General features: G+C 36.4%; 2 protein-coding genes across 3 annotated transcripts; one reads left to right on the top strand and one right to left on the bottom strand.

The window, feature by feature from the left end:
* Positions 1-1,984: 1,984 nt before the first annotated feature.
* Positions 1,985-5,675, bottom strand: LOC131162743 (serine/arginine-rich splicing factor SR45a). 2 transcript variants are annotated; one of them, XM_058119352.1, is made up of 8 exons: positions 5,545-5,675; positions 5,401-5,420; positions 4,138-4,266; positions 3,967-3,984; positions 3,723-3,825; positions 3,161-3,310; positions 2,531-2,600; positions 1,985-2,415 (listed from the first exon to the last, which is right to left on the bottom strand). In XM_058119352.1, the coding sequence occupies exons 1-8, from the start codon at positions 5,545-5,547 to the stop codon at positions 2,201-2,203; spliced, it is 708 nt and encodes a 235-aa protein (XP_057975335.1). In that variant the 5' UTR covers positions 5,548-5,675; the 3' UTR covers positions 1,985-2,200. The 2 variants fall into 2 exon arrangements, with proteins under 2 accessions (XP_057975335.1, XP_057975339.1); XM_058119356.1 differs by having other exon boundaries at positions 3,723-3,822.
* A 44,777-nt stretch (positions 5,676-50,452) lies between these two features.
* Positions 50,453-52,302, top strand: LOC131158728 (pentatricopeptide repeat-containing protein At3g12770-like). Its single transcript, XM_058113589.1, has one exon. It carries the CDS (start codon positions 50,605-50,607, stop codon positions 52,198-52,200), a length of 1,596 nt encoding a protein of 531 aa, XP_057969572.1. The 5' UTR covers positions 50,453-50,604; the 3' UTR covers positions 52,201-52,302.
* The last annotated feature ends 8,646 nt before the right edge of the window (positions 52,303-60,948 follow it).

The raw sequence follows: 60,948 nt of genomic DNA, 5'->3' as shown, positions 1-60,948 counted from the left end.
ATATAGTTATTTTAAATATATTTTAAATATAAATATTAATATTTTTTAATTAAATTTTAAATATTGCATTAACTTTCTAACTAAAATTTAAATATTCTCTGTACACTAAAATAATATTATTATTATTTATTTATTAACAATAATCTTGTTATTAATGTTTATTTATAATGATTATCAACATTAATTAATGTTAAAATAGTATTAATAACTAAATTAATTTTTTTAGTTTATTTAATGTTAATGTAAAAATTTATAAATGACTTTTTATTTATTCCAAAATTTAATTATATTTTATTGATAGTTAATAGGTTATAATGCACAATAAAATATGTTTAATTTATAATTAACAATTTAGTTAATAATTATATTAAAAATTATTTTTTTATATTGGAATATTTTTATTAAGTAAATATTATTTTTTTATTAGTAATAATCTTGTTCTTAATTTATATTTAAAACATATGATTATCATCTTAATTTATATTAAAATAGTATTATTAATTAAATCTCATACATAACCTTCTTCTTAATTTCAAAATTAAATGAATATCTTCTAATATATTTTTTAAATAATATAATAATCACTAAATTTTCATATATTTACAAAATTAACCCCTACCTACCAATAGTCTCACTTATAAGTGGCCAAAAAACTATCTCTCAACGCTTCTAGATAGTCTAGAGAAATACTTTTTTGCAATAAGTATTTATTATAGTACAAATTAAATATTATTATTATTATTATTATAAGAGTATTTATCCTAAGTTATAAGAGATATAAGCACTTTTTTTAAGTGCTCTCAAATGTTCTTGCACAAAGCCAAGGAAGTATTATTAACTTGCCTCTTTTTCTTCAGCTTTTTTTTTTTAATTCCATTATCAAAAATTTCAGTCTCTCCAAGGAGATGTTAGAGAATTGTTTAAAATTCTAATCAAGGTGGTGTAAAATTAGCATCAACTTCAAACGCCCCAAGCTAGCCCACATCCTTTTCAGACTTCGAACCTTACACCCCTCGGGAACATCTCAGAGCGAAATACCATAGGCTTCCTCTCCAAACACGAGCCCAATGATATTCATTACAAACCAGTAAAACTTTTTTCAAACACACTTGTGTGCTTCCGATGATTGATGACACCCATTCATTTTACAAGAGAAAACAAACCTATATTAATATTAGGGACACTTGCACTAAGTAAAGAATGCACACTTCAAGAAGAGAAGGAACCGATGCAATTTCATCGAGTACCTGTAAAATTTTTCCCCAATATACAACCTTGTGCTTCCTATGACACCCCTTCACTTCACAAGAATAGCCCCTGCTGAACCCATATCTCTTAATATTAAGCACGCTTTAGAAGAAGCTACCAAGAGTGCAGTCACGCCATTTCAGCAAACCTATCATTCTTTGAGGAAGTACCATTTTTATGATACCATCTTTCCAGCTCCACTGGTCACTAGCCCTACTCGCTGTACTAACATTTCTTCAGTTACATGGCAATGCATCCTTTCATCCTTTAAAAAACTAGGATAATTTACATGGCAAGAACACATTTGAGCTCATTTTAATGCCCGGGCCACAAGGATGGACATCCCACAGTTCTCATCATCCAGGTAGAGCTGTTGGCCTGCGGGTTATTTTGGATGGATTTTTCATCCTAAAACAACTTTCTCCTGCCTCATCCATGGCATCTTCTGATGTCAAAAGAAATAAAAATAAACAAAACTATGTAACATTTTCATAACCAAACAATTATACATACATTGGTATTGCGTCGATTAAAAAGTTCCTTCAATTAGATGAGATCTTAAACTCAAAACTACGGTTCACAAGGATTCTCTATTAAAATCAAGGCAATACAGAATCCAGTCATAAGATTCGACAACAGGTTGAATGAGTGTTTGAAGTGGTATCCCAAAAGCAGAAACAAGAAGCAAGAACATGCCATGAGGGCTATCCTGATTCCAAACCATCACTCAAGACCATGCAATCAAAAGATGCCTTCCAAATCAAATAAACATGTGGAGGTTTGGTGCCCTAGTCCAGTCCAAACCAAATATCATTACAGAACTTCTTTTAGACATCATTCTTCCCCCTAAAATAAAGGATATCCCAAACGCAAACCAAAGATCATTACAGAACTAAATTCAAACATCATTCTCCTCCACAACAAAAGATATCCCAACGTAGGGATCTGTGGCTTACCTAGAGCCACGAGCATACCTCCGATCTGGGCTATCATAAGGAGAATAGGGAAGTGACCTGGAACGCTCCCTTCTTGACCTTCCACCATATGGCGAGCGCCTAGGGGAATAATCCCGCCCCCCTCGAAATGGGGAACGCTTTGGAGACCTCCTGTACCCATAGTCTTCTCGGCCATAGCCACCACGATACCTACCGCGATCACCACGTGAGCCTTTCACCAATGCCAGACAAAGGGATGTAGAATTTTAATCAGTATGTCAAGTCTTTAAAAACCACAAATCATGCAACTCTAAAATCATTATAAGAAAAAATACTTTGCATCTTACCATAATCCCTGGTATTTTTCAGCCCAAGATAGTGTCCAGGTGTAGGAGTTCTTGGGCGTTTCCTCCGGGACTGAAAAAAAATTCAATGACCTCAATGCCATAAATTTACAATATCATGTTAAGCTTTAAAAATAGTACAAGATCGGCAACAAAGAAAGAAATAGCACATGGCATGAGTCTATGACATTACTTTTCCATTTTTATGTGTGAGTATATATCGTAACTAATAATGAATTTACATGAGGCAAACCTCAATAAGAATAGAGAAGCGGGGCCTGAGAAAATATAAAATTATTATCCATCAAATGAATGCCAGGTATAAGGTACCATAAAAGCCTGATTAGAAAGTTGTTGGTAATGTCCGTTGATTAGTTGAGTTGAAAGTGAATGCTGAGGTTGTATAGTTGGGCAATATAGTTGCTATGTTTAGTTGATCAGATGCATGAGAAAAGCTGTTTAAGCTGGCCATTGTCAAGCAGTTTCACTTAAGTTGACATGGATGAACTCATCATCTTTGATTGCTGCCAACATAGCTGAAACAATGTGTTCTGAATATAACCAGAAAACCTCCAAGTCAAGAAGAAAGATATAATAAAATGGTCAATCTGCACCATAGTTACAACCCATTACCTTTTCTACAGTTATGTATCGACCTTCCAGAACTGACTGGTTGAGATATTTGACACAGCGGTTGGCATCTTCCACATTGTCCATTGTAACAAAAGCAAAACCACGAGAAATGCGTGTGCGAGGCTCCACAACTAGGAAACATGAAGCCACCTGTCGGGATGGTCAGGGGGAAGGCATATCACTAACAATCAATATTCAGTACAAACATATATGATATATAGGTAACTGGGAGAGAGGAATGGTGAGGTTCAAATGCCAGACGAAGAGCCCATCATTGCTGGGACCACCCCACCCCACGTCCTCACTAGTGATCAATGTAAAATTGACTTATGATTGGCTCCACAACTCCACTGATGGTCAGAAAATGATGTGACAACTTCCATCAATATTTGACCACAATGTCAGAAAATACTTATGTTGAAAATGCAATAAACAACCTCCAAAAATAAAGGATATTGACTTCCTTCCTTTATTTGTCTAAAACCATTTTAAAATGACAATGCTACCCAATTTCCAACAGAACAAAAGGAGTGACTTTAATGTAGGTCATGGAGACACCAACCTTCCCCTCTTTGGAGAAGTGATCTTCAAGGCCCTTCTCTGTTACCCTCGTAGATAGGCCCGTCACATACAGAGTAGTTCCGCTATTTATAGCATCCGTCCTACTATATCATTCAAGGATTAGATAAGGATGAGTGTTCAAACACTGCACATTATTGTACCCAGGCAAATGCATCAAATGTGGCAAAAGGGATATTATAAGCGAATAATTAATATAGCCCAGCTGTCCAAAGAAAGGAACAAACCTGCCACGGCTTCTAGACCTTGATTAACGAGTGTTTAGAATGCCGCCCATATACAAAAAGAGGACACGAACAGCGATATCAGTTTCAGATGCCACAGAACATGCAAATATAAGTGGGTCATGGTTACAGGCTGGTCACAATAAGAAAAGAATAGTTGAATTTACAACAAACCTGCCACGACTTCTGGACTTTGATCTGGATCGAGACCTGTTCCTTGGCCTGGACCAGGATCTTGACCTGGACCTGGACCTGGATCTAGATCTGGATTGTTCCCTCCAAGGGGAAGGAGATCGTGAATACCTGATTTATAAAGTACAAAAAAAATGACAATGGAACCAGGAAGATAAAAACAACATTGAATTAATCACTGCAAAAATTTCACAACCCGATATAATGAAATAATCTTTTAAATAAAAAAATTGCCCCATAGAGGGGTAAAAAGGACAAGACAAAAATCTTTATTCCCTAATACAATCAATGACCATGAAACATTCTGTAATATTCCATCACCGAAAAAAAAAAATAAATAAATAAAACAAAGCAGAAACTCAAAACTAAAGAGGACAAGAAGAAAAAGCAATCCCATCGAGGCCTAAAACGTATCATACAGTTCCCGATCGAGTCCTCAAATGCATCATATAGGTCAGACATACTTCAAGGCCAAACTTTGAAGCTTGCAACTCAAAAGATAAGCAAATATAAAATTCATCCAACATGATCTATGTTTCAGAACAGTGCCTCGTAAAGCCGCGAAAACTTTGAAACTTTTTTGGATGTGGCTAACCTAAATAATTTCCTCTCATACTCATACCGTCTACAACTAAAGGCAATGCACTTAGCTTTATTGGGATTCATGCTCAACTATAATTAACTATCATTTCCTCTCTGACTTAAGAAGGGGATCATAAAGAGCTGTGTACATCCGGGGCTCAAGCCAAATGAAGTATGACATCACGAGAGTTAGAACACAACAGCCACGGTCCTATTATTTAATATGCTCCAGATGTTTCAAAACAGCGTCATCACACAATAAATCAAACATCTATTGCTATGATCCAATTTTTTTATTTTACTTTCATTCATTTCATTCGAAGACTGAGGTCTTGATCAATCCTACAATTATGCGCAACCAGAACATAAACGTTCGAAGCTATCATCTCATTCTAGATCTCAAATCTCTGCAAAAAAATCCAGCCAAAACCCTAATCGCTCTAACGATCTAGGAATAAATAACATCCTTTGCATAAATCGGCCGCAACACCCTCCCAAACCCTCGCGCATCTTGATAAATTCAACATTTAAGCATTCTTTAAGAACTTTAGAAAAAAATTAAACGAAAGGATAAAATATACAGCACAACAAAATGAAACTGTAGAAAAAACAAACAAGCCTGGGTTGAATTTGAAGAAACATGGATCGAGCATCGAATCGTACCTTCTCCTGGGAGAATCAGCCTGCAAAAAGATTTCGAAGAGAAAGGATAAAAAAAATAATAAATAAAACGCGTGAGAACATGCGCCATTAATCAAGCTGTAAGTTAAAGAAAATCAGAGAGAGAGAGAGAGAGAGAGAGATTGCCATAGTTCTTCTTCCACAAAAAACACGCAGAACCCTAAAATCGCAGAGGGTAGGGACGCTTAACGCTTTATCAAAGAATATGGCTTGCTCTTGCTGTGGAGGGTTATATTGGAGGCCGCCGGGGTTGTGGTGGAAACGTTACTAAAACACCTATATTACCATTTTTAAAAGATTGTAAATTTTCAAATAGTAGTATTTATTTTAATTTTTTTTTTTTTCAAAATACTTCCTTAAAATTTTATCTTGTTTGGAATATGATTATACACCGAATCATGAATTGAAGGCACCAAAATTATAAAAAAAAACAGACTTTAGACAATTTAATTGCTTAAACTTTTCAATTAATAAAATTTTTAAAAAAAATATGAGCTAGGTAACAAAAGGTATATAGCATGATTTTCTTTTCCTATAAATCATTTGGAAATGTGCAAACACAACCCGCTTGATGCATTTGTCAACTTAGAATGATTATGTTGCTATGTTAATTAGTTCTTCGACAAGTGAAAATATAATTAGTGAGAAATAATGATCATAATATACTATTTTAATTGACCACTTTTCATGCAATTTAAAGAGAAACAATGAGGGGGGAAGTTCAAACTCACTTGTAATAATGGGATGAAAAATTTTCTATCTAAAAAAAATCATTGGGGCTTCCAAAACATAGAATGAGGTCATTTTGGAGTTATCTAAAGCTAGCTCACTCATGAAACATGATAAAATTAAGTGCAAATAATCAATTATATCAATGTGGCTAGTGTTAGTGTTTTATATATACTAGATATTATCATTCCGTGTGCACGAGAGTTTAAGTTTTATGTAATTTTTGAACTAAAAATATTAAACTAGTAAAAGAAATTTTTTAGTCATTTCAACTTTACGTGAATTTCACCAAAAGTATGAAAAATATAAAATTATAATTTTAATATAAATTCATATGTTCAATTATGATTGTCGCTTATAAGGCATCTCATTTTCGTGTTGGAGGTATTGTGTGTAAATATTAAAAAGGATATTGTTTGAACAAAAAACAAGCACCCTTTGAGAGATGTTGTGAATTCAAATGGGTAAAGATTGGATTGGTTTTGAATGGTCAGACTTGTTATATCAACTTTCATCAAAAGTGTAAGAATAACGATAGTAAGAATCGTAGAAATTATAGAAAGTGGGAGAAAAGAGGGAGGTGAAAATATTTAGATCAAAATAGGTAATGAGGGATAGAGAAGGGACAGACTAAAGGGAAAAGAAAGTGGGGGGGCGGGAGAGAGAGAGAGAGAGGAGATAAGAGGGATAAAAGGCACTAAGGCATGTTTAGTGTTGGGCCATTTTATGACGTTTGTTGAGTTCAGTTGGTGATCTCTTTACAATAACCATTATATGTATTTATACCCTTCAACAGTCAAAGACTCAAAGATACATTAATTTTATGATTACAAGTATAAATTTTAAATAATAAATCTTAATAACAGAGGAAATTTATAAAACATTTACAGCTTAATCATAAATTGGACTTGTTGGCCTTACAAGGTTTAGAATCTTATTTTGATGATAAAAAAATAAACGAACTTAACATATTTGGTTAAGTCATGATTCAGGACTCAAGTGTTCAAGAACGAGTGCTTGACAAAGTCTTTTGAAAGCTCCAACTCAAAGATAGAAGATCTTATGAAGCTAAAAGACTATTGAATCATGAAGTCAAGTCAAACATGAAGGAAGTCAAAACAATACGTTAAGATATTGAGAGCAAAGCAAATACATGAAGACTTAACGTTTAGAAAGTTAGTCTTTTAAGAAGTCTCATGTAAGTACTTCAAACGATTTCAATATAGATACATGAAACTCTTAGGTTAATTACTTGGACCTAAATACCTTTTAAAATACTTGGAAAATATTTTTATAAGGTCAAAAGTTATTTCAAAAGGTTTAAATTATTTTTGGAAGGAAAAACACCAAAACAACTTTCTCCAAATTCACTTCTTTTTTCTATATCTGTATTGATGTGTAATTTTTTTTCTATCAGTGGTTTCCTATCTTCAAAAATGGTCAACATGAAAGTGGTAAGATTTTTTCTTAGCTTTTTTTTGATACTCAAATTATCTTATTTGGAGTTTTATAGTGAAAATTATACCCAAAATATTGAAGGGTGGTTGAAGCTGATAGCAAGACAGGCGACTGACATATAGACAGAACTAAGTCAGGCGATTGACCTTATACTATGTGTCAAAAATACATTGATTTAAAGGCATAGACGACTGACCCTTCGGGATCAAGCGACTGACCTTTGTAAAATTCAAAATAAAACAGTGAGGGAATGTTTCCAAATTTGATTTCTTGGGCTCCAAACTTTGTGAAAACTTGAGAAATACTACAAGCAACTTGGGCAACACAAAAAAATTACTTTTTAACTCTATAAATACATGATTAACCTAAGAATTAATACACCAACAAGTAGCAATCAAGCTATATGCTCTCTACTACTCAAAGCTATTGTGGTAATACTCTTACTGATTAACTTCCTATGATTTTGCTAAGAAAAGCTCACGATTCTTTGCACGTTTTACTGAGTCATTAAATCCAAGAAAGAATCCCGATGATAAATTACTTAAACTTCATATTTCTATATTGTTATTTGATTGAAGTATATTGATTTTAACTTGTACTAATTTGCTCTTGCTAAGAGTACTTTTTGTATACCAGAATAGTTCTTGTTTTTCTTGTTATTTTTTACGGTTCAGGATTGTTATCTCGTTGGACTACCGAGCGTAGGGTATCGCTTGGAGGGGAGGGCTCCATCCTATATGAAGGAGTATGTAAATGGTTTGCTTCGCCCGATTAAGGGAGTGGTATAGTGAAATCCTTGGGTGGTTTGTCTAAGGTGAGGACATAGGCGAGTATAGCCGAACCTCATAAAATCTCGGTGTTTTCCTCTTTCCTAAATCTCTTTAATTTTCTGCATATAAAATTGGATTGATGTTTACTTAATTGCTGGAAATTAGATAATCATTGGGACTTGCGAAAACTTTGGTTCAAGAAAGTACGTTGATTGCGAAAATCTTGATTAAAGGAAGTACGTTGATAAATATCAAAAGTTCATCACACATACTTAAGCTCAAGTAACTTGTTTGATATCAAAGTCTAAATTTTGGAAGCTTGTTGAGATTTCTATTTTGTTTCATATTGTGAAATCAAGATTACCTTATTGATTGAATTAAGTGTTGGTCATTGCAAATCAATTATACTTGTGTGATTGCTGAATATAAAAGAGTTGAGAAAGACTTAATAAAAGGATTTATAAAGAAATGTTAAAAAAAAATCCACTTTGCCCCCCTCTTGGGAGTACACCTTACTTCTCAATTGGTATCAGAGTAAGGTTATAGTAAATCTTAAACTAGAAGTTACATAAAGATCCCTATGGCACACCTAGGTGTATCTTCCTTTGCTAAAGGTCAATCCTCCTATAGACCTCCTATCTTTTGTGGTGTAAATTACACTTTCTGGAAACAACGAATGAGAATATACTTACAAACCATGGATTGGAAAGCTTGTAAAGTAGTCACACATGGTGACCTTATCTCTACTAAAATCATAGACAACAAAGATGTACCTAAGAAAGAAAAAGAGATGACCGATAATGATATTAAGATGTTGCAAGTAAATTCAAATGCTATGAATGCTCTATATTGTGTTCTTGATGTAAATGAATTCAATAGGGTCATGACATGTAAATCAGCCAAAGAAATATGGGATAAACTAGAGGTAATCTATAAAGGAATGATTGATGCTAGAGATAGTGGAATCGACGTGCTCATAAGCGAGTATGAGACTTTTAGGATGAACTCAGATGAAACTATTACTAGTATGTACACTAGGTTCACTCATATAATAAACTCCCTCAATGCTTAAGGAAATAATTACTCAACTTATGAAATGATCCGAAAAATTCTTAGAGGACTTCCACCAATTTGGGAACCCAAGGCAACTGTAATAACAGAAGGAAGAAACTTGAAAAATGCCTCCCTAGATGAATTGATAGGATCTCTTCTTACTTATGATATGACAATAAACGAAAGAACTAAAGGAAAATCTAAAACCGAGGAATCCATTGCTTTCAAAGCCTTAAGTGAAAGCTCTAGTAATGAAGATGAAGAAGTGATGGATGTAAATGATATAGCCTTTATAACCAAGAAACTTGCAAAAATCCTTAGAAAGAAGAATAAATTTACTAGAAAATTCCGGGACTCAAAATCAAATGAAGGCGAAACCAATAAAAAGGAAACAAGAAATGAACCTCCTACATGCTATAATTGCAAGAAAATTGGACACATAAAACTAGATTGTCCACAACTTATGAAGGATTCTAAGAAGAAAAAGAAAAAGACAATGAAGGTCACTACATAGGATAATATAAATTCTAGTAGCTCAAAATGTGAATCAAGTGACCAAGAGATTGCAAATGGTTATCTTATAGCATGGGACGATGATAAAGTACAAACTCCTCATCCAAATCATTTAATGATTCTTGTGACGATTCATTTGATGAATCCAATGATGAGAGTATGTCATCTTATGAAAACTACAAAGTGAACTATTCAAGGTTCATAAGATTTTAGTTAATATGACTAAATGATACACTTCATTGAAAAATAAGAATGAAGTTGTAATAAAAGAATTAGAATCTAAAAATATTGCTGAAAGAGAAAATGATTTCAAAATCAAGAGATTAGAAGATCTAAGATCCTAAGATCTAAGATCCTAATCTTCTATGGAACATGAGAAAGATCCGTATATATCTGAGCTAGAAAGTAAAATCAACAAAATGTCTCAAGATCCAGTAATGCTGCAAATAAAGGGTAAAAATATACAAGACTCAAAAATCTATGATCTTAAGAGAAAAATTGAGGATCAAGCCAAAATCATCTACAACTTCACTAAAGGAAAAGAAAACCTTGATAAAATAGTTTGATCACAAAGAATGTCTTTAGATAAGGAAGGCATAGGATTCAATGGAGTTGAGAATACAAGGAAAAAAAACCTCTACATGGGGTACTTTGTAAAAGCCTCTAAAGACTATGCTAGCACCTCCTCAAATGCTTACACTCATACCACATGTTTTCTATGTAAGGAGAAAGGACACATTAAGTTTGAATGTCCATTAAAAAGAAAGGGTGTAAAAATTAGACAAGTTTGGAGAGTAAAAGAAACATCACTTGTTAAACCATTAAGACCCAAGAAAGTATGGGTACCAAGATGAAAGCCTAGTTCACAAACCAAGGACTCCATAGATCTTAGGAATAGTCATTCTTATTAGGAATTAAGAAGGATAAATTTGTACTTACATGAAAAGATGGTAATGTCTCCATAGCCTACAGGGTTTAAAGTAGTCAATCTTAAAAGATTTAGCAAATGACTATAAGTGTGCTATGATAATAGACAATGTTTAACTCATAAAATATTAATAGATATGTCTACTGTATTAGAAACCTTGAAGATCTAATGCATAAACTGAAAGTCTATATTGACTATGCATATCATGGTAAATAATTCACTATATCAGCTATAGATAAAAGAATGAGATAGTATAACCCAAAAAATTCATCTTTCATGGACAAAAGTAGGTGACCTTAGTTGAATTATCAAAGATAATCCATAAATACTTAAGGATAAAATTTTTAAGAGCACAACATATGTCATTATTTGCACATACTTAAGATCCATAAGATCAAATTAAAAGAGATTTAGTAAAGTGATCAAACACTAAAAGAATTTCAAAGAGAAAATCTGTAGTTCAGCTAGTTTAGTAGTTAATAAGTTAACAGGATATTCATCTTTAAGTGCAAGAAATATGAAATTGATTTTTCAAGAAAAAAACTGCTCTAAGTAATCTTCTGAAATTATTAAATTGGATATTTAAAAGCCTTCACTCAATGATCGGATTAGAAGCTACTACTAAGAAATCCAGAGAATTCACAAATTCCAAGTAGAAAATTTATCATTGTTCTATATATTGAAAATCACTTAATCCCAATTAACACAAGGCTTTTGAACAAATTGAAATGGATTATGAACATCTTAAGAATAAGTTTTTGAGCTTATTGTTGATTATTATATTGCAACAAGAACATAAGAATGACATTGTTGGTCACAATAAAAGAATGAATTGTACAAGGCTTCAAAAGAATTAAATTCAAAGAATTATATGCTTCAACAGACAATTTGGAAAGATATTTGAAGATTGGTAAATCTATATGCAAAAGAAAATGAGCTTATTGCATAATAAAGAAGTTTTTTTAAGGTACAAGGATAAATGGTTGAGGAAAATAGGTAAGTCTTAAACACTGAAGTACAGTCGACTAATATGTTACCCTCAGGCAATTGGTTGCTCTCTGACTTGCTAAAATTCCTAGAATTAGTAAAGTCAAGCGATTGACTCTCTAAGGCCTAGTCGACTGAAGCTTTACTGTTTGGAGAAAAATTCGAATAAATAAAATGCTAGGTGACTTGTAACGACCTCAATTTCTTAACATAAAATGTAACATAATAAATAGAGAAGTCAACCCGAACCTGTGGGTAATGGGGACACCTGTCAATCACAGCGAAAACTTAAGCAGCAGCAATTATAAAATCTCAACCAACCAACGATAAAACATAATACCAGAGCTTATTACAACATCATAATACTGTATTTATATACATCTTCATAGACATCAAAATAATGCTAGGATCAAACACAAAATAATTCTGACCCTAACACAAAATCTCACCCTCCTAGCGGGGTAATACCACTGATTCCACGGTGGCTACGATCAACCGGTTACTCAGGGTCTCCTGAAAAAAATATTTAGTTTGGGGGTGAGACACTTCTTAGTAAGGGAAAATAAACTAAATACAGCTCTATGTCAACATGAACATTTAAGGCAATTATACATATACATACATTTCATATTTTCGTAAACGTTCATCATATTATACTGAATAATCACATGCTTTCATATTTTCTAATAAGTCATATCGTATATAAAACATCTGTTATAACTGATAATACTAAAAACATACCCAGGATGAATAATTAGCTAATGTCATGTATTACCCCCTATGATAGGTTGTGCAGCCCGAAGGAGGGACTCGACAATGGCTGGCTGACCACTGCCGAGTCAAATATGTCTGTAAGTACGATGGACCTGCCACACCCTAGTCCAGACTGCCAGGTGGACGTCTACAACTCTACACTGAAAGCGGCATCGACTATCCATCTCCCACCCCCTTGTGAGGTGGTTAGCACAAGTCTGAACATAGATGTATGATCAATAAATAGCTACGGTACCGAGCTCTTGAACTGAACTAAACTAACATCCGGGTTCTGATAACATATAATACATAATCGTATAGCATCTTTCATAATTGCATAAATATGGCCTTGCGCCAAATATTTCATATATCACGGCCTTGCGCCAAACGTATCATATATCATGGCCTTGCGCCGAACATTTCATAAATTACGGCCTTGCACCAAATATTTCATAAATTACGGGCTTGCGCTGAACATATCATAATTATGACCTTGCGCTGAACGTATCACACATATCATTTTGAAAATAAATCATTTATCATGCATTTCAACATTGTAATACTCTGTACTCTTTCATGATTTTTCGAAACATATTCCATTCGTATATTTGTAATATCATGATATTCTTCCATATAAAATAATATTCATGCCACACATTTGCTGTATAAAAACCATACATTGAATTCTGAAATCACAATTGCTGGCATCTCATACATATATATACATTTCAACATAGTAACAGTATTTCTTTCAAACGTACATTTCCTTCGTAATAAACATATATAATATATGCTTTTCCTGAAAATAAATTTTCTCATAAATAACAATAATTTGTAAGAAAGTAATTGTTTTAATTTATTCCTTTACCTAGCTACTGAGAAAGCCCCTAAAATATCTTGGTCTAACCCCCGTAGGATTTCTTGATCAATACCCTGAAACTGAAAACTCTCAGTATTAAACTTTAGTATTTCTATGTGTATATCATTTCCTATAACTGTTGTTAGACCAAATTTGGCTTAAAAAGTCTTACCTAAACTCAGGGATGATTTCCAACTTGCTTTCACCAACGATCCGCTCCGGCAGATTTGGAGAGAACTTCCCTAGGAGTGTCGTGGTGACTTCGGATTGTCAATTCGGTGTAAATCCGGCCCAAAAATGAAGAGAGAGAGAACCGAAGAGCAGAGAGAGAGAGAGGCGAGAGTTTGCTTAACTGTGAAGTAAAATCCATATTTTTCCATATTTATAGAACTGGAGTCGTCGACGAGCCACGTCATTCGTCGACGAATCCTTTAATAATTTCGTCGACGAAATTCAGTCCTTGTTGACGAAATTCAGTCCTTGTCGACGAAATTCAGTTGGCTCAAAACCTCTCTCGGTATTTCTTCATCGACGAAATTCAGTCTTCGTCGACGAATTCTCTTAAACCCTCGTCGACGAATCCCCTATGTTCATCGATGAGTTCTCTGGTAATTTCCTTTCATTTTTATTATTTAAATTCCATTTTTATTCGGGTTGTCACATTCTCCCCTCCTTATAAAATTTCGTCCTCAAAATTTACTATTCACAAAATTTATTATCCCTTAGGCAAAATGGTCTATTTACTTTATTACTTACCCTCACTTATGGCGGAGGAATACCGTGGTTACAACTCAAGTTCTGGGAGATCACATATATCAAAAGGAAAACTTCCCCAAAACTAAAATACCTCTTACTACTAGAGTATTATATGTACCTGTAAAAGAAACTACATATTTACTTACCTTTTCTAATTACATTTAAACTTCTTGGAATAGTTGCGGATATTTCTGTCTGATATGCTCCTCGAGCTCCCAAGAAGCCTCTTTAACTGCGTGATTCCTCCATAGAACTTTTACTAGGGGAAGCTTCTTACTACGTAATTCCTGTTCCTTTCTGTCTAGAATCTGCACTGGTACCTCCTCATAAACTAGGGAATCACTGAGCTCTAACTCACCATAATTGATAATATGAGAAGGATCTGGGACGTATTTCCTCAACATAGATACATGGAATATGTCATGTATTCTGGATAGTGTAGGTGGCAAAGCTAGGCTGTAAGCCACCGGCCCCACTTTCTTTAAAATCTCAAATGGACTGATAAAACTAGGGCTAAGTTTACCCTTCCTACCAAACCTCATAACTCCTTTTAACGGAGCTATCTTCAAAAATACGTGATCGCCCACATCAAATTCCAAATTCCTGCGGCGATGGTCAGCATAACTCTTCTGTCGGCTTTGAGCTGCACTGATTCTTTCCTTGATAAGCCGAACCTTATCGTATGCCTGCTGTACCAGCTTTGGTCCCACAACTCTCCGCTCACCTATCTCATCCCAATACAAAGGAGATCAACATCTCCTACCGTACAAGGCCTCAAACGGTGCCATGCCAATACTGGACTGGTAATTGTTATTATATACGAATTCTACCAGCGGCATGAACTAAGTCTAGCTACCCCCAAAATCTAATACACATGCATGGAGCATATCCTCTAGTGTCTGTATCGTCTTCTCAGTCTATCCGCCTGACTGAGGATGGAATGTCGTACTAAACGATAACTGAGATCCAGAGCCTTCTGCAAGCTCCTCTAAAATCGTGACGTGAATCGCGGGTCTCGATCTGACACAATAGATACAGGCACCCCATGAGAACGAACTATCTCCTGAATGTAAATTTCTACCAATCGGTTGAGGGAATAGCTAATCTTGATAAGGAGATAATGGGTAGACTTAGTCAATCGATTTACTATCACCCAAATCGCATTCTGACCATGTGATGTCAACGGCAGCCCTGAAACAAAGTCCATGGATATATGATCCCACTTTCACTCTAGGATAAATAGCAGCTGCAACTGACCCGCTGGTCTTTGGTGCTCAGCTTTTACCTGCTAGCACGTCAAGCACTGGGCTGCATACTCGGTAATCTCTCTCTTCATGCCACTCCACCAATAGAACTTTGCAGATCCCTGTACATTTTCGTACTATCGGGATGAACTGTATACAAAGATCTGTGAGCCTCATCTAAAATAGTCCTCCGAATGTCAGCATCAGCAGGAACACATAATCTGGAACGGAACTGCAAAGCTCCGTCATCTGAAATGTAAAATTCCTCTCCCTGACCACTCTGCACTCTGTCCATCACCTTTACTAATTTTGTATCTTCTTTCTAGACGACTTTAATTCTTTCTTGTAGAGTAGGTTGTACTACTAGGCTGTCGATACATACTGGGGTATTACTCTCTATCAATTCAATGCCGAGTTTCTCTAGATCCATCATGATCGGGCGCTGGATCTCCATAGCTGCCAACGTTGATACCCTAGAGGGGTTAAATGGGGTTAATTTTCTTAAACATAATTAAAACAATTTAATAATTCCCCTGGTATCCTCCAATGGTCATAATTTGTGCCTTGCCTATATATATGAGTTCATTTGCACAAATTAGGTGGGATTAGCAAAAAGGATTAAGCCAAAACTCTCTCAAATTTCCAAATCCTATTTTGCTCATACTACTCCCATACACTCTCATGCACCTATTCCTTTGATCATCCAAGCTTTGTGAGAGTGCTTTGAGTGTTTATATTCCACTCTAGTTTGCTTAAAACTCTCATTGTGTTATTTGTTGATTGATTTTGATATTGAGAGTTAAGCATAAGTTTTTCCACTGATTTAATCTAAAAAATCTTGTGTGGGGAAAACTTAGTGGCTTTAGGGTCTTTGCATTGATATTACAAGATTTCTTAAACAATATTTTTGTGTGCAAAATATTTTTAAGAGCTTGATTTCAAGCAACTCTTGTGCTTACTACATTAAGAAACTATTGTTGAGTTTGTTTGAACATTATTGCTTGCATTTTTGAAACACTAATCTAACATTGAGATTTGGTATACTTGGTTTTCAAAGAATAGCTTGTTTGAACACTCTTGTGCATATTTGAGATTATACATCCTATTGAGTGTTGCTTGCACATATACACCCTTGAGCTTATAGTTCTTACATGATTGGTGTACATTGATTATACTGTGCTGTATTGTAGTACATATCTATTTTAGTAGAAGCACTTTATTTTTACGCAAAATTATATTGATTGTTGTATTCCATACATGGGCCTAAAGAGAGAGACTTGCCCTGCTGAATAGTCCCGGATTGGCTTAAACCTGGTTAGGAAAGTTAGGCACCATCCTAGTAAGGTGCAGTTGTAGGTTGAGGTCAGCCCCATTAATTGACCTGGTTGTAACCGGTGCCATTCCATCCATTAAGTGAGCATTAGTGGAATCCTCAGACTTGCGAGCTAGAGGCGGGGATGTAGGCACAGTTGGCCAAACCCCGATAACATATCGTGTGTGCACTGTTTATATTTCTGCAATTTATATTTTTGCACGTGTATGTTATATTGTGAATCCTGCGCATGATTTAATTTATGCACGTTATATTTATTTGCGCATTTGGAACTGCATAGACAGACGCTAGGTTTGTGTAATACTAGTTGTTGGATTAGTTGAACCTAGGACAAAATTTTAAATACCCAATTCACCCCCCCTTTTAGGAATACACCAAAGTCAACACCTTTTGTGTGTGTGTGTGTGTGTGTGTGTGTGTGTGTCATCTTAAGAGCAATTTTGAAGAAAACTTAATTTTAAAAGATAGGAAGCAAGTTATAGCAATTGTTCGTCGACCATATACAAAGATTGGTCAACTACTTGCTACAACTTTTCCTTCCTTTATTTCTTTTATAGAAAATTTGTTTACATTAAACCTTTTTTGAAAAGACTTCCATAGATTTTATGTAGTGACTCGAAGAATTATGATATTTAAATAATAAAAGAAGAGGGAAAAGGAAATTGTATTTGGAATATTTAAATAGGGTCTCGTTGATGAACACATGGAATTCGTCGATGAACACATATGAGGGGCTCGTCAATGGGGGCATGTCTCGTCGATGAGAAGATACCGAGATGATATATTGCAGTTCTAAATTTTTTCGACGAGGTGTAAACAATCATCGATGAATTTCCCTTTTGACCTCGTCGACAAAGTGATGTGGCTCGTCGACGAAAACCAGTGTATAAATAAGTCTAAACTTCATTTTTGGCTGAAATTCACGCACAAATTCCTCTCTCTCTCTCTCTCTCTCTCTCTCTCTCTCTCTCTATCTCTATCTCTATCTCTCTCTTCCTCTCTCCTGTTCGACCCATTCTCCTTCTCTCTAAGTTGGTCAGATTCTTGCTGGTTTAACGATCCGAGGCCACCATGACACTCCTGGGAAAGTTCTCGGCAAATCTACTGGAGTGGATCATTGGTGGGGCTACCTTGGATTTTGCCCCAAATTCAAGGTAAGACTCTTTATTCAATATTTGGATTTCCCATAGTTATAAAAAATGTAGTACATGAAAAAATACTGAACTTTTGTTCTGAGAAATGTTACTTTCAGGGTGTTGAACGGGGAAGCCTACGGGTGTAAGACTAAACTTTATAGGGGTTTTTCAGTTGTCAGGTAAGGGAGTAAACTAAAGTAGTTATTTTCTATGAAAATTATTATTACTTGTTAGCAAATTAATTTTTAGGAAGCATGTATTAAATATATGAGTATATTGGTAAAAATGCATATTTGGGAAAATACTGCTGTTATACAGAAAATATGATTTCAAAATGAAATTTATGGTTTTATTCAGCATTGTGTGGCATGAATATTATTTTACTCAAATTGTATTATGTTAAGTCAAGTTTACAGGAAAAGCATATTTGCAGTTATTTTAGGAATAACAGTGTAATACAGTACATTATGATTTCAAGAATACATGATAAATAATATATTTACTCAGATTAATATGTATAATATGTTTAGCCCAAGACCGGGATTGATAGCCAATGCAAGGCCGTGAATTACATATGTTCTCGGCGTAAGACTGTAATTATGAATGATTCGGCACAAGGCCACAGATATGAATGTAATTGGTGCAAGGCCACATTTATTTATGCTATTACAAAAATCAGAACATGCTATCAATATATTTACGTTAAACAGTATATTATCATGTATTATTTGTTAGCAGAACGCAGATGATAGTTCAGATCAGTTACAGGAGCACGATACCGTAGCTATATATGAAAGTTTTGTTTAGTTTAGACTGGTGCTAACCGCCCCTGCTAGTAGAGGGCGTGGGAGATGGATAGTCGATGTGGCTTTTAGTGTAAAGTTGTAGACGTCCACCTGACAGTCCGGAACAGGGTGTAGCAAGCCCATCATACTTACAGACATTTTTGACTCGACAGTGGTCGGCCAGCCATTGTTGGGTCCCACGTTCGAGCTGCACAACTCGTCATGGGGATAATACATGACATCAGTTTGCTATTCATCCAGGATAAATTTCAAAATTACTAGTTATATCAGACGATTTATGAACTGAATGATTTAGTAGAATTATGAACTTATATGTTTACTCAGTTACGTTATTAATAGTGTTTTCAAGTATGTGACATGTACTGTATATCTATTACAGCATTAAATATTCATGTTGCCACACAACTGTATTTAGTTTATTTCCCTTACTGAGAAGTGTCTCACGCCAGCTTGAACTATTTCAGGGAACCCAGAAAGACAGGCGGACCAAGCTCGCTATTGAGACAGTTGTATTACCCCACTAGGAGGGTAAGTTTTTGAGCTAGGATCAGTAGGTTTTGTTGGAAGATCCTTGTTATATCTTTTGATGTTAGAGGATGGACATATACGGTATTATGGTGGATTGTAGATAACTCTAGTATTATGTACTTTATGGTTTGGAGATTTTTTATGCAAATAATTTTTACTGTTGCTTAGGTTTCCATTGTGTATGACAGGTGTATCCCCGCTACCCACGGGTTCGAGTTGATTTTTATTATATGACTAAATTGTCTTTTCAGGATGGTTAATGTGATTAACTATATAGAAAATTAAGCAAGTCATTACATTTTGGTATCAGAGCCTAGGATGTTAGGTTCTGTAGACTCTAGAATGCAGCAGTAACAATATCAGAGTATAGGATAAGGGAATTTGAGGTCTAGTTTTGTAGTCTAGATGCAGAACTTCCATAATGGTTTGTGTGTCTTTCCTGGGGTGACGATTTTAGGAAAGTCATGGTAAAATATTGTCGGGTTGGATATCTAGGTTGCAGAATTGAACCTTGAATTAAGATCAGGAATGATGAAATAGTTAAGGATATAATATACTAGTTAGATGATATGTTATGGTGATAGGGTCCTAAGTTAAGTTTATTGTTTTTTTAGGATGGACCCTGGAGGTAGTAGCGCCCATGCTAGTGGGAATGAAGGGGCTGGGCCCTCAGGCGCTGCGGGTGGTGATTTAGATGCAGTATTGCGTAGCGTGGCACAACAAGTCATGGCTGAAATTTCCAAGAATTTTAGAGAACTGGGTGGTTCATCTACAGGCCACGGAAGCTCGATTGAGAAGTTCATTAAGATGACTCCCGACTTTCTCAGGAGGAATTGATCTTGCTGTCGTTGAAAACTGGGTGTAGGAGATCGAGAAAGTGTTTGCAGTGCTACATTGTACTGAGGAGTAAAGGGTGTTGTTCGCTATGTACAAATTGACTGGAGAGGCCGAGAGATGGTGGACGATAGTGAAACTCCTAGAGCAGTAGAAGATAGTGCCTATGGAGATGACATGGGAGCAATTTAAGGAGATAATATTCGATAGGTTTTTTCCAGCCTCGTCCAGGGAAGTTAAGATTGAGGAGTTCCTAAACCTGAAGTAGGGACAACAGACGGTGCAGCAGTACGCAGCGAGATTTATTGAATTATCTTGTTTTGCCTATACATTATCCTAGATGAGACGAATAAGGTAAGACAGTTTGAAAGAGGTCTAAGGAGAGAGATATATAAGTAGGTATCGATACTGAAATTGCAAGATTTCACTGAGCTAGTAAATCGAGCAACTATAGCAGAGGTTGGAGAGCGATTGGAGGCTGAGGAATAGAGACAGAAGAAGAGAACCACCCTTTTTGGTTCCCAGCAGGGGGTTGGTCACAGTTCGTGGAAGAGAGGTGGTTACTACAGTGACCAGAGGTAGGAGATAGGGAATTGTGGTTTCCAAGGTATGCAGCCACTTCCAGCTTGCCTGACTTGTGGGAAGAAACACTTAGGTGAGTGCTGTGCCAGGCGAGGTATCTACTTCCGATGTGGGGCGCCAAGGCATGTGATGAGAGATTGTTAGGCTCAGATTGGTGCTGCTCCAGCTCCTAGACCTGCTCGGGGAGGCTATCAGATGCCACGTGGAGGCCATCAGAGGAATATGGCTCCAGCCAGGGTTTTTGTGTTGACACCGGGTGATGCTGAGACAACCGGCGATGTTGTGATAGGTATGGTTAGTATGTTTTCATTTAAAGTTATTGCATTATTTGATTTAGGTTCCACACACTCGTTTGTGTTTATGGGATGTATTAAATTATGTGGGGTAGACACACAATTATTAGACATCAAACCATCGGTGATTACACCGACTAGGTCAGCAGTGAGGTGTAGTAGAGTGCTTCATGGCTGTCCAATTGATATTCAGGGAAGAATTTTATTTGCTGATTTGATAGTGCTGGATATGCATGGGTTTGATGTCATATTTAACATGAATTGGTTAGCAGCTAACTTTGCCAGTATAGATTGTCGTTCGAGGGAAGTGATATTTAGACCTCTTGAAAGACAAGAATTCAGATTTATAGGGTCGCGAGTGCAATCTTTACCTCAGTTGGTTTCAACTATTAAGGCAAGGAGACTGCTGCTAAGTGGTTGTCAAGGGTTCGTGGCCTTTGTGAAAGAAACGACAAGGAATGAATTGAAGCTCACTAGTGTGCTAATAGTAAAAGAATTTACAGACGTGTTTCTAGATGAATTACCAGCTTTGCCACCAGATCGTGAGGTAGATTTTCCTATTGATCTGCTTCCAAGTACAACACTGATTTGTAAAGCACCTTACCGAATGACACCAGCAGAGTTGGCAGAATTAAAAGATCAGTTGCAAGATTTGCTTGATAAGGGTTTTATACGACCTAGTGAATCTCCATGGGGAGCTTCAGTATTATTCGTAAAGAAGAAGGATGGGTCTATAAGGATGTGTATAGAGAAATTAATAAGGTGACAATTAAGAACAAGTATCCTTTACCCCGTATGGATGATTTATTTGACCAGCTCTAGGGTACACGGGTGTATTCTAAAACTGACCTCAGATCAGGATATCATCAAGTGAAGGTAAGGGCAGAAGACGTCTTGAAGACGGCCTTCAGGATCAAATATGAGCATTATGAATTTCTTGTTATGCCTTTTGCTCTAACGAATGCTCCTGCGATATTCATAGATTTGATGAATTGGATTTTCCACCCATATTTAGACCAGTTTGTTGTTGTTTTTATTGATGATGTACTGGTCTATTCGAGGAGCTATGAGGAGCATGAGATGCATCTGAGGTAGGTTTTGCAGATGCTTAGGGAAAGGAAGTTGTACGCCAAGTTCGGTAAATGTGAATTCTAGCTCGAAAAGGTTGTGTTTTTGGGGCACGTCATCTCAGGGGATGAAATTTCTGTGGATCCTAGTAAGATTGATGTGGTAGTGAATTGGGCTAGACTGAGAAACGTCTTGGAGATTAGGAGTTTCTTGGGGTTGGTTGGTTATTACCGTCATTTTGTTGAGGGATTCTCAGTGTTATTAGGGCCTTTGACACAACTGACGAGGAAGAACATCAGCATTGAATGAGATGATAGCTGTGAGTAGAGTTTTCAGGAATTGAAGTAGAGGCTTGTCACGGCACCAGTGCTGATCATCCCATCAGGGGGTGAGGGTTATGTTATCTATAGTGATGTGTCCTTGAAGGGACTTGGTTGTGTATTGATGCAGCATGGTAAAGTGGTAGTGTATGCTTCTAAGCAACTGAAAGAATATGAAAAGAACTACCCTACCCATGATCTTGAATTGGCTGTAGTGGTATACACATTGAAGATTTGGAGGCATTACCAGTATGGAAAGCGATGCGAAATCCTCTCCAACCATAAGAGTTTAAAGTACTTCACTCAGAAGGAACTGAATATGAGGCAGAGAAGGTGGTTGGATCTTATTAAATATTTTGACTGTACCATCAGTTATCACCTAAGGAAAGAAAATGTGGTAGCTGATGCGTTGAGCAGGAAGTCTATGGGACCAGCGTTGGTAGTTATGGAGATTCAGTATCCGATTATGATAGATCTGGAGAGACTCACATAGAGTTGATTGAGAGTGATCCCTAGGCATATATTGCCAGTTTAGTGGTACAACCTACACTGTAGGAAAGGATTAAAGCTGCTTAGAAGGAAGATCCAGAATTAGTAGAGGTAATGATCAAAGTACATAATGGTCAGGGAGAGGAATTATGTATTACAGATGATGGAGCTTTATGGTTCCGTTCCAGATTATGTGTTCTTGCCGATGCTGACATTAGGAAGACCATCTTAGAGCAGGCTCACAAATCTTTGTACACAATTCATCCTTCCAGCACAAAAATGTATAGGGATCTGCAAGAATCGTATTGGTGGAGTGGTATGAGGAAAGAAATTGCTGAATATGTAGCGCAGTGTTTGACGTGCCAGCGGGTAAAAGCTAAGCACCAGAAGCCAGCAGGCCAGTTGCAGCCACTTTTTATCCCAGAGTGGAAATGGGATCATATATCTATGAATTTTGTTTCAAGGCTGTCGTCGGCATTGCATGGCCAGAATGAGATTTGGGTGATTGTAGACTCTTTGACTAAGACCGCCCATTTCCTTCCTATCAAGATCAGTACTCCATTAACCTTTTGGCAGAGATTTATATTTAGGAGATAGTCTATTCTCACGGAGTGCCAGTGTCTATAGTATCAGATCGAGACCCACGTTTCACGTCATGACTTTGGAGGAGCTTGTAGGAAGGTTTAGGGTCTCAGTTATCTTTTAGCACAACATTCCATCCTCAGTCAGATGGGTAGACCAAAAGGATGATACATATATTAGAAGATATGCTTCGAGCATGATTGCTAGACTTTGGGGGTAGTTGGACCGAGTTTATACTGCTGGTGGAGTTTGCGTACAATAACAGTTATCGGGCTAGCATTGGCATGGCATCGTTTTAGGCACTTTATGGTAGGAGATGTCGTTCTCCTTTATATCAGGACAAGATGGGTGAGCGGCGTGTTGTGGTACCAGAGTTAGTGCAGCAAGCGTATAATAAGGTTTGGCTCATCAAAGATAGAATCAGTGCAGCTCAGAGTCAACAGAAGAGTTATGCCGATAACCACCGTAGGAATTTAGATTTTGATATTGGCGATCATGTGTTCTTGAAAATAGCTCCTTTAAAAGGGGTTATGATATTTGGAAGGAAAGGTAAACGTAGCCCTAGGTTTATTGGCTTGTTTGAGATTCTAGAGAAAGTGGGGCCAGTTGCCTACAGGTTAGCTTTACCACTTGTGATGTCCAGTATACACAATGTATTCTATGTTTCCATGTTGAGGAAATACGTCCCAGATCCTTCTCATATAATCAGTTATGGTGAATTAGAACTCAGCGATTCACTAATTTATGAGGATGTACCAGTACAAATTTTGGACAGAAAGAAGTGGGAATTACATAATAAGAAGATTCCTCTAGTAAAGGTTATGGGGAGAAATCACGCGATAGAGGAGGCTTCTTGTGAACTCAAAAAATGGATAAGGCAAAAATGCCCGCAATTGTTCCAAAAGGTTTAGTTATAACAGGGTGAAATGTAAGTAGTTAGGTAATGTTACTTTTACTGGTACATGTAGTATTTTAGTTAGTAAATAGTCTTTTGGTTTTGGGAGAATTTTTAGTTTGTGTATGTGATCTCCTAGAACTCTAATTGTAACCACGGTATTCCTCCGCCATAAGTAAGGGTAAGTAATAAAATAAGTAGATTGTTTGTTTTCAAGGGATGATAAATCGTATGAACAGCAAATTTCGAGGTTGAAATTTTATAAGGAGGGGAGTATGTAGTGACCCGAAGAATTATGGTATTTAAATAATAAAAGAAGAGGGAAAATGAAATTGTATTTAGAATATTTAAATAGGGTCTCGTCGACGAACACAAGGAATTCGTCGATGAGCACACATGAGGAGCTCGTTGACGGGGGCATGTCTCGTCAACGAGAAGATACGAAGAGGATATATTGTAGTTCTGAATTTCATCGACGAGGAGTAAGAAATCGTCAACGAATTTCCTTCTTGACCTTGTCGACAAAGTGATGTGGCTTGTCGACGAAGGTTGGAGTATAAGTAAGCCTAAACTTCATTTTTTGCCAAAATTCACGCACAAATTTCTCTCTCTCTCTATCCTGTTCGACCCATGCTCCTTCTCTCTAAGTTTTCGAGCCGGATTCGTTGAGTTTGATTTAAGAAAAGTATATTGGGACTTGTTGTCCCTATAAATTAGAAGTTGATAACACTGGGAGCTACCACCAACTAAATCTTTTTGGTTAAATTTATTATTTTATTAAGTAGAGTGAGGCTTTAGCAAAAAGAAATATTAGTAGCAAAATTAAAGTGTGGAAGAAGGGGACTTATATGCAATGATTATATAATTGTCTAGGCCATCTTGACAATATAGAAACCGTCAATGGTTTGGTCCAGTGCAGTGAAACAATTGGTAGTTCTGGGTCTGTTACTTCGACTATTTGCTCTCGATATTAAACTGTCAATGGTAGATCTGCAAATCATCGACGGTTTGATTCAGTTACTCAGTTTTTATTTTCAAATTTTGAATTGGGACATTGGATAGGTTGGGTTTTGGAGGGAAAGCCTTGGGGGAACTTATAAATACATGTTGTATTATGTAACACATAGTCTTTAGAAACAAGATAGTAAGAATTACATTGTCGATTGCTCCTGTGGATGTAGGCATTGTCAGACCATGTAATTCTTTGTGTCATTGTTATTGTTTTCATTATAATCAACGTGATTGTTGTTATATATATTTCACTGTTGGTTGCTGCATTGTAAGATTGTTTTATTCCGTTATGCATTCAATTTTCACAACAAATTAGTATCAAAGCATTGTTGTAATGGCTTTTGGAACTTCTTCTGCAAAGTTCAATGTTGTCAAGTTCGATGGAATGGGAAACTTTGGTTTATGGCATAGAAGGGTTAAGGATCCGTTAGTGCAACAAGAGTTATGGTGAAGGCTTTATACGGAGTTCAATTGGAAAGCATGAATGAAACAAGTTGGAATGAATTGGAAGCAAAAGCTTTGTCGACTATCCAACTTTGTTTAGCTGATGAAGAGTTGTATCACGTCATGAATGAGGATTCTTTGACAGCAGATTGGCAAAAACTGGAAAGTCGGTATATGTGGAAGTCTTTATTGAACAAGTTATTTCTTAAGCAAAAATTGTATAATATGGTGAAGAATTCGGATTTGAACCAACACATCAATGCATTCAATTAGATTGTAAGTGATTTGGTGAGTGTTGATGTGAAGCTCGAGGAGGAAGACAAGGCACTAATGCTATTGAATTCCTTACCTACATCTCACGCATATGAAAACTTGGTTACTAGTCTAACATGGGGTTAAAAAACTCTGAATTTGGAAGGGGTAACAAGCACACTGCTGAGTTTTCATCAAATAAAAAAGGCCAGTGATGAAATTTCACATGGTGAAGGGCTTGTGGTAAAGGGTAACTAGGAGCATGGGAGAAGTAAGTTCTTGAGCGAATCGAGTGGTAATAAATCTTGGTTGCAATCTAGGAAGAAGAAGGACATAAGGTGTTTTAAGTGCGGGAAAATTGGGCACATAAAATCGGAGTATCCAGAGTGGAAGAAGGGGAATGCAGAAAATCAAGAGGGTTCATCAAAATCTGCGATTGTAGTCGAAGAAGGAGACACAGGGATCTGTGATGGTGATATGCAATCGTGTTCAAAATGCCTCACAGATTCTTGGATACTAGATTTGGGATGTTTTTATCACATTACACCAAATAGAAATTGGCACAACACCTACAGGTCAGTAAATTCTGGTTCTGTTATAATGGAAAATGATGCTTTATGCAAAATTATTAGAATAGGAATATCAGAATAAAAATGTATGATGGTGTTGTGAGAACATTATATGATGTAAGGCATGTACCAAATCTACAGGAGAATGTGATTTCATTGGGCACTTTAGATTATAATGGGTATAGTTACAAGTCTGAAAGTAGGATAATGAAGGTGTGTGAAGGCGACTTGATGGTGATGAAAGAAAATAAATTAGCAAGAAATATTTATGCATTGCAGGGTACCATAGTTGTAAGTGGAGCTGTAGTTATAGAATCTGAGTTATATAATACTATTATGTGGCATATGTGATTAGGGCATATGGGTGACTACATTTATTCAAATGTTTAGGGGTTGGTGATGGTAGCATCACGGGTTGGACATATGTATTTCATGAGTTTTTTACGAAAGGTTTTGGTATACTTCATGCGGCACAAGTCAAAGACGTTTATCAGGTTTACCTTGTGGCTGAGGTGGAAAACCAGACCGAGAGAGAGATCCTTAAGTCAGATATTGGAATTGGGTACACTAGTGTTCTAAAAGTTTTGTGAACAACATAGCAAGTTGTATGCAGGGCTTGTAAGGAACTTCGTGGTGAAGTCAGTGAGTATGACGTGTTTCTTGATTAACCAATCACCAAGGGTATCAATAGATAGGAAAGTTACAAGAGAGGTGTCGACAGGTTGTGTGGTAGACTACTCCGATTTGAGAGTGTTTGGATGTCCAGCTATGCACGTTTCTAGTGAGGTAAGATCTAAGCTTGGTGTAATGTATATACGATACATCTTTATGAGGTATAAGAAAGGTGAGTTCAAGTTGTATGATCTAATGGCAAACAAGGTGGTGATTAGTGGAGACTTGGTTTTTGGTGAGAAAGCCATGGTATAGCATACTCAGGTAGATGAAGAGAAACAGGTGCCAAAAAACTATTGCAACAATGAGCATGTGATGCAGGTGTAGTTACAAACTTAGGGCAAAGATGACATTGTTCATAATGTAGAGAGTTTTAACTCGGGATACTAGTAGGATCACAGTGGATCTAGATGCACTATTAGGCCACCACTTAAGTATGAATTTTATGTTCTAGTGTCTTATGCATTCATTACTACTAGTAAAGTTCCTACTATTTTTCAAGATATTATTCATAACAAAGGGAAAATAAATAGATGAGTGCTATGGTGGAGGAGATGGAGTTACTGCATAAGAATCATGTGTGGGAGCTGGTGGAGCTTTCAAAAGGGAAGAGGGTGATAGGATGCAAATGGGTGATATTTCTATTGTTTTATGTGGATAACATGTTATTTTGCTGGGAAGGCTTTGACTGAGGCTAATCAGTTGGGAACTCTGTTGAGAAAAGATTTTGACATGAAGGTTTTGGGTATGTCTAAGAAGAGTCTTGGTTTGGAGATTCACAAGGACAAAGTTGCACGGAGATAGGGGTTATCTCAGGGTGGCTTTGTGGACAGAACTGTAGGGAGATTATGGTTGTCTTAGGGTTTTTTTGTGGAGAATCAATGTAAATTGTCTACCGCTCGGTACCCAAGGATGGATGGTGATGTTCGGGACATTTCAAAGGTCCCCTATGTTGGTGCAGTGGGGTATTTCAGTAGGCAACAGAGTGATTCGTCAGTTGTGAGAGTTGTGGATGCAGACTATACAGAGCATTTGGATGACGTGAGTGTTAGAGATTTATACTAGAAGACATGCTTTATCTAATCAATTTTATTTTTTATTAATAACTTCAGTTATTTCATTTTAATGAGAATTTTTGTGAGTAATGTTTGTTTGACATTATCTATTTAATGATTATGCATGTGTCTTTTATTCTATATAGTAGGTGATCTAGTGTGTAGAGTACGACTTACACACAGAAGATTAGATCATCAATTCTTATAGAATATAAGTTTATTGTTCATAGTCTTAAATGGAATTGGACACACCATTGATAGGACTGTAGCACAAGGTTTTAAAAGGTCTATCTTGATTATGGGGAATGATATAGTTCCAACTCCTTGTGCTAGTACACTTTGTGTGTATTAAACAGGACCATCTTGGGGTAATTGTTTTTATACTGACTATATAAAACAAATAATACCTCATGATTATTATGAGTGCTTATGCTCTTAATCTTGATATGATTATTGGACACGTGCATGTAGTGTTTATTACTTTGATTCATAGAAAAGTGAGATTATTTATGGGTCAATAAACTCAGTGAGTTGGGCAATGACATTATGTGTGTGGTGAACATTAATTATTGATGGAATTCACGTCCTGGTATTGGGATTGATGATACCCCCTTGAGGAAGCTTATAAGTTTTGATCGCGTCAGACCTTGCAGGTGGATTTTGAATCAAATAAGTTAAGTGGAAGGTCTTAGGGAATTAATATGTTTATTAATTAAATTGTTAGTAATTTAATTTAATTGATGGGTATCTGTAATCTTTATGTGGGGAGATAAATAAGCATTTAATCATAGGAGCTCGAAATTTAATTTCGAATATGACAGGGAGTGCAATTATAATGCTTTAATGGTATGAATTGTAATTAACATAATTAAGGATTAATATGAGTTGGATTAGGAATTCTTAATTACGTTGGAAGCCCTAGTAATATTTGCCTAGAGTTCCCTACTGTAGCCTATATACACGCGCTCCATTCAGCAATGAGGGTTACACAAAAATGCACACACAAAGGCAGACGTCTTCGTGAGAAGCAAACCCTAGCCGTCGTTGACAATCCCATTCTCTGAGGAGCAAGGCGTGTTCGAGGAATATAGTAGAAGATCCCTAGTCATCATCAAGAGTTCTTCTTCGATCTCGTAGATTCAGGAGTTCCTCCTCGTGCTTGCAAATTCGGTAGTTCTTCTTCGTGCTTACATATTCGAGATCAAACCAAAGAGATCTTGCAGGTATGATCCTAATCACGTAATTAGGATTTGCAAGATCGATTTTTTTTGTGATCCGAGTTTGAAAGCTTGAATTTTTGTTTAACTTGGGTATGCAAGATCGTTTTTTTTGTTATCCGTATGCACTACAACCAAATCTTAGGGCTATTCCACAGCAGGCCCCTTCATATGGTATCAAAGTCTTGGCTGATACTATATACGGATGATAATACCATGTTCTTCACTTTTCGAACCAGTGCATGCTTAGGGTAGAACATGTGGATGCGCTAACTTCTATTTTGCAGCGTTCTTCCCGGTTATTATGGTCATATGAATGTATGGTTTATGATTGCGATTGTTTAAAAATTCATAGCATGTGAACTCCAGATTATGGATGCATAGGATTCTGTAATCTAATTGCAATTGTTTGTTACAAGATTTGTAGCATGTGAACTCTGGTCATGGAGGCATAGGATTTTGTAATCTATCACAGGTTAATTTGAGACGCAGACACAGTTACGACACATAGTTGTGGCGGAAAAGAAGAAAAACCCTAGAACAGTGTTGCATTTTGAATTTGTATTTGAATTTTGAATTTGAATTTGGACTTGAATTTGAATTTGAATATGAATTTGAAATTGAATTTGAAATTGAAATTGAAATTGAATTTAAATTTGAATTTGAATTTTAAATTGAATTTGAATAAAAATTTAAATGGAGGGTTTATAAATAGACTTGTAGCCACATTCTACAGGTTTGACCCTCGCCGACCGTTGGCACTCTGTAATGGCAAACAAGGAATCACGGTTTTATGATGCAAGTTGTTGGACCATAATAGCTGAGATTTTTATTATATCGTATTTCTTGTTTAAATATGCTTGCTTGGCGTGTTTTTTGTTCTTATGCTATGTCATTAGCATGTAAGATTTAATATTTCAATATTGATTTATGCATTTGTAACTAGAGAATAAAATTAATTCCTAAGTTATAAATTTTTTTTTAAAAATAATTTGAGGGAATTTGTAATTTTATTTGTTGCGTGCATTTTAGTTACCAATATTGGAATATTAAACACGTGCGAATTTGCATCCCTCATGAATTAAATAACTAAGCAGTTGAGGGAATTTATTACGTATAAATCCCATGGTCTCCATCACTAGTTTATAGGTGATGTAATTAATTTTATGAGTTGATATTAGTATCTTCCTCCCCATCGGATGGAATTAATTATAGATTCACCAAGTATAAACTCTAGTAATTGTTAATATTGGGTTACCTCTCCATCTGGGGGATTCACTACGAGACAATAGGTCTAGTGTTATGTGATGGTATACACTTAGCTATAAATAATAGTTTTCTCACCATCTGAGTCACTACTATTGTTTATAAGGTGAAAGCAAAGTCAGCAGTTTAATTTTTCTTGGCATAGTCACTTTGTAACGACCTGCTTATCTAATCATATAATAAAACATATTTAATAATAAGGTCAACCCGAACCCGAGGGTAACGGGGACTCATCTGACATTCACAACAGAAACCTAAGCAGCAGTAAATTTAAATCACATTCTCCAAACAACAAAATACATAATATCAGAGTTAATTATAAACCATCACGTTTCTGTATTTATATACAATCTCCAAAATAACCAAAAATACCAAAAAGTATTCCTAGGATCCTACAACAAAATCTATTGATCCTAGTTCAACACTTACCCTTCTAGCGGGGTAACACCAACCTAACTCAATGGCGGCCTCGCTCCGCCGGTCTGTCTGGGTTTCCTAAAAATTATTTAATGTTTGTGGGGTGAGACACTTCTCAGTAAGGAAAAATAAACTAAATACAGCTATGTGGCAACATGAATATTTAGAGCTATAATACATATACAGTAGATTTCATAAGTTAAAAAACATGCATCATAGCATACTGAATAATCGTATACTTTCATAGTTTCTAATAATTCATACTGATCATGAAATATTTGATATAATTGTAATACTGAAATTTACCCAGGATGTATAGTTAGTTGATATCATGTATTACCCCCCATGACGGGTTATGCAGCCCGAAGGTAGGACCCGACAATGGCTGGCCGACCACAATCAAGTCAAAAATGTTTGTAACTATGATGGGCCTGCCACACCCTGGTCTTGACTGTCAGGTGGACGTCTATAACTCTACATTGAAAACCACATCAACTATCCATCTCCCACCCCCTTGTGGGGCGGTTAGCACAAGTCTGAACATAATATCTGATCTGTATAGCAACGGTACCGTACTCCTATAACTGAACTAAACTATCATCCGAGTTCTAATAATACATAATACCCGATAATATACAGTTTAACATAAATAGATTGACAGCATGTTCTATAATAACATAAAAATTTACGGTTTTGCGCCATTTACTTTCATATTTGTGGCCTTGCGCCAAAATCATACATACAACCTTGCACCAAAATCATATATCATACACGACCTTGCGTTGGCTATCAATCACGGTCTTGCACCGAACATTTCATAAATATCATTTTGAATAAATAATTCATTTATCATGTATTTTGAAACCATAATGTACTATATTATCTCATAATATGTAAAAATGTGCTTTATTCATAAAATTTCCATCACATAATACTTTTTAGGTAAAATAATATTCATGCCACATAATGCTAAATAAACCAAACATTCCATTATAAAAATCATATTTCCTGGCATATCATACTTATATATATATATTTCAACATAATAGCAGTATTTTCCCAAATATGTATTTTCTCAATAATGTACAAAATAATACATGCTTTCCTGAACATAATTCTTCTAATTAATAATAATTTTTCATGGAAAAATTACTGCTTTAGTTTATTCCCTTACCTAACACTGAGAAGAAACCCCCAACAAATCCACTCGTCTTGCACCTGCAGGGTTCCACGTTCAATACCCTGAATTCAACAACTTCTAGAACTAAACTTCAGTATTTTTCCATGAATATCATTTCCTATAACTATGGTAAGACCAAATTTGGCATAAAAAGCCTTACCTCAAACTAGGAATGAATTTCTACTCTGCCCCACCAACTATCCGCTCCGGTAGATTTGGAGAGAACTTCTCTAGGAGTGTCGTGGTGGCCTCAGATTGTCGATCCAGCAAACGATGGAGCTGAAATTGAAGAGAGAGGAGAGAGAAACCATAGGTAGGAGAGAGAGAGAGAGAGAGAGAGAGAGAGGGGGGGTTGAGCATCGAAATTCCGCTGAAAAAAATGAAGTTTGGCCTATTTATACACTGGCCTTCGTCGACGAGCCACGTCACCTTGTCAACGAGGTCAAGAAGGCAACTCGTCGACAAACTCTCCCCCTCATTGACAAAATTCAGAGTCACCCAGATATCTTCTCGATATCTTCTTGTCGACGAAGGACACCCTCGTTGACAAGCCCAAAGTGCAACGTCGTCGAAGAACGTGAAGCGTTCATCGATCAAGCCTACTGCTTTCTTTATTGCTTCCCATTTTCCCTTTTATTTATTATTTGAATACCATTATTCTTCAGGTCATTACACACTTGCCTAGATAATAAAATTAATAGGTCCTCACCTGTCTACACAAATATTGAGTAATAAACGACCTTCCCATCAAGGCATATTACTCGCGGTGTGCTAGGTTGCTGACAAATTCTTTAAAAGAAAAATATTGGTAGAGGGAACCATATTTTTTTAATTGAATTAAAAGTTTATTATTGCTCATCATATTTTTTTATAATATGCGATTCTTAGGATTAAAATGGCTTTCAATCCCCTAGCTGTTATTCTCAAAGAAAACAAACCGATTGGACCTAATTATATTGACTGGAAAGGGAACTTGGATATTGTGCTAACTGTAGAGGAGTACAAGTATGTGCTCACAGAGGTATGTCCATAGAAACCCGGTGAAGGGGCAACCAATGAGGAAACCCAGGCTTACCGAAATTCGATTAAGACTGATGATATGGCACAGGGTTACATTTTGGCATCTATGTCGAATGTTCTGCAACATCAGCATTAGTCTATGCCTTCTACCTATGATATAATACAGAACCTAAAAGAAATGTTTGGGGTTGAGAAGTTCCTGGACCACCCAACACGTATATCTCATTCACTAGTAGTTGAAACATGTTTAGTGGTGATATCTACCAGTACCTGGTGTGTAGATACAGGAGTCACTAATCATGTTTGCAATTCTTTGTAGGGGTTCTGCAACATCAGCATCAGTCTATGATATAATACAAAACCTCAAAGAAATGTTTGGGGTTGAGAAGTCCCTGGACCACCCAACATGTATATCTCATTCACTAGTAGTTGAAACATGTTTAGCAGTGATATCTACCAGTACTTGGTGTGCAGATACAGAAGCCACTAATCATGTTTGCAATTCTTTGCAGGGGTTCCAGAAAACCCACCAACTAAGTGATGAGGAGATTTATGTATTTTTGGGAGATGGCATGAGAGTGTCAGTAGTTGCAATAGGAGATATTCGCATTTCTTTTGATAGAGATAGGATTTTAATATTGAAAGACTCTCTTTATGTACCTTCCATTAGAAGAAATTTGATTTCAATTTCCAAGTTGGTGGATAATGGATATTCCATTTATTTTAATGACTCGGTTGTTATTAAGTTAAATAAACATTTTATCTGTTCTAGTACATTGGTGGATGGTCTTTATATTATTAATCATGCTTCTCCTACAGTGCAATTAAATGAATTGAATAACACTAATAAACAACCATGTAAGAGAAAGAAACCTTCTGAATTGAACCAAACTTATCCTTGGCACTTACGCCTAGGTCATATTAATCTGAGATGGATTTCAAGGCTAGTTCAGAATGGGCTATTAGGTTCATTAGAAGTGGAGGCATTACCAGTCTGTGAATCCTGCTTAGAAGGTAAGATGACCAAGCGGCCCTTTTCGGCCAAATGCTATAGAGTAAAAGAGGCATTAGAACTGGTTCACTCTGATTTGTGTGGCCCTATGAATATCCAGGCTAGAGGTGGCTTTGAGTATTTCATTACTTTCATTGATGATTCCTCAAGGTATGGGTATATTTATTTGATGCGCCGTAAGTTTGAATGCTTTGAAAAATTCAAGGTATTTAAGGCAAAAACGGAGAAGCGTCAGGGTAAATGTATCAAGACACTACGATTTGATTATGGTGGCGAGTACCTCTTAGGAGAATTTGTGGATTACTTATCAGAGGATGGAATTGAATCCCAGTTGTCTGCACCTGGTATGCCACAATAGAATAGTGTAACAGAAAGAAGGAATAGGACTCTTACGAACATGGTCAGATCTATGATGAGTTATTTAGATTTGCCTAATTCGTTTTAGGGGCACGCACGAGAAACAACAACCTATATTCTGAATTTGGTCCCATCTAAGTCAGTACCTACTACACCCACAAAATTGTGGACTGGGCAGAAACTTAGTCCGCGGCATGTTCGGATATGGGGTAGTCCAGCACACATGCTAAAAGGGAATACATATAAGTTGGAATCAAGAACAAATGTTTATTTATTTTTTGGTTACCCTAGAGGAATGGAAGGTGGTTTATTTTATTATCATAAGGATCAGAAGGTCATTGTTAACACCAATGCTCGATTTTTAGAAGATGACTATGTAATGAACCACAAACTCAGAAGTAGGATTGTTCTAGAAGAGTTGGGAGGAGATATACCAGCTATACCAATAGTGCAAGAAGAACCACCACAAGACAAAGTTATTGACATCCCATTGCCTCGTCGTAGTGGGAGGAATGTCGTAACTCGAGTTGAGCCTGACCCATCACGTGCAGCTGCCATCAATATGCCGGTTGTACAACTAGGGCAGAATGATGGTGCATAAGGATCAGGATCAACACAAAAAAATGTGCTTCATCGTAGTGGGAGGGTTGTACACCAGCCTAATTGGTATATATTATTAGGAGAGTCTTATGATAGGATCCCTGATGAACTGGATACCAAACCCGGCAACTACTGTGAAGCACTTCAAGATAAGGATGCAAAACTTTGGTTGAAGGCTATGAAATTAGAGATGGAGTCCATGTACTCTAATCAAGTCTGAGATCTTGTAGAGCCACCCAAAGGGATAAAACCCATCAGATGCAAGTGGATCTATAAGAAGAAGACAGGAGCAGATGGGAGGGTGGAAACCTTCAAGGCTAGGCTTGTTGTAAAAGGGTTTACTCAGAAAGAGGGAATCGACTATGAGGAACTTTCTCGTTGGTAATCATGCTAAAGTCTATTCAGATTCTCTTATCCATTGCAACTCATTTCAATTATGAAATTTGGCAAATGGATGTCAAGACAACTTTCCTTAAAGGAAGTCTTGATGAGCGCATCTATATGGTGCAACTAGATGGTTTTGCAGCAGTAGGGCAACAACACATGTTGTGCAAGCTTAAGAAGTCCATTTATGGACTTAAGCAGGCATCTAGGTCTTAGAACATCCATTTTTATCAAGCCATTAAATCTTATGGTTTTGATAAATGCCCTGATGAGTCATGTGTGTACAAAAAGCATTATGGAAATGTGGTGGTATTCTTGGTGATATATGTGGATGATATCTTACTCATTGGAAACGATGTAGGGGTATTATCTTTGGTTAAGGTATGGTTATCTGAACAGTTCGACATAAAGGACTTGGGAGAAACTAGTCACATCCTTGGGATCAAGCTTTTGCGAGATCGCAAGCAAAGGATATTGAGCTTATCACAAGTTACCTATATCAATATGATTCTTGCTCGTTTTAGTATGTAGGATTCCAAGAAAGGGTTACTCCATTTCAGACATGGAATCTCTCTATCCAAGGATCAGTGTCCTAAAACGCCAATTGAGGTAGAGAACACGAAGGTAGTTCTTTATGCATCAACAGTAGGAAGCATCATGTATGCTATGCTTTGCACTAAACCTGACATCTATTTTTCCATAGGCATGCTCAGCAAATATCAGTCTAACCTAGGGCGGGAACACTGGACTGTGGTAAAACATATAATAAAGTACCTAAAAAGGACCAGGGATTATATGTTGGTTTATCAGGAAGATAGCCTAGTACCCATTGGGTACACTGACTCAGATTTTCAGTTCGATAAAGATTCCAAAATATCAACCTTGGGAAATGTATTTACCCTATGAGGTGGATCCATTAGCTAGGGGAGTATCAAGCAATCATGTGTTGTTGATTCCACTGTGGGGTTCAAATATGTGGCAACCTTTGAGGCAGCCAAAGAGGCCTTTTGGCTTAGGAACTTTCTATTGGATCTAGGAGTGATGCCTTCGATACAATCGCCTATTACACTTTACTGTGATAATAGCAAGGCAATTGCTAACTCAAAGGAACCCAGGACCAACAAGAGGGCAAATCATATCGAGCGTAAGTATCACCTGATACGAGATATCGTGCAGAGAGGTGATGTGATGGGGACCAAGATTGCATCGGCAAGAAACTTGGTAGACTTGTTTACAAAGAGCTTACCAGCTAGTACTTTTGATAGTAATGTAGAGGGAATGGGAGTGAGATGTATGGCTGCATGGCTTTGAGTATAAGTGGGAAATTGTTAGAGATTTATACTAAAAGACATGCTTTATGTAATCAGTTTTATTTTTTATTAATAACTTCAGTTATTCAATTTTAATAAGAATCTTTGTGAGCAATGTTTGCTTGACATTATCTATTTAATGATTATGCATATGTGTCTTTTATTCTATATAGTAGGTGATCTAGCGTGTAGAGTACTGCTTGCACACAGAAGATTAGATCATCAGTTCTTATAGAATACAAGTTTATTGTTCAGTCTTAAATGGAATTGGACACACCATTGGTAGGACTATAGCACAAGGTTTTAATAGGTCTGTCTTGATTATGGGGAATGGTATAGTTCAAACTCCTTGTGCTAGTACACTTTGTGTGTATTGAACAAGACTGTCTTGGAGTAATTGTTTTTATACTAACTATATAAAAAAATTAATATCTCATGATTATTATGAGTACTTATGTCCTTAATCCTGATATGATTATTGGACACATGCATGTAGTGTTTATTACTTTTGATTCATAGAAGAGTGAGATTCTTTATGGGTCAATAAACTCAGTGAGTTGGACAATGACATTATGTATATGGTGAATGTTAATTATTGATGGCATCCATGTCCCAGTATCGGGACTGTTGATATCACCTTGAGGAAGCTTATAATTTTTTATTGTGTCAAACCCTGTAGGTGGATTTTGAATCCGACGCATCAAATAAGTTATGTCGAAGGTCTCAGGGAATTAATATATCAATTAATTAAATTGTCAATAATTTAATTTAATTGACGAGTATTTGTAATCTTTATGTGGGGAGATAAATAAGCATTTAATAATAGAAACTCGAAATTTAATTTTGAATATGACAAGGAGTGCAATTATAGTTCTTTAGTGGTATGAATTGTAATTAACATAATTAAGGATTAATCTGGGTTGGATTAGGAATTCTTAATTACATTGGAAGCCCTAGTCATATTTGCCTAGAGGTCTCTACTGTAGCCTATATACACGTGCTCCATTAAGTGGCGAGAGTTAGACAAAAACACACACATAGAGGTAGACGTCTTCATGAGAAGAAAACCCAAGCCGCCACTGACCAGCCCCTTCTCTGAGGATCAAGGTGTGTTCGAGGAATACAGTAGAAGATCCCTGGTCATCATCAAGAGTTCTTCTTCAATCTCGCAGATTTGGGAGTTCCTCTTCGTGTTTGCAGATTTGGGAGTTCTTCTTTATGCTTGCAGATTCGAGATCAAACTAGAGAGATCTCGCAGGTATGATCCTAATCACGTAATTAGAATTTGCACGATAGAATTTTTATTGTGATCTGGGTTTGAAAGATCGAATTTTTGTTTAACCCTGGTATGCAAGATCGTTTTTTTTTTTTGTTATCCATATGCACTACAACCAGATCTTAGGGTGTTGGCCTAAACATGGCTTTTCAATCTTGTTTTGATAATAACAAATAAAGGATAATTTAATATGTGTTGGTTAAGTAGTGATGTTTCAGGAAAGACAAAGTTCAAAAGAAAAGCAATGGAAAGCTCACGTATGTATAAAGCCACATTTATATGTAGAGTGATCCAAAAGATAGCTCAAAGCAACACCAACATGAGCAAAATATGTGGACACTTAAGCTGACTCAAAGCTCAAGTCAAAAGGAACTTAAAGAAAAATACAATGAAAGGCTTGAAGAGTAGAGTATTAGGCTTCAAGGACAATATTGTAAGTACTTCATGTTTGAATGTCTTATGAAATATTTTGAAGCTCTTCTAGGGCTATTCATTGACTTAGAGACCTTATTTAAAACCCACGAAAAATGTTTTATAAAAAATCAGGGCAAGATTTCAAAAAGGATTTTTGAAAACTAAAATGAAAAATCTGAACTAGGTATGCCCAGACGACTGAGGTGCACCCTTAGAAGACTAAAGATGTACCTCAGAAGACTGAAGTTTTACTTCAGTCTATTGAAGAATTTCTTCAAAATACTGAAGAATTAGTTCAGTCTACTGAATATTTTTCTGAAGGAATACAAAAGAGACAGTACACCCTCAGAAGACTGAACCCTCAATTCAGTCGTCTGACCATCTGTCCAGTTCAAATTTTTTTGTTTGTTAAAGAATATTAGAAGACTAAACTTGATACTTTAGTCATTTGAACACTAAATGTTTTAAAATCCAAATAATGGTTTCTTGTGCCCCAAATTTTCTAAAAACTTGGAAGATACTCCAAGTAATCTTGGGCAACATGAAATTGTTTTTCTAAGCCTATAAACACATGCTTTTGCAAATCAAAGCATACTAAGAATTGAAAAATCTACTGAAAGCCATCTTGCTATCAAAGCTCTCTCTTGCTTGAATCTTTTCTTAACTGAATTGCTGAGTCCCTGTATTGCTGATCACCATTCTCCGAGTTCTCATTACTGATTTCTCATCTGGAGAAGCAACTTGGTGAATTCTTACTTGAACTTCAATCTTATTTCAATTTGATATTTGAATATTGAAGTATCTAGTATTTGAAATTGTACTAACTGCTCTTTGTGAGAGTATTCTTGTATGCATAAATTATTTCTTATTGCTTGTAGTTCTTGGACAATTCCAGGTTGTTGGATCGTTGATCGAGTATGGGGTATCACTTGGAGAGGCGTTGCTCTTGCCTAGTGAAGGAGTGACTAAGCATGGGGTATTGCTTGTAACGATTTGGTCCGCTAGAAAAATGAGTGTTCTAGTGGAATCCTAAGGTGGTATTGGCCTGAGGCAAGGACGTAGGCTGGGGATAAGCTAAACCTCGTAAAAATCTTGGTCTCGCTCTTACTATACTCTTTTACATTCAGTATATATATATTGTGTGGTGTGTATGAGTGTAGGTTACTGGAAAAAAAAAAAAAAACCAAGTTTAATAAGAAGACTCTTCAACTTAAGAAAGTACGTTTTGATTAAACTTTTGTGGAAATCCACAAGGGAGTAAGTTGTTTAATCGTTTGCGGAAATCTTAGTTAAGAGAGTGCAAACAATTTTTGTAATAACCTAGAATTTAAAATAATTAGAAAATATAGTGAATAAAATGGATTAAAGGAAATTAAGGGGAAGAAAGAAAGAATTTTTAAGGAAAAGCAGGCCTCGTCGACGAATGTCCTGTATTCGTTGATGAGTGTCCTTCTAAGTTCGTCGACGAAGTCTGCTTCTCGTTGACGAAGAAATCCCGAGAGAGAGTTTTGGAAACCCTAAAATTCGTCGATGAAGGTATCTTCTTGTCGACGAAGACTCTATAGCGCCTCGTTGACGAATCGACGTGTCTCGTCAACGAAGTTCTGCCTATAAATTGAAATTCTTTCATTTTTAGTGTGAAAACTCGGCACTCTCCTCTCTCTCTCTCTAAAAACGATCCCCCAGCCTTCTCTCTTGGATTTCGGGCTGATTTTGACTCTATTTAACGATCCGGAACTGCCACGAGGTTCGTGGGATCATTCTCTTCAAGGCTGTAGGAGCTGATCGTTGGGTTGAGGGGTTTGAGAAACATCCCAAAATCAAGGTAAGTGAGTTATTTTTGGTTTTCCTTGACGAATAATGTTGTATGGAGCCTAGGAAATAGTAAATAAGCATTTTTCTCAAGATTTGAGTTAATTGGAATTTATTTTAATTAAGTTAGGATTTTTGGATTCAAGGTCCAGGTGAATGCTGTGGGATTCAGTTCGGGGATCCTATAGGCGTAGTTGGAAGTCAGGTAAGGGGGAAATTTATATATTAAACCAGGTTTTTCATGAATTAAAAATGGATTATGCGTTATTTGTGTATATATGTTTATAAGTGGGTTTAAAATGCTAGCCATGAAATTATGCTTTCTGAGCCTAGGAATGTTTATATAGTTATGTATATATGAAAGTGAATGAATGAAAGTGGAAAGGAACTTTCTAAGAAATTAAGTAAGAAATGAAATGTATTTTCAGTATATCAATGTTAATTATGGGTTGACTTATTTTGTAAGGAATGTATATGAATTTTACTGCTAAAACTGTGTGGCATGAGATTCTGTGCAAATATATGTTAGATATATGAGATGCAGGTTAAGTAAGTAAAGCTTTATGAAGATAAAATGATATGGACAATGTTGTTTGTGTATGTTAAATGCAACCATGTAAATGTAAGGCAGTTGAAAGACAATCATGTTAGCAGATTCTAGCGCATTTCTATATGGAAACTAACTGTAGCAGATTCTAGCGCATATCTATGTGGAAACTAATTGATTATGGCTAAAGACCAGCTGTACTATGAAGTAATGAAATGAAATGTTATGCAATTAAATGACAATGCAATGAAAAGAAATGTGAACGATACGAATGGGAAAGAGTCACTTAAAGTGAAACGAAATGTAAAGTTAAGTTATGAATATGAATGAATGTGTATAAATGTATAATGATAGAAAAGAATGGTGTATTATGATATTAGAAGTATGTATGTACATAGAACATGTTACGATTAGGCAAGGCGAACTCTTTGCCTGAGGGCTTGCTGAGAAAGGCGAGTGTACTAGTAGTTTCAGATGTGGCAGTAGCTGCATAACGTACTAGGGCAAAGGGAACCTACTTGTATGGGTGGGTAGATTTCCCTATCCTTAGGGCCTTTGCCGGTAAACTATTGTTGAATGTGTGAGTACAAGATTAATTTAACACTTGAGGGCTTACTGAGTAAGGTAAGTGTCCTAGTATGCTTTAGTTGTGACCTTAGGGTTCCCTATGTATTAGAGCAGAGGGGTACTACTTGTATGGGCGGGTAATCACCCTTATTCTTGAGTAATCTCGTGGGTAAAACTTTGCATGTGATTATTTAGGTTTAGAAAACGATTTCAATGTTATATGATGACTTGCAAATGAAATAAAAATGATATCTATACACCTCATATTAGCCACACGCTGTTTTAATATATATGTTTCTTCCCTTACTGAGATGTGTCTCACCCAAATATGAATGTTTCTTTTTCAGGACATCCTCGAGGTCGGGCGTAGGAGCTCGAGGGTATTTTAGCATTTTGAGGACTTTATAAAAGAGGGTATACGTTAATCATATTTTGGGAATGTGTATATTTTATGTTTTATGTCGTTATGTTTTAAGGATGTTGTGAGAGAAATGGTTACGAACATACTGAAATGTTTTGGAGATGTTTATATATATGGAAATGTAGGTGATAGTTAAATTTTATGGATTTATAGTTAGAATTAGTAAACTCTGGTATTATGTTATATGGAGATTATGATTATGTTTTCCACTGCGTATGTTATGGATTATGATTTATCAATATTTTACCAGGTATAACACGCTGGACCCGGGTTTAAGGGTTCGAGGCGTTACAATTTTCATTCAATATAGGGCTTGAAAGAATCATATAGACAGGGCTACAACAAAGTTGAAATTGACAATGAGCTGCATACTATATCTTGGTTTGGTATTTTGTTGGTTGATTACTTTAGTTGCTTAATTGATTGTTTGATTGTTTAAATATTACTTGTGTTGTGTTGAAGTGTTGATTTGTGGATTGAATAAATAATTAAGTTTTTGTTGTGTGTTTGATAAATCAACAAGAGATTAAGAATTCATAAAAAGAATTAAAAGAAAATTTTAATAACCTAATTCACCCCCCTCCTTTTGGGACAACTCCTTAACTTTCAATTGGTATCTTGTAGCAAATCCTAACTAGAAGCTATATAAAGATCTATATGGCACACCTAGGAGTAGCTCCCTTTGGAAGGGGTCAATCCTCAACTAGGTCTCCAATCTTTTGTGGTATAAACTATACTCTTTGGAAGCAAAGAATGAGGATATATATTCAAGCCATGGATTGGAAAGCATGGAAGGTTGTCACACATGGTGACTACATTCCTACTAAACCCGTAGATGGCAAAGAAGTTCCTAAAGAAGAAAAAAACTTGACCGACAATGATTACAAAATGATGCAAGTAAACTCTAGTGCCATGAATGCACTATATTGTGCTTTAGATGTTAATGAGTTTAATAGGGTCATGACATGTAAGTCATCCAAAGAAATTTGGGACAAATTAGAAGTAACCTATGAAGGAACTATAGATGTTAGAGATAGTAGAATTGACATGCTCACAAGCGAGTATGAGGCTTTCAAGATGAACCCGGATGAAACCATAACAAATATACATACTAGGTTTACACATATCATAAATTCCTTAAATGCTTTAGGAAAAAATTACTCAACTTATGAAATGATTCGGAAAATCCTTAGAGGACTTCCTCCAATATGGGAACCAAAAGCCACAGCTATAACGGAAGGAAGAAAACTTAAAAACACCTCCCTAGATGAACTTATAGGATGCATTCTCACGTATGAGATGGCTATGAATGAAAGAAGTGGAAAAATTAAAGCTCAAGAATCCATTGCTTTTAAAGCATCAAACAAAAACTCTAGTGATGAAGATGAAGAAGAGATGAATGAAAGAGAAATAGCCTTCATATTCAAGAAACTTGCAAAAATCCTTAGAAGAAAGAATATATTTACAAGAAAAATCTAGAACTCAAAATAAGATGAAGAAGAAGAAAAGGAAATTAGTAAAAAATAAAAAAAAAAAAAAAAAAAGCCGAACCTCCAACATGCTATAATTATAAGAAAGTTGGACATATAAAATCAGATTGTCCACAACTTATGAAAGATTCCAAAAAGAAAAGGAAAAAGGCAATGAAAGCAACTACTTGTAATAATATGAGTACAAGTAGTTCAGATAATGAATCAAGTGACCAAAAGGGTGCTTGCTATATGACATGGGACAATGAGGAAAGCTCCTCATCTAAATCAATTAATGATCCTTGCAATGATTTATCTGACGAATCCAATGATGAAAGTATACTTTCTTATAAAGAACTTCAAAATGAACTATGTAAGGTGCATAAGATTTTAGTTAATGTGATTAAAAGATATACATAATTAAAAAATAAGAATGAAGGTGTAATGAAAGAGTTGGAATCTCTAAGACTTGCTGAAAGAGAAAAAGATTTAAAAATCAATAAACTAAAAAGCAAGAATGAGAAGGTGATAAAAGAACTAGAAGATTTAAAGTCCAAAACTTCTATGGATAATGAAAAAGACTTATATATTTCTGAACTAGAAAATAGAATCAGCAAAATGTCTTAAAATCAAGAAAAGGGTAAAAATATACAAAATTTAGAAATCTATGATCTTAAGAGAAAAATTGAGGATCAAAACAAAATCATCTACAACTTCACTAAAGGAAAAGAAAATCTTGATATAATGATGGGTGCATAAAGTATGTCTTTGAATAAAGAAGGCATAGGGTTCAATAGAGTTGAAAATAAAAGGAAAAAGAACCTCTATACGGGATACTTTACCAAAGCCTCCAAAAACTATGCTAGCACCTCCTCTAATGCTTATACTCACACTACATGTTTTCTATGTAAGAAGAAGGGACATATAAAGTTTTAATGTCTATTAAAGAGGAAAGATGTGAAAATTAGACAAGTTTGGAAAGTAATAGAAACATCTATTGTTAAACCATCCGAACCCAAGAAAGTATGGGTACCAAGATAAAAAGCCTAGTTCACAAACTAAGGACTCCAAAGATAGTAGGATTAGTCATTCTCTTTTAGAAATTAAGAAAGTCACCAATTTTCGACAAGGATAATGAACTAGTTGAAATAAAGAAAAGCTTATGAAATAATTGAAAAATCACAAAATGTCATTGGTGGCCTAAAATCAAGAGAACCTTAATTAAACATGGCTTATCTTCTAAGAACAAGGAAGCTATATGTCTCAAAGGAAAATTCTAAAAAGATGCTTGAAGCTTAATAATTTGATAAAGCATAGTAGGGAAGTAATTTAGGAAGGTTTCAGGATAAGAATAGATAGGTGTTTGAAAATTTATAGGCTTCAAACAACTGAGCTTGTAAGCTTAGACGATTGAACACTGTAGCACTAAAGGCACAAACGATTGAACTTGGACCTCAGACGACTGAGGAGCTACTACTTGTTTAGTTTCCTGATTCTAAAAATCTTCAAAAGACTGAACTTCATCTTCAACCTTCTGAAGTTGTGGGGCATAAATATTTAAACACTTTAAAACCCTAATTTCAACCTTCTAAACCCTATTCCATCACTCCTCTGAAGCTCTCTCTCTCTCTTTCTCTCTGTCTCCTTCCACCCAAAAACTCTTGAATCTAAGATTCCAAACTCAAGATTAAATCATCCCTATGGATTCTAGGGTTTCCAGGAACTAAGTTTTGTTCGTTCTTAATCTCCAAACATGCCACTCACCAAAACAATAGTGAACCATAGAATGTCTTTGCGAAGAGATGAGAAAAATATAAAGAGGTGGCTCGTTGCACCTCAAGCAAAGCTTCGCTACCATGCTTCTCTTCGTTCCACTAATCCCATTCTCGATAAGGTATTAGACACCTCCTTCTTCAATGAAGAATTTCCTGAAATCCTTCCACTGTTTAGGGAAATCAGTTCGTTCAATTTTATAATCCATCAAGCCAAAGGCATGTTTTCAAACTTCATCAAATTTTTTTACGCTAACATGGTTTATGGTGACAGGGTTTTGTCTGTAAAGGTTCGGGGTAAGAAAATTGTCTTGAACCCTAACATTTTGGCTCCTATTTTAAAAATAACACCCGGAGAATTTGAGTGTCCTACCTTCTCTCAGTCATGGGTTTTGGAACAAGACTTCACCCGGAAGCCTTTTTGCCCTTAGTTATGGAAAATGAACTGGTATATTTTGGGCATCCTCCATTGTATAAACAACTTAATCTTAAAGCCCAAATCCTCCATAAAATCATTTCCTAGAACATCATACCAAAAACAAGTTCTTTTGATCATTTATCCTACATTGAGTGTTTTGTCCTTTGGTGTCTTCTTAAAGGCAAGAAGCTAGATTTGGCTAGTCTAATTATAAAATGGATGTGGGCCAAACTAGAATCAGCTAAGGTCACTCTTCCCTATCGTGGTGCCTTAAACCTAATCTTTGCCAACTCAATCTCGCCAATCCATCCGAACTATTCATCAAATGCACACGATATGACCTTTTCAATTCCACCACCTTGAAGCAAATGGGATATGACAAAGGAGATCAAGTTTGTTACCTTAAAGGATGAAGATCATAACGCGCACTAGCAGCAGCTCCTCCTCCTCCTCCTCCAGCACATGACCACGGTTCTCCTATAGACACACCTTCCTAGTTTATGGCTTTTCAGAATGACTTCTCCTCCTTCCGCTCCGAAGTGAGGTTCGGACTCCAGAGCCTTCAGGAGAAGGTGTCATCACTTGATCACCGTCTCATTCGTATTGAGGAGCATCAAGCTTGTTCCTCTCGAGGTGGGGATCCCATGGATACAAGTTTAGCTCCTCACTATGATGCTGAGGGCACAGAGGAAGGAAGTGATGAAGAAGAAGAGGAAGATAAGGAAGAAGTGAAAGGTTATGAGGATGAAGAGCAAGATGAAGAAGAGAAAGATGAAGAAGATGACGAAGAGGATGATAATGCTGATAGTTATATCTTTTGATGTATTAAGAAACTGAATTTTAGATCTTTTTGGATGTATTCAAACACTTAGTTTGTGTGTTGCCTCGCTTTTATTTATGTATGCTTGTAATGACTCTTTGCGTTTATGGTGATTTTTTTGTTTTTGTCCCTAGTTTCTTTTTGAATATGAGAAAGGGGAAGAGAAATGGTTAGCAAAGATGCATTGTAAGCAAAAACAAAGATGGATTGTAAGCACATATGACTTATGAATGACAAATATGACTTTTGAGTCTTTTGAGCTAACATATGCTTGATTGTAAATTTAAAGATGTTACAATATATTGGAAAGTGTGTATTCATATGATATACTTGTTTGGTGTTCATGATCTATTTTGAACTTTTTATACTTGATATCATTACTTTTCAAAATAATTAAAAGGAATGCTTATTGTAAGGGAGAGCCTTTTCTAAGGAACCCTCATCTTTGCTCCTTGTTTGTCATCATAAAAAAGGGGGAGATTGTTGGCCTAAACATGACTTTTCAATCTTGTTTTGATGATAACAAATAAAGGATAATTAAATATGTGTTGGTTAAGTGGTGATGTTTCAGGAAAGACAAAGTTCAAAAGAAAAGCAATGGAAAGCTCACATATTCATAAAGCCACATTTATATGTAGAGTGATCCAAAAGATAGCTCAAATCAACACCAACATGAGCAAAATATGTGGACACTTAAAGCTGACTCAAAGTTCAAGTCAAAAGGAACTTAAAGCAAAATACAATGAAAGACTTGAAGAGTAGAGTATTAGGCTTTAAGGACAATATTGTAAGTACTTCATGTTTGAATATCTTATGAAATATTTTGAAGCTCTTCTAGGGTTATTCATTGACTTAGAGACCTTATTTAAAACCCCGAAAAATATTTTATAAGAAATCAAAGTAAGAGAGTAAAAAGGATTTTTGAAAATTAAAATGAAAAATCTGAACTTGGTCTGCCCAGACGACAGAGGTGCACTCTCAGAAGACTAAAGATGTACCTCAGAAGACTGAACGTTTTACTTCAGTCCACCGTAGAATTTCTTCAAAAGACTGAAGAATTAGTTCAGTCAACTAAATATTTTTCTGAAGGAATACATAAGAGAAGGTACACCCTCAGAAGACTGAACCCTCAGTTCAGTCGTCTGATCTAGGACTTTAGAAGACTAAACCCTCAGTTCAATCTTCTGAACCTGTGTCCAATTCAAATTTTTTAGTGTGTTAAGGAACATTAGAAGACTGAACCCGATACTTCAGTCGTCTGAACACTGTTAACGGATAAATTTTTAAAATATTTTAAAATCCAAATAATGGTTTCTTATGCCCCAAATTTTCTAAAAACTTGGAAGATACTCTAAGTAATCTTGGGCAACACGAAATTAAATTTCTATTCCTATAAATACATGGTTTTACAAATCAAATCATACTAAGAATTGAAAATTTTGCTGAAAGCCATCTTGCTATCAAACCTCTCTTTTGCTCAAATATTTGCTTAACTGAATTGCTATATCCCTGTATTGCTGATCACCATTCTCCGAGTTCTCATTGCTGATTTCTCATCTGGAGAAGGAACTTGGTGAATTCTTACTTGAGCTTCAATCTTATTTCAATTTGATATTTGAATATTGAAGTATCTAGTGTTTGAAATTGTACTAATCTACTCTTTGTGAGAGTATTCTTGTACATAGAAATTATTTCTTGTTTCTTGTAGTTCTTGGACGATTATAGGTTGTTGGATCGTTGACCGAGTGTGGGGTATCACTTGGAGAGGTGTTGCTCTTGCCTAGTGAAGGAGTGACTAAGCTTGGGGTATCGCTTGTAACGGTTTGCTCCTCCCGGAAAGGAGTGTTCTAGTTGAATCCTTAGGTGGTATTGGCCTAAGGCAAGGACGTAGGCTGGGGATAAGCCGAACCTCGTGAAAACTTTGGTCTCGCATTTTCTCTACTCTTTTACATTCAGTATATATATTGTGTGGTGTGTATGAGTGTAGGTTGCTAGAAAAACAAAATCCAAGGTTAATAAGAAGACTCTTAAACTTAAGAAAGTACGTTTTGATTAAACTTTTGCGGAAACCCACAAGGGAGTATGTTGTTTAATCCTTTGTGGAAATCTTAGTTAAGAGAGTAAACAATTTTCATTCAATAGAGGGCTTGAAACAATCATATACACAGGGCTACAAACAAAGCTGAAATTGACAAAGAGATGCATACTATATCTTGGTTTGGTATTTTGTTAGTTGATTACTTTAGTTGCTTAATTGTATATCTTGGTTTGGTATTTTGTTGGTTGATTACTTTAGTTGCTTAATTGGTTGTTTGATTGTTTAAGTATTACTTGTGTTGTGTTGAAGTGTTAGTTTGTGGATTGAATAAATAACTAAGTTTTTGCTGTGTGTGTGATAAATCAACAAAAGATTAAGAATTCGTAAAAAGAAATAAAAGAAAATTTTATTAACCGAATTCACCCCCTCTCTTGGGACAACTCCTTAACTTTCATAGGGCTATTCCGCAGCAGGCCCCTTCAAGGAGATCTACAATAGGTGTGTGTTCACTGTTGTGGGAAGACATATTTGTTAGAAGTCCATGGTACAGTCTCAGGTTGCACTATTTACAATTGAGTCGAGGTTTATGGCAGAAGCTGAAGCTGGCATGGACAAGTTCAAGCATTGCTTGAACTTGGTTTTTGTCTCCAATTGCTAAATAGAGGCGGTCCCAACCTATTATCCCAAGGTGGAGCAGGGGGTTTATGTTTTCAATTTTCTCCTAAGGGGCGTATATTCGCCAAGGTGGATATTGTTATAACATGTGGTTCATACGATTGAGTGGAAGACATGTACAAAGAGAAAAAATGAAGAAAATAGGAAAGTTGGCTTGCAGAAGGAAACTGTCGACGGTTTCCCTATAATCGTCGATGATTTGGTCCAGTGTAGTCAAATAGTCGATAGTTCTGGGTCTGTTACTTCGAATATATGCTTTCGGTATTAAACCGTCGACAATATGTCTGCAAACTGTCGATGGTTTCACTCGGCTACTCAACGTTTGTTTTCAAATTTTGAATTGGGACATTGGACATGTTCGGTTTTGGAGGGAAAGCCTCCGAGAAACTTATAAATACATGTTGTACTATGTAACTCATGGTCTTTGGACACAAGATAGTAAGAATTACATTGTCAATTGTTCTAGTGGATGTAGGCATTGCCGAATCACGTAATTCTTTATGTCATTGTTATTACTTTCATTATAATTTGCGTGATTATTGTTTTGTATATTTCATTGTTGGTTGCTACGTTGTAAGATCGTTTTATTTTGCTGTGCATTCAATTTTCACAACAGTGGTAGGACAAGCTAGCCACAATTCATTAAAAAGGAAATGTAATGTCCAATATTCCTCTAATGGTTGATTCTTACATTGTGTCTAAAAGTATGAATTTCGAACCTTCGATTTGGATTTTGGTAGATTTGAAAATTTTTCAACACTATTTTATGCTGCATTTTATCTAAATCCAATAGTTCTTCAAATATAGGATTAACAAGTTTGCAAGAACAACTTTCACATGTAGGCTCCATTCAAATAAATGATTTTACTTGAGAAAATTATGAAAAAATAAAATAATACTAATTTTGATCATTAAATATTACTACAAATATAAAAAAATTTTCTTTATTATAATTAAAATTAAAAACAAATAAATATTAATGACTTGTAAAATTAAAGCCTTATATATTAATCTATTACATATTTAATTTTTTTTTATTTTTTTATAATTAAAAAAAAAATTATTCATATTTTTATCTTTAATAAATTTTCAATTCCATAAGAAAAACAGAAATTTTGGGGTTGGCGTGGATCACACAATAGTGCTAAGTATCTTCCGAACATCAACGATTCTTCGAAGTTCTCCTCCACTACTGGGGCTTTGCTTGTGGAGCTGTAATGGTGCACCCAGACGCAAGTGAAGGTCCGAAGAGGCCCCTTAATAAAGAAAACCAAAATGCACTGGCTTCGCCGACGAGTAGTCCCTTCGGTGTTAACAAGATCTGCATTTACTTCGCTCAGATTCTTATTTGGTGGCGGATTGAGCATTGAGCGTCGCAGAGACTCGTACGACTATACCCACCTCTTACAACAATGCAGAACCGCCAAAAGCATAAAGAAACTACACGCTCAGATAATCACCGGAGGTTTTGAGCAGAACCCATTTCTTGCTACTAAGCTTGTTGGTAAATACGCCGAGCACGGTGGCTCAAACATGGAAGATGCAAGGAAAGTGTTTGATTTTTTGCACGAGAGAGATGATTTTCTATGGAACACGATGATTCAGGGGTATGCAAATTCGGGTCCTTTTGTGGAAGCTTTGAATGTTTATGATGAAATGCGAAGCAGTGGTGTTTCTGCGAATCGGTACACTTACCCTAATGTGCTGAAGTCTTGCGGTGCAATGAAAGATGGAAAGAAGGGTCGGATTGTCCACGGCCATGTTGTGAAATCTGGATTTGAATATGATCTGTTTGTGGGGAATGCTCTTGTGTCATTTTATGCCAAGAGCCAGGACATTGGGACGTCTAGGAAAGTGTTTGATGAAATGCCTCAGAGAGACCTCGTGAGTTGGAATTCCATGATTTCGGGATATACCATCAATGGATATGTGGAGGAAGCCCTCGTGCTTTTCCATGCACTCCTGCAAAATAAGAGTATACCTGCGCCTGACAATGCAACACTTGTTGGTGTTCTGCCTGCTTGTGCTCAAGCAGCAGCCATCCAAGAGGGCATGTGGATTCATTCCTACACTATAAAGTCTGGGATGGAGATTGATGCTGCTTTGGGCAGTGGTTTGATTTCAATGTATGCAAATTGCGGACGGTTCAGCAGTGCTCAGGATGTTTTTAATCGAGTTTGTGATAAAAACATTGTGGTGTGGAATGCAATGATAAGGTGTTATGGGATGCACGGCCGAGCTGAGGAAGCACTTGAATTGTTCTCACAATTGGTAGAGAGTGGATTGCGCCCGGATGGTGTCATATTTTCGTGTCTTCTGTCAACATGTAGTCATGCAGGGATGGTTGCAAAAGGGTGGGAACTTTTTAAAAGAATGCCTGATTATGGAGTCGAGAGGAATGATCAGCATTATGCTTGTATGGTAGATCTCCTGGGGCGAACTGGGTTTCTTGATGAGGCAGTTGAGTTTATGAAAACGATGCCCAAGCAGGCAGGAAAGGATGCATACGGTGCCTTGCTCGGTGCTTGTAGAATTCATAATAGATTAGAACTTGCTGAAGAAATTGCTGAGAAATTATTTGTTTTGGATCCCGATAATGCTGGGCGGTACATCATTCTTGCCAAGATGTATGAAGATGTAGGGCAGTGGGAGGATGCGGCTAGAGTGAGGAAAGTATTGAGAGAGAAGAATATAAGGAAGCCACTGGGATGTAGTTCAATTGAGTTGGATGGAATTCTTCAAACATTTGGAGTTGAAGATGAGTCTCATCCATTTACAGAGCAGATTTTTTACGCTCTGGAAAGGCTGGACGGGGCAATGGAAGAAGATAATGGTTTAATGGGGTTGCATTGCCTAATTTCTGGTATTTGAGACACATTGAGCTTTTGGCAATTTCTATTTATGGAAGACTAATTTTCTTTACAATTACATAATAATGAAAAGAAACCATTGGATGTCACTGTTACTGATTCATTAATCTTTTACCCCATGGAAAACCAATTAAGGGCAGGAAGCACCTGAATTTACCACAAGACTTTGTTGAATTACTTGTAGAGAAGAATGATTTGAAGAAATAGAAGTAAAGATTGATTTAAATGCAGTTATTAGAAGGGTAAGTCAATAGGCCATGATTATATTATTACAATGTAGAAATCCTCCCTGCGCATTGCTTTCAAAAGAAGCAAATTTGTTTTACCCAAAACACCAACTCCTTTCAATAAATAAAGGGCAATGGTGAAATTCAGGGACTCAGGGTAGGGCCACTCCCATCAAATTTTGATTTTTTAAATTTAGTTTCAATGAGAAAATGGTACAATGCTAAGGAAACAATGAAAATATAATTTGCAAGTTTTTCTATCATAATAATAATAATAATAATAATAATAATATAATTAGCAAGTTTAAATAATTCCTGGGGAAATGAAATACTGAAAAAGAAATTAACACCGACAGGGAAATTAATTGGCCGTTGATCTACTTAAAATCTCATGCCACCTTCTAGATATTTCGTAATCCCCTGATTGTGATTACTTGTTGATTGCTTCTATCTGCTCAAATTCAAATAAGCTTAGAGTATACCTCAAGCTGCTTGGCCAAAATTCCAAAAGCCTAATGTTATCTTGTAAACTACTCGGCGAAACTCCTACAGCCTTGTTTCATGCATGACTGAATTTAAAGGAGGCCAGGCCACCCTGCCGTTTTCTTTAGCCAGACTTTTTGCTTTCTAGCCTAACACGTGGTAGGTCCAAGCTACTGCCTTATCATTGCAATGATGCTTTTTTTGGGATTTACTATTGTCCTTCGCTGCATGTCCATAGACATTATTTACATGGCTCTATTTCTTCTACAGTCTAGTCATTCTAGGAAATTACATCGATACTTCCACATATTATGGGTAACATAGGAGATATCTCTATTTTTTCTCTGAAGAATCTTTAGAATTTTCACCGATTAGCTTTCAATTCGCCTCTGACCGTCATATGATGTCATGTGTATGAACTTATCCCGTCCATCTTCACAGAATAATCACCAACCATCGTATAAGTACTTTCTTTACAAAATAATAGTTAGTCTTTGTTTAAATACCTCTCTCTCTCTCTCTCTCTCTCTCTCTCTCTCTCTCCTCGCGTTTTCAAGTTGTCTATTGTTATTAAAATGACCTAAAAACCTTCGTTGCCACCTCTTGTCGAGCTCTACTGTTACTTCTAGCGACTATTATTGCACCATTTTGCTTCTCCTTTCTAGCGAATTTGATTGCCATACTCTTTTCTTTCATTTTTTTTTCTAATTTGATTTTCATACTCTTCACTTTCATCCTTTTTTAAATGATGGTTTTCAAACCCTTTTGAATACTTGACTAATCCACCATGGTAATGAGCTCATGTCTCTATTAGTTTCTACTTAAATATTAAGGTATTATTTTAAATGAAAAGTTGTAACCCTAAACTCGAATCTGGACATTTAATCACAAGAGCCTTGAGTTTACCCTTCTCCTCTTCCATTTGATATCACTATGTCCAATTATGTGATAAGAGTTCATTACTCTTTGGTTAGCTTGTCACTTCTAATGCTGCATGTTTAGTATTTTGCTTCTTTGATCTTCTATCCATGGCCTAGGAAGATCATATAGCAAACAACTTTGTTGAGGCTAAAAAACAGGTTACTATTTTACAACCCAACAAGAGGAAGGTGGTGGTTTACATCACTCAGGTGTTTGCTTTTGAGCACAACCTCTTTGCCTATGATCCAAAAAACCACATGAGGCACTCATTCCTCATTACAGTAGTTTCATCCCCAACCCTGTTGTTATCACTAGCCAAGCTATTGATGCCTTTAGCAAGCTTATCACAAAATACCATAGGGAGCTTATACTTGTTCACTACAAGAGAGTGGATATACATTTTGGGAAAATCTATGACTCCATTTACTCATGGACAAGTGTACCTAAAGAGTATGTCCAATGGTTAATGACTCAAACGTATTCAAGCTACATTTTGAGTGACATATCAAGGAATTAAACATACTCACTTTACTACAGGATTTGTGTATTGATTCCTACTTGACCTCCCTCTTTTGGTTCCATCAACATTTTCTGGGCTATGAGTATCAATACCTTTATCTTGCAACTTGACCATTGCTCTCCTACTCTTCTTGATTTTGTAAGCATGTTATGTGGCCTATACCCCCATAAAGAGGAGGTATGTGAGAAACCAATACCTTGATAACAGCTCAAAGTAGATCAGGAAAATCTCTAACTCGTCATTCATTAAAGAAAATATAAATGATGTTGGCTCACTTGTTTCTTTCCGCACAAGATAACAAATTTATTGTTGTATTAGCTCTGTGAATTTGTCTTTTGCACTCCTTTCATCAAGATTGTGAAAACAAACCCAAGGGGTTGTTGTCTACTTAGCTAAGATGTATTGCATATCATAATATATAGTAGGTTACCCTAGATGATGATTATGTCTAGCTGGCCTCATCCAAGAGTCACTCTTAACTTATCATTAGAGATGTGAGAGGACACAAGTATGTGAATTCACTCCCTTTAAGCTTCATATGTATGTTTAGATTCAAGACTTTAATTGAATGCCAAGCTAATGCATTCCTTTTATGATAGATATGTTTGGAACCTACTCCTTATCTACTTGAATCTTTCCATAAAATTGTCAATTGATTCGCCAAGTAGCTGAGTCACTCAAGCTAGGATCGAGTGATCTCGACATTCGATATATCCCCATTTTTTGGTGAAGACGTAAGCTTTGGGATTATTTCCTCTATACAACTCATTCACTGTGTGAGATAATAGCAGCTGCTAGCCTGTAGCAAGCTTAAAAGGACATTTTTTTTTTTTTTTTTGTCGTCGAGCTCAATCCAGAACAAATCGGGCCACTACGAGGATGAGATAGGAGACTAATTCGTAAAAAAATATGAATGACCACTCCCAATCTTGGCCAAAATTGGGAAGGCCTTTTATAGAATTAACCCTTCAGCTTGGATGAAAGTGCATCCTATGTTTCACGTTAGTAACTTCAACCCATTCAACTCCGACATTGAAGATCTGTTGGCCTAACAAGGCTTATGACTCTTATTTGGATGATAACAAATCAAGGTAATTGGATATGTTTTCAAGTTGAAATGTTTCAAGAATCAAATGTTAGAAAGCTCAAGTTCAAGCAAATGAAATCATATGAACAAGTGGTTCAAAGCTTAGCTTAAAGGTTGTTAAAGTTCAAAGATTGACATATTCTATGAAAGCTTAAAGTTTGAAATATTATGAAGCTCAAAGAAAGGACTCAAAGCAAGGACATGCATGAAGATTACAAGAGTTGAAGGACTTAGAGTTTTAAGGAAGTTTTCATGTAAGTACGTCAAGTAAAACTCAATATAAAAAGTATTGAAGCTCTTTAAGGACAAATTAAAATCTTAAGAAATAATTTTTAAAGACCTTGAAATTTGATTTCCAAAGTTATAAATAATGAAGGTTTCAAATGAAAAGAGTTTTCAAAGTCAAATCTTAAAAAATAAATGTGGTTGAAAGCTCAGGCGCTTGCCCAAAACTCGTAGGTGATTGACTATATTTGTGTTTTTTAAGGCAGACAGAAAGGTGTCAGGTGCCTAATGGTAGCCTGACAGGCGCCTAATTGGTCGTCTGAGGTGCCTGCCTGTGTTTTGACAAGCGACTGTCAATGTTCTGACTTTTGAATTCAACTGAGACAGGTGCCTAACTAGTCGTGCCAGACGACTACCACTCGAGAGATTTTTAAAAAACTAATGGGAAAATTTTCAAATTTGGTTTCTTTGGCTCCAATCTTTTTGTAAACTTGACCAACACTCCAAATAAACTTGGTGAGCAAGGAATTAACTTTTTAAACTCTATAAATAGCCCCAAGACAAGGATTTTAATAACCAAAAAATATTTTCAGCAATCTAATACTCCCAAGTGCTCTCAATTCTCAAAAGCTTTCTTGCTCACATCTTGTTCGTATCTCAACTGAGTTCTTGTTGATCATCTCACACGAAATTTTGCTTTAAATTATGAATGTTGGCCCAGATATGCGTCTAGAGGAGGGTGAATAAACGTTTTTCACGGATATGCAAGGTTTTCCTACAAACACACAAATTTCTTGGCAAGAACAAGAGTATTATATCACAGTGTATAAAAAGAAAAAAGCAATGGCTAAACAACACAAGAGAGAGAAGAGAAGAAAAGCTTAACGTAGCGATATTTACGTGGTTCGACACCGCACCTATGTCCACACCTTGAGACCAACTCAAGGATTCCCCAAATTCACTATTTGATCCTCTTTCGGGTGGAGAAGCCAATACATGCAGTTGCTCACAAAGAGCTCTTACAATGGTGCTCACCTAGACACACCTTACAATGGCTTACAAAGAGCCTTACAATACAAGTAGTTGGAAGAGAGGTAGATACAATCTTAAATGCTCCTCTTGAACTGAATATCACAATGTAATCCTCAAACTATTTCCTCTTTGTCAATGAAGTGTAAACAAAGGCAAGTGCAATAGGGCAAGTGGATGCACAATGAAACCCTAAAATAAATGCACAATGAATGTTCTCAACAACCAAATAAGCTTCCCACTTTGAAATCAATGCCTAATACCTATTTTAAAGGCCAAAGGGGCAAGCTGAGCGCTGGAGAGCCGTTGGGCATTTATTGATATGAGACAAGAAGAAAACTAGTCGTTCTGTCGTATTAAATGAATTCTGTAGCCCGACGTTCATCGACGAGGTCGCGCTTTCGTTGACGAGCCCTTTAGCTCATTTGTTGATGAAGTCCTGTGTTTGTCGACGAGTCACTGGTTCTGAATTTTGGTAGGTCTCAGTTTCTTTTCGTCGACGAGTACCTTGTGTACGTCGACAAAATGTGGGCATACTTTGTCGCCGAATCCCCTGTATTCGTCGATGAAGGTGCTCTGAAATTTTTGGTGTTCTCGGTATCTTCCCATAGACGAGTACCCTGTGTACGTTGACGAGGGTCTGTGTTGTTCTCGTTGACGAAACCCTGTGTTTGTTAACGAGGCCCCTTTTACTTTTCTAAAGTTCATTTCAACCATGTTTGTGTCGAAGTAAAAAAGTCCTTAACTTTATTTTAGAAATGATCTCTGATATATTTTAAGATGTCTTAGGTTTAATAAAATATTTTTGAGGGTTTTAGACATCTTGTGCATTTTTACTTGACTTGTTATATACGTGGGATTGTGCCTTTGTTCTAGTGATATGTATGTGATTTGCCCATTTCTTACTTGTTCTTTTGAGTCACACCATACATAAAGGATTACAGAATCAATCTCTCTAACTCTCACACTCAACTTAGAACATGTGCTTGCTATGTAGGATCCATGAATGCTTTGGTTTGAAGGACCGAGTTCTAGTTATGTCATATGTTGCTTTTGGCTGGTTTGAAACTTGTTTGCTTTGGAGCCGTTCTGTGTAACTGAGCTGGACTAGAGGAAAAATTTAGTAGCCTTAAAGAACTGCTAATGGGTTGTTGTCATCAAAACATAGCTGCAATGAAAGACCCTTAACCACTAGGTCTAACATTCTCCCCCTTTTTTATGATGGCAATCCATTAGTGTTCTTTTTGAAAATATGCCCCCCCCCTCACTTTTTGTAAATGTTTGGAATTTGAACAGTTCCTCCCCCTTAATGTATGCATTATTTAAACATAGATTCAAATAAATTTTCGGCAGCATGCCGTCTATAAATAAAGCATTTTTCATTGTTTCTTTTTTAAACCTGCATGAAACCTATACTTGACAGTTCAGTATATCAACATTTCAATATTCTACGCAAGTATTCAAATATTTCAGTACTTTGTGTTCAATAAATTCATTCATGATTCATGTTCATCAATCATGTTCATCAATCAAAATACATGCAAAGTAATCAATACATCAATCAAAAATACATGCAGAGTTATCACTAGGGTTACTACTATATTATCGATAAACTACTACATCCGAAACTATAACATCTGAAGACCTATATCTGTCAGTACTGCTACATCCAAAAACATCCAAAACTATTACATCTGAAGGCCTATATCTATATCTCGCCCTTTGCCATTATCAAAAATTGGGGGGAATAAAGCTATGGTGGATTACTCCTGTGGTCGACCAAGTTTGTCGAAGAGAGCGGCTAGGGAAGCGTCAATAGAGTCGAAGTGAGCATGATTATTATTTTCCTAAAGGGCAAGTGCCACATCGATAGAGTCAAAATGAGCATGGTTACGCAAATCAAACTGTGTCATAGCATGTTGAATGCCATCTAGGCGCTCCAAGATAGGGTCAGCGGAAGGATCCTTAGCTTCTTCGTCCTCTTCCATTTCAGCCTCGACCTCATCAACGGTGGCCTGACCCTGCTCGCGAATTTTGACCCATGTGTTGGTGTCGTCGTCCATTTCGAGTGCATATGACATAGGGTGGCCTCGGTATAGGTATCCTCAGGCGCAGGTCAAATGTAGGGCATCCCAACACAAATATGTTCGAAATGATCAGAGAAGGTTGTGAGGAGACGAGCATAAGGAAGGCAATTGCGTTGCCATTTCAGGCTCTCTTCCATGTTTTGAACTATCATGGTAGGTAGGTAGATGCCGCGTCCAACCCAGAGACAATACGTACTGAAGATGTCGCCAGAGTCACCCAATCGCGTCCACCGGTCCGAGGGCAAAAATTATAAGTAATCATATGGTGGAGGACCCAAAATTCAACCATGAGGTCCTTGAATGATGTGCCACTTGACGATATTGCTGTGATATCGATAGGAAGCTTCCGCAGATACGAAGCAGGGATCAGAGTCTGTGGGGGTCTGTTGAGGTGGAGCAATGGGAGGATGATGAGACGATCCCTCGCCAGCCTCAGTTTGAAGGATCCGTCGCTTTGGCTGGGGAGCCGTTCGATGGTGATAGTGAAACTAGGATGAGTAACGTGGGGAAGTGCATTGGCCTGATGTTAGTGGCTTCTCTAGGGGCAGAAACGGGAGGTGTGGTGGTGGAATGAGGATATGGAGCTACAAGTTGTGACCGTGGTGTGGTGGTGGAGTGAAAGTGCATGCGGGTGTGATGAAGGGAGAGGAGGGTTAAGGTGCATAAAAGATGGTGGGACGAGGGAAGGAGGCAAGAAATCTTCAGAGGGTCGAGAGGAAGGAGTGGATTCGAGGTGTGAAAGCTAGGGTTTGAAAATGAGCGAGGGGTGCTAGTTGGAATATGAGGTGTCCCGATAGGTTTCATCGACGAGGACCCTGTGTCCATCGACGAAATTAAGGCAAGTTCGGCGACGAGACCCCTATGTTTGTCAACGAAGATGGTGGATTTCTCGGCGACAAATCCCCTGTGTTTGTCAACGGAGTCAAGAATAAAAATGAATTTTGAGCTTTAGAACTAAGGAGGAAAGGCAACTAGAAGATCCTAAGATAGATCCGAGGGAGTACACATTCCTAGGGCATGTCGGATTTTATTGAACCTTTCTTCATTTAGAGGTTTTGTCAAGATATCAGCTAGCTAATTTTCAGTAGGAACGTAAACTAGCTCAACATCTTCCTTTTGGACATGATCTCAAATAAAATGATGCCTTATGTCAATATGTTTGGTTCTAGAGTGTAGGCATAGGTTTTTAAGATATTGATGGTACTAGTGTTGTCACAATGAATTGGAGTACCCTTAACTAAGATTCTAAAATCCTCAAGTTGTTGCTTCATGTATAAGGCTTGAGCACAGCAACTACCGGCTGCAATGTAATCAGCCTCGATGGTTGAGAGAGCTACGAAGGTTTGCTTTTTGTAAAACAATGACACAAGTGAGTGTCCTAGGAAGTGGCATGTTTCACTAGTGCTTTTTCTATTGATTTTGCAACCTCCATAGTCGGCATCTGAGTACCAGATGAGATCAAAGGGAGCATTCTTAGGGTAAAAGAGTCCTAAGTCATGTGTTCCTATTAAGTACCTAAAAATTCTTTTGATGGCATGAAGATGAGATTCTTAGGGACATGATTGGAATCTAGCGCATAAGCAAACACTAAACATTATATTGGGTCTTCTAGAAGTGAGATATAACAAACTACCAATCATTCTGCGGTAAATTTTTTGGTCTACATTTTTTCCCTTTTCATCGGTGTCAAGTTTTGTTGTGATGCTCATAAGCGTTACTTTAGATTTGCCTATTTCAAGACCGAACTTTTTAAGCATGCCCTTAATGTATTTGGCTTGATTTATAAAAATTTCGTGTTTCATTTGTTTTATTTGTAACCCTAGGAAGAAGGTTAATTCACCCATCATACTCATCTCAAATGTTTTCTGTATGGTTTGGGAAAATTCTTGACACAAAGTTTCATTTGTAGCACCAAAAATGATATCATCTACATAAATTTGTATAACTAGTATATCTTTTTCTTTATATTTTAAGAACAATGTAGTGTCAAATTTACCTCTTATGAACCCATCATCTAGGAGAAATTTGCTTAAATGTTCATACCATGCTCTTGGTGCTTGCTTAAGTCCATAAAGGGATTTTGAGAGTTTGTATACATATTCAGAATGTGTGTGGCTCTCAAATTCTGGAGGTTTCTTGACATAGACTTCTTCATTTATGTAACCATTTA

The sequence above is a fragment of the Malania oleifera genome, chromosome 1 (genome assembly GCF_029873635.1).
Source record: "Malania oleifera isolate guangnan ecotype guangnan chromosome 1, ASM2987363v1, whole genome shotgun sequence".
Taxonomy (NCBI): domain Eukaryota; kingdom Viridiplantae; phylum Streptophyta; class Magnoliopsida; order Santalales; family Ximeniaceae; genus Malania; species Malania oleifera.
Note: the sequence above shows the minus strand (reverse complement) of the source record. Positions and strands in the feature narration are given on the sequence as shown.

What these genes read in the sequence shown, in the direction of transcription:
- LOC131162743 (XM_058119352.1), bottom strand. An exon ending in GCTGATTCTCCCAGGAGAAG is followed by an intron (nt 4,267 to 5,400) that starts GTACGATTCGAT and finishes TTTATAAATCAG; the next exon opens with GTATTCACGATCTCCTTCCC. An exon ending in ACTTCTCCAAAGAGGGGAAG is followed by an intron (nt 3,311 to 3,722) that starts GTTGGTGTCTCC and finishes CCATCCCGACAG; the next exon opens with GTGGCTTCATGTTTCCTAGT.
- LOC131158728 (XM_058113589.1), top strand. Translation starts at nt 50,605, where the DNA reads ATGCACTGGCTTCGCCGACGAGTAGTCCCTTCGGTGTTAACAAGATCT.